At 42.5% G+C, this 67,715-nt stretch overlaps 1 protein-coding gene and 3 pseudogenes across 1 annotated transcript; 3 read left to right on the top strand and 1 right to left on the bottom strand.

Moving 5' to 3' along the window:
- The first annotated feature begins 4,191 nt into the window (after positions 1–4,191).
- LOC118025443 lies at positions 4,192–5,869 on the top strand (annotated as a pseudogene).
- Positions 5,870–26,807: 20,938 nt separating this feature from the next.
- On the bottom strand, positions 26,808–28,982 carry LOC118025444 (annotated as a pseudogene).
- A 9,662-nt stretch (positions 28,983–38,644) lies between these two features.
- On the top strand, positions 38,645–43,665 carry NANOG (Nanog homeobox). The gene is made up of 4 exons (XM_035027889.1): positions 38,645–39,123; positions 41,190–41,455; positions 43,000–43,086; positions 43,224–43,665. The coding sequence occupies exons 1-4, from the start codon at positions 38,973–38,975 to the stop codon at positions 43,620–43,622; spliced, it is 903 nt and encodes a 300-aa protein (XP_034883780.1). The 5' UTR covers positions 38,645–38,972; the 3' UTR covers positions 43,623–43,665.
- An 18,708-nt stretch (positions 43,666–62,373) lies between these two features.
- The window catches only part of LOC118025445, a 13,918-nt pseudogene continuing 8,576 nt past the window's right edge, over positions 62,374–67,715 (top strand).

Consider the following 67,715-nt stretch of genomic DNA (forward strand, 5'->3'; position numbering starts at 1 on the left):
CTATCTATCTATCTATCTATCTATCTATCTATCTATCTATCTATCTATCTATCTACCTATCTATCTATCTATCCATCCATCTATCTACCTATCTGAGGGACTAGGATAGAACTGTGGAAAAAAGCTGGGATTTATGTGCTTGTGTTCTTTCAGTGATGCTCCCTATTCTCTGACATCTATCTGATCCACATCCCCCTGCTCTCAAGTCTTCTGTTTTGTCTTGTTTTCTCTGTTCTGTCTCCCCAAAGATAAACCTTGATTTTAGAATTTTATTGAGGAAAAGTAAGTGAAAACAAAACACAAATCTCCATGATTTTATTCGCCTGAACATAGTATTCCCTATAGCAGTCATTTGTAGTCAGGGATCCTCAGTGAAAAGTAAGTTTTGTCTAATAGTTATGGATTTTGTTTTATTTTTTTTGAAAGACACAGAGAAAGAGAGCACAAGCAGAGGGGGCAGCAAGCAGAGGGAGAGGGAGAAGCAGGCTCCCCGCTGAGCAGGGAGCCCCATGTGGGGCTCGATCCCAGAACCCTGGGATCATGACCCGAGCCAAAGGCAGACGCTTAACCGACTGAACCACCCAAGTGCCCTTCTAATAGTTATGGATTTTAGTAATAACAGAGTATAAGTCTGACCACAGCAGAGCTGAACAGTTAAATGGGAATTGAGGTTTTATTATATAAAGAATATAAAGGATATATAATCTTCTGAGTCAGAAATGGAGAATGAGGGTGTATGCGTGTTATTTTTTTCTGCCTGCCAGTGGTTGGCAGGTGAAATTAAGCTGGCTGTGTGGACTCTAGCTAGTTAGAGAAAGCAGATTCCATCTAAAGAGAGAGGACAAGATCCGGCCAATTTTTGATTACATGAGAATTTAGTACCACCAATTTCAGATTTTTTTTTAATCTGGAAATTGAATTTTGATGTTAAACCTCTTGATTTTTTTAAAGATTTTATTTATTTATTTATTTGACAGAGAGAGAGAGAGCACAAGCAGGGGGGAGCAGCAGGGAGAGAGATTAGCAGGCTCTTTGCTGAGCAAGGGCCCCAACGCTGGGCTTGATTCCAGGACCCCAGGATCATGACCTGAGCTGAAGGCAGCTGCTTAACTGACTGAGCCACCCAGGTAATCTCTACCCCTGACATGAGGCTTGAATTCACAACCCTGAGATCAAGAGCTGCATGCTCTATCAAGTGAGCCAGCCAAGTGCCCCAACTCTTTCAGTTTTTTAAAATATTGGCCATGCAATCAAAATTTTGTTTAAAAAAAGAACACTTCTCAGCGTGCCTGGCTGGCTCAGTCAGTAAAGCATGTGACTCTTTTTTTTTTTAGAATTTATTTATTTATTTGACACAGAGAGAGAGACAGTGAGGGAGGGAACACAAACCAGGGGAGTGGGAGAGGGAGAAGCAGGCTTCCCACCGAGCAGGGAGCTCAACGTGGGGCTCAATCCCAGGCCCCTGGGATCATGACCCGAGCCAAAGGCAGACGCTTAACGACTGAGCCACCCAGGCGCCCCTAAAGCATGTGACTCTTGATCTTGGGGTTATAAGTTCGAGCCCCATGTTGGATATAGAGATTACTTTTTTAAAAAATTATATGTAATATTTGAGATATGCAAAAACATATTTGATATATATTTAATTTATAAGCAAATCAATCACATGAACATGCAAGGACCAACCAACCAACTCAAAAAACAATGTATTTCTTTTAAAAAATATAAAACTACATTAATATATACTATATATTAAATAACATAGTAACATAACATTACCAATATAAGTATAGCATTACATACATTTCATCTACTTATCTGTATGCTTCCTCTATCCTATCCTGTTTTTCCAACCATCTTCCTGAATTTTATTATTGCCTTAGTTTTATAGTTTTTATCACATATTTATGCACCCTTCAATAATATTATTTGGTCTTTGAGCTTCTAAAGATTTTATTTATTTAGAGAGAGAGTGCACGGGGGGAGGGGCAGAGGGGGAGGAAGAGGGAGAGAGAATCTTGAGCAGACTTCCGTGCTGAGCATGGAACCTCACAAAGGCCTGGATCTCACAACCCTGAGATCATGACCTAAGCTGAAACCAAGAGTCAGATGCCTAACCGACTGAGCCACCCAAGTGCCTGTCTTGGTTATTTTAAATTACTGATTTGATCTCTTTAGTAGTATAAGTAGAGGGATCATATGTAGTTTAAACCAGAGTACTTTAGAGTAAAAAGTAGTTTATTAATATTAATAATTATGGGGGTGCCTGGCTGGCTCAGTCAGTAGAACATGCAACTCTTGATCTTGGGGTCATGAGTTCAAGCCCCACATTGAGTGTAAAGCTTGCTTAAAATAATAATAATAATAATAATAATAATAATAATAATAATAATAATGTCAGTTTATGGGCATATGCCAGAACAATCCTGGGAAAAGTGAAACATATGAACAAATTTCTAAAAAGTGTATATCTTACCAAAACTCTCTCGAGAGGAAATAAAAAGCCTGAATAGTCCTTTAAGTAAGGTCACTCATAACTTAATTTTTTCAAGGTAACTTATTTTTTTTAAGATTTTATTTATTTATTTATTTAATTTATAGAGTACAAGAGGGGGGAGGGGCAGAGAGAGAGGGAGAGAGAGAACCTCAAGCAGACTCTGTGCTGAGCATGGAGCCCGATGTGGTCTCAACATGGGCTTGATCTCACAACCCTGTGGTCATGACCTGAGCCAAAATCAAGAGGCAGACGCTTAACTGACTAAGCTACCCAGGCACCGCAAGATAACTTATTTTTGAATAACATCACAAGGAGACATATTAATTTCAATACACAGCCCCTTTCCTTACTCAGTCTGTATTTAAATCCAGAAGTAAATTATTTTTAAACTGATCTTTTGGGGTGCCTGGGTGGCTCAGTGGGTTGGGAGTCTGCCTTCAGCTCGGGTCATGATCTTGGGGTCCTGAGATCGAGCCCTATGTTGGGCTCCCTGTGGAGCAGGGAGCCTGCCTCTACCTCTCCCTCTTGTTCTTTCTTTCTCTCTCACTCACTCTCTCAAATAAATAAAATCTTTAAAAATAAATAAACTGATCTTTTTATGAAAATCTTCATTGATTTTGATAACCTTACTTTTTCTTTCCTCTCTTTTTCCAACAATGTACAACACTACTACTTTATGAAAATCAAATATATTCTCACACTGAAGAATGTTGACTATGATCTAAAAGTCAAATTTAGCTGCAGTTTGATTTTATCCCACAGATTTTGCTATACAGAAAGAACCAGCTATGCTTTGTGATCAAAATCCAGAGCAATCAAAGAGGAATCATAGTGAAGATGAAAGAAGGGGAAAGAAAAAATGGAAAGAAAGAGAAGGAGAAGAAAAAGAAGTGGAAGTAGAAGAGAGACTGGAAGAGGAACAGGAAAAGGAAGAGAAAAATGAAGAACAATATCCCCAGAAAAGATTAGTCAGCAAACCCCTCATGGACACTCTCTGGGCAACCTTTAAGTTAAATAAATGCCCCACAAAAGGAGATAGTCAATCACTTGCATTTGAATTTAATATGACAGCAAAACAGGTATGAAACATATTTCTTTACCAACAGAGTCACCTGCGTAGTACTATTACCCATATAAACCAATATCCTTATTCCTTTTTTTTTTTTTAAGATTTTATTTATTTATTTGACAGAGAGAGACACAGCAAGAGAGGGAACACAAGCAGGGGGCATGGGAGAGGGAGAAGCAGGCTCCCAGCCAAGCAGGGAGCCCGATGCCAAGCAGGGAGCCCGATGCGGGGCTTGATCCCAGGACCCTGGGATCATTACCTGAGCCAAAGGCAGACGCTTAACGACTGAGACACCTAGGCACCCCCAATATCCTTATTCCTTGATTCATCATCTCCCCCACCTCGTTTTTTTACAGATAAAGCAATGGTTTTGTAAAAGGAGGAAGAAATACAATAAAGCTATGTACAAGCAGAAACCTAAGAAAAGACCCAAGAGGTAAGAATGTTTTATATGTAGAACACTAAGTTGTAAGGAAGTAAAAAAGGAACATATTGACTGTAAGAGACAGATTGTGTCCCATAGTTCTTGGATATCCCATAAACTTTTCACATTCCACCATTTCCATTAGGCTCTGGCTGGAGGGTTGAATACTGAGCATCTTGAGAGCTCAGGTTGCTATTAGACATGGCCCATGGACATGGATGTGAACATGGTTATATTAAACCTGAACTTCCAGATTATAAACAGTGGAAGATAAAAGGAAAACCATTAGAATCTGTCCAGGAGAAGTTGGCTGCCCGAGGCCTAAGGGATCCATGGGGCTGCCATGAAGCTTGGAGATGCATTGGTGGTTTTGCGAACAGTGTTTCCTTTGGTGCATTATTAAAACAATTCAAATATGGATTTGCTGCCTTTGTGGTAGCTATAGGGGCTGATAGTAAGATTTAATAAAGTGAGAATACATGTTAAAAAAACAAAAAAACCACACAACTTTTCATGTTCCAGCCAGTGATACAAAGAACCGCTGACTGCCCTATTTGTTATTCTGCTCAACATACAAAAATGCATGTGCATACACATATATGACACCATTCACCATGTAGTCATATTACCAAATATACTACTACAGCCCTTAGATGTTTATTGATTGCAGTATGGAATTAATAATTTTGGGGTTTTTTGTTCCTTAGACGCTGAATATTTGTGAGGCTTGTCTTTTCTGTGTTACCTATTGGCAGAACCTCATGTTGATGGAAAGAATGAAGAACATCAACATTTTGAGAAGTACTAGACTGTATATAGAATTTTTATATATTATTTATGTATATTTATATACAATTTTTTGTGTATTACCTCACCCGATCATCACTCTAACCATAAGTGAGGAAACTGAACTGCTGGGAAATAATGTGATTTTGAGGGTGCCTGGGCGGCTCAGTCATTTAAGTGTCTGCCTTCAGCTCAGGTCATGACTCCAGGGTCCTGGGATCAAGCCCCAAGTCTGGATCCCTGCTCAGCGGGGAGTCTGCTTCTCCCTCTTCCCCTCACCCTGCTCTCTTGTGCTCTCTTGCTCTCTCTCAAATAAATAAATAAAATATTTAGAAATAATGTGATTTTATCAAATGGTACCAGTTCTTCTCTTTTCCTTCCTGCCACTGAAGATCCTGGTGTCTCCATGGGCCACGTCCCCACCAGGTGTTACCAGTATGTAAGAACAAGTTGTATCCAAAGTCTCCCTTCTGCAGAGGTGCCCCTGACGCCAAGATCCACATCTTTGACCTGGGGCAGAAGAAGGCAAAAGTGGATGAGTTCCCACCATGTGGCCACATGGTGTCAGGTGAATATGAGCAGCCTTCCTCTGAAGCCACGGAAACTGCCCGAGTTTGTGCCAACAAGTACATGGTGAAAAACTGTGGCAAAGATATTTTTCACATCCAAGTATGGCTCTACCCCTTCCACGGCATCCATATCAACAAGATGTTGTCCTGTGCTGGGGCTGACTGGCTCCAGACAGGTATGCAGGGTGCCTTTGGAAAGCCCCAGGGCACAGTGGCCACGGTCCACATTGGCCAAGTCATCACCTCCATCTGTAGGAAGCTGCAGAACAAGGAGTATGTGATTGAGGCCCTACACAGGGCCAAGGTCAAGTTCCCTGGCCGCCAGAAGATCCACATTTCTAAGAAGTGGGGCTTTACTAAGTTTAATGCGGATGAATTTGAAGACATAGTGGCTGAAAAGCAGCTGATCCCAGATGGCTGTGGGTCAAAAACGTCCCTAATCGTTGCCCCCGCTGGACAGATGGTGGGCTCTGCGCTCATGCGAACCTCGGCACTGCCTCCTCCTTATTCACGCCAGCCAATAAATCCTACTTCTTGCAAATAATAATAATAATAATAATAATAATAATAATAAAAACAATAAGTACCAGTTCCTAAATGTCTAAGCCTTAATTTTTTTTAAGATTTTATTTACTGGGGAGCCTGGGTGGCTCCATCGTTAAGCATCTGCCTTCAACTCAGGTCGTGATTCCAGGGTCCTGGGATCGAGCCCCGCATCGGGCTCCCCGCTCCGTGGGAAGCCTGCTTCTCCCTCTCCCGCTCCCCTTGCTTGTGTTCCCTCTCTCGCTGTGTCTCTGTCAAATAATCTTTAAAAAAAAATTTTTTTTAAGATTTTATTTATTTAGGGGCGCCTGGGTGGCTCAGTTGGTTAAGCGACTGCCTTCGGCTCGGGTCATGATCCTGGAGTCCCGGGATCGAGTCCCACATCAGGATCCCTGCTCGGCGGGGACTCTGCTTCTCCCTCTGACCCTTCCCCCCTCATGCTCTCTCTCTCATTCTCTCTCTCTCTCTCTCAAATAAATAAAATCTTAAAAAAAAAAAAGATTTTATTTATTTAAGAGAGAGAGCGAGAGCATGTGCAGGGGAAGGGGCAGATGAAGAGGGAGAAGCAGAATCCTGAGCAGGGAGCCTGAGATAGGGCTCAGTCCCAGGACCCCAGGATCGTGACCTGAGCCGAAGGCAGACGTTTAACCGACTGAGCCACCCAGGTGCCCCACTAAGCCTCAATTTGTGCTTGCATCTTCAGCTGCAAATGCTGTCTTTCAGTTATAACCTGGGAAATATTCTAGGCTGTATCAATTTGTGTTTTATATGTAGTGCTTATATACTCCTAATGCTCTCTATTAAAATTCCAATGTAAGAGTATTTCAAATTTCTTGTGCCTTCTCCATCTCCATAACTTTACCTCTTCACCTCTTTGAAATTTTTAAATGTGTTTTAGGAAGATCCCCTGGTTCTTCAGTGGAAATTGTTTTCCAGATTTAACATATTTTTTAAAGATTTTATTTATTTATTTGTCAGAAAGAGAGAGAGAGCACAAGCAGGGGGAGTGGCAGACAGAGGGAGAGGGAGAAGCAGACTCCCCGTGGAGCAGGGAGCCCGATGTGGGGCTCAATCCTAGGACCCTGAGATCATGACCTGAGCCGAAGGCAGATGCTTAACTGACTGAGCCACCCAGGCGTCCCTAACATATTTTGATATATGTTAAATACATGGACTGTCTTGTGAAATATTTTGTATGACACCATTCTCATGTATAGAGGAGTTTTGGAAGGATAAACAAGAAAATATGAACAATTGTTAATTCTATGGAGTAAAACTGGATGAGGGGAGTGTAAAGGAGTTTCTAAACATTCTATTTTTACCCTACTATGGATTTGAAGTTTTTATATATAACGTACATTCATTGACTTTATTTAAGAAAAAACAATGAAGAAATGACTAGCCTTTGTGGAAATGTCCAGAGAATGTAGAATCTAATGGGTTTGGTGCGTCCTGCAATCTGTCAGTATATCTCTAACCAGCCCCTTTTGACTTTTCTCTACAAACCTGATCATGCTCCTGGAGGGGTGGTTTCTGTCTGGTGGGTGTGACTGAAAGAAGCAGGGTTATTTAGGTTTTTTGCCAGAGGGAACAGACACGTGAGCCATGGATAAGGAAGGAAGTGAAGGCAAGAAGATGACACCAATCGACATAAGGACAAGAGACAGGAAGTTGGAGCCTGAGTGGGAGTGTGGAAAGTCATCAATAAAGTATAGATCCTTATCTACCACTGCTCTGATCTCTACCCAGATCTCATCAGATTTTGACATTGGTGTGATTTTCACCTTTCATGTGGATGAACCATGTAACACCTAAACCTTATAGTTTCTGAACTTTCTTGAAACTCACTGACCTTCACCCACTTATGGCCAACATCTGACCCTGTTATATGGGGTATTTCACACCGGAAATCTCAAACTGCAAACCCCTTTCTCTAACTCTTTTTCTGTTCTTCTAGCTGTTTCATACTGCCCTTCCCCAGCTTCAATGCAACCTCATAGGGAACTTGTGATTTGATACCTCAATTTACTTCTGACCTAGTAGTACTCGGCTGTTCTCATTCAGTTCTTTACAGTTTGGATTATGTAGTTAAGAACCTGGATCGCCGTTTTACCTTGGTTGCCTTGTCCTGCTGTCCTTCCACATGCCTGGCAAAATCTCAAAATGAGTCTCAAAATGCTCTATACCACCGTAGTTGAATACGGTTGGCAAAAATCAGTTTTTAAAAAAATCACAGAAGAGTAAAACAAAATAGGGCTCTTTGTTTGTTTGTTTTAGAGAGAGAGAGAGTGCGGGAGGAAGGGGCAGAGGAAGAGGGAGAGAGAAAATCTTAAGCAGGTTCGACTCCCAGGGCAGAGCCTGATGTGGGGCTCGATCTCACAACCCTGAAATCATGATCTGAGTGGAAATCAAGAGTCAGATGCTTAACGGACTGAGCCACCCAGGCACCCACAAAATAGGGCTTTTTGGTTGTCAATATTAAGGCCTCAGGGGTGGGATAGAGTTCATAGGTGAGGACAGGATTCCTTTTGTACCTAATATAATTCAGAATAGTTTTGTTTTATTAAAAGCTTTATCCAGGGGGAGCACCTGGGTGGCTCAGTCATTAAGCCTCTGCCTTCCCCTCAGGTCATGGTCCCGGGGTCCTGGGATCGAGCCCCGCATCGGGCTCCCTGCTCAGCGGGGAGCCTGCTTCTCCTTCTCCCACTCCCCCTGCTTGTATTCCCTCTCTCGCTGTGTCTCTCTCTGTCAAATAAATACATAAAATCTTAAAAAAAAAAAAAAAGAAAAGCTTTATCCAGGTTATATCTACTAGATGGCGTTCATCCCCGGACCCTTGCTCTGGGCAGGAGCACTGGCTCAGAACAGTGTTCCGAACTCGGCAGCCGCATTTCCACTACCAACCACCGCCATGATCAGTATTCCCCCAAAGACAGTGAAGGTCATGGGCCCTGCCTCTCAGCAGTGCTCTGGGCGCTCCCCTCCAGGCTGGGGAAGGCTGCAGCCTGGCCCCCATGCCTCTTTCAGGGTGGGCTATGGCCCCACCCCTTGTCCTGCCCCGTCCCCCCAGCCCGCTGGCCTAGCTTCACCCATCCATCGAATATAACACCCCTTCCAGCCCTCCCCCGGCCTCTGGCTGCTTCAGGAGGACTGACCACTCCTCCCTTCCCGGCCGTCTTCTCCCCAGGGATGGGGCCTGGGCCTGCCGCCTACTTCTGTGCTCAGGAACCCTGCCTAAGGGCTCTGCCCACAGCTGCCTGCACCCTCTGATCTGGCCCAGGCCTACCCTGGGGCTCCGCCCTGCGCTGGCCTCAGGCCTGGGCAGTGAGTGAGTGAGTGAGTGAGTGAGCGTGTGTGAGAGAGAGAGAGAGAGAGAGAGAGAAAGAAAGAAAGAAAGAAAGAGAAGCATAGGTCTGGGAGGTATGCTCAGCACAGAGAAGGGCATGGGGTGGGGAGGGGTGCAGCGGGTGGGTACGCTCAGGAAATGAAGACCGGGAAGCACAGGATCAGGTTCCCTGCATTTAGGCTCTTGGTGTAAGGGGGTGGATGGCAGTGGGGAACCTTTGATCCTCCCTGCCCTGGGACCTTTTTTTTTTTTTTTGATAGGTAATTGGGACCTGCTTGTTAGCCCCCACTCCTTAAAAATAATTTATCGAGGTGAAATTCACATACAATTAACCATTTAAAAGTGAATAGGGGTGCCTGGCTGGCCCTGTCAGTACAGCATGTGACTCTTGATCTCAGGGTTGTGAGTTCAAGCCCCTTGTTGGGTGTAGAGATTACTTACAAATAAAATCTAAAAAAAAAAATTAAAAATAATACAATTTGTAAGATAAATAAAAGTTCAGCAGCATTTAGTATATTCGTTATGCTGTGCAACCACCACCTCTATCTAGTTCCAAAATATTTCCATCACCCCTAAAAGATACCAGGTTCCCATTAGGCAACATTCTCCCTTCCCCTTCCCAGCCACTGGCAACCCAGTCTTTCTGTCTCCTTGGATTTACTGATTCTGGACATTTTACATAAATATGTGACTCTTTGTGTCTGGCTTCTTGTACTTTACATAAAAAAGATATATGGAGGTTATAAATATGTTATGCTTCTATCCCTTGTTTTTTTAATCTCATCTTCGCTCCTTTTATGAGCTCATTCCCTTCAACTCAGATTTCATCAATCAAAATCCACTAAACCCTTTCTACTCATTCTTTCCTCTCAGACTATGAACATGTTCAAGTCTTTCTGATCCTGAAAGCAATGGTTACCACATTCTAAATTAAAGGTGATTGCAAAAATCAAATGAGATACTATTCCTGAAAGTACCTTGCACCCTGCTGTGCACTCTATTGAATAAGGCATTATTCTTATTTAGCAGCAGTAAATAAGAGCTCCAAAAATATTCCAGGTATGAACCAGGATCTTCTAAATAAATACTTGAAGTTCATGGGGGAAAAAAACAAAAAACCTCCCTTGCCTTCTACCCTAACTGTTGGTTGTAACCTCATGACTTTCCCCAGTGAAATCTGAAATTGGCCCCCACACTGAGGGCAATGAAAGACAGAAGAAAGAGGCCGACCACCCCAGATTAGTAGGTGGCAGATTTAATAAGCATGGGAACTTATTTATGAGCCTTGCTTTGGGCAGCCACAAGATGAATGGATCTCTGAATCTGCCTGCCAGAATCTTCAAAGTTATGTAGAGCCTTAAGTGGATTCAGGCACGTATGCCGTCCAGATGGTCTCAACGAAACCTCGCTCTCTCAAGGCTGTGTCCTTGAAAATGGCTCCCACTGTGGGAACAGTGGACAGAACTTACATTCCAAGGATATGGGAGGGAATGAGGAGCCTCCAATTGCCCAGGGCTGGCTCACAGGTTAACCTGCGATCACATCCTCTTGCGTGATTTCCTCCAACACTCTACTTCTTGTGTGACAGGCTCTTAAAAAAATTTTTTTTTTAGAAAAATTTTAGTTATTTATTTGACAGGGAGAGAGAGCAGAAGCGGCGGGGGGGGGGGGGAGCAGGCAGAGAGAGAGGGAGAAGCAGGCTCCCCTTGGCAGGGAGCCCAGACATGGGGCTCAATCCCAGGACCCTGGGATCATGAGCTGAGCCAAAGGCAGATGCTTAACTGACTGAGCTACCCAGGTGCCCCCTCATGTGATTTAATAAAAATAATACATTAGCAGAGTATGACCACACAACATTCTCTTTGGATAATCCTTGCAAGGCAGTAGTAGTGTCCAAGGCCATCCTATTCTGGGGGACAGTTCTTCTCATTAGAGACATTTCAGTATTCAGTAAATACAGGCTTTGCCAGCTATCATTTAAGGCTTGTTGGGTAAATATACTAAGGACTTCTATGTGTGCTACATTTTTCTCCAGGCCCATAGAGAGGGACAAAGATGGCAGTCAAATAATTGTACCAGTGAGGGGCGCCTGGGTGGCTCAGTTGGTTAAGCGACTGCCTTCGGCTCGGGTCATGATCCTGGAGTCCTGGGATCGAGTCCCGCATCCGGCTCCCTGCTTGTCAGGGAGTCTGCTTCTCCCTCTGACCCTCCTCCCTCTCATGCTCTCTGTCTCTCATTCTCTCTGTCTCAAATAAATAAATAAAATCTTTAAAAATAATAATAATAATAATTGTACCAGTGAAAACAGAATGTGCCCACCTGACCTTGAGGAGAAGGAGGCTGGCAGCTTTAGGAACTTGACCTGGTTGTTCATACCATACTTGTTACCTGGGGGAGACAGCACTGTTAGGTGTGAGGAGATGGACTAGGGGTGAGATGTGCCAGATGAGGACGCCCCACCCTCACTCCTCCCCTCTTCATCCCCTGCATGTTCCATTCCAGGTAGAGTGCGTTTCAGCAGGTGCAGCTCGTAGCAAGACAGCAGGATCCCAGTGAGATCGAGCAGTTCCCCTCACCCAGGGGTGAAAAGTAACTCACCCACCCTGGTGGGACATCCCATTGCAAATCCTAGTAGATAATTCCTTTTTCAGGCACAATGGGGCTTGGTGTTCTCAGCAGCATAGCACATTGATCCACAGTAAGAGTTGGGGCATTGGCTGTTTCCCAGGACTTTTTTACTTTTATGACACTGAGTGTCTCAGCAGGAGTCCCCAGTCTGGCATATAGAGCAATAGGCCCTATGATCATTCAAAAGTATTAAAGCCTGGGGCAGTGCCTTAGTCCACCCAGCCAAAGTGGTTTTCCTTGTTAATAACGCAACCTGATGCTTTAATGTTCTATTTTTCCTTTCTACCAGTCCTGCTGTTTGCAGGGTATAGGGGAGATGAAGCCTCCATTCAATGCCATGTTCTTTTGCCCAGTCTTTCGTATCATGACCTTTGAAACATGACCTCCCAAACTCTATTGAGTGGGAGAACTTGGTACCCAGCTTCTCTAATTCCCTAACGGTGGCAACCTGGTTTGCACAGTGACAGGAAAAAGCTTGGGTTCAACCAGATGCAGTGTCTACACAAACCAGGGCAGATTTAGAACCTTCATTCAGGGGGTGCCTGGGTGGCTCAGTTGATTGAGGGTCTGCCTTCGGTTTGGGTCTCGATCCTGGGGTCCTGGGATCTAGCCCTGCATCAGGCTCCCTGCTCAGTGGGGAGCATGCTTCTCCCGCTCCCTCTGCTGCTCTCCCCTTTGTACTTTCTTTTGCTCTTTCTTCCACTCCCTGTCAAATAAATAAATGAAATCTCAGACGGAGGGGGCCCCTATAATCAATTTGCCAACCACTCACTGGTTGGGAACTGTGGCGGATGGACCCACACTCCTTTGGCAATTGCCTTGGGTGTTGTTCCGAACCCACAGAGCGTACTGTTACTTCATTAACCAAGTCACTGTATTTCAAGAGCAAGCCAGCATCCTTGGCAAAATGCCATCCCACTCAAACACCTCAGTGGCCACTCTTTCTATGCACCCGATATTCTATATCTACTGAAGGGTCAGCTGCTAGGACTTGTACCAGAACTGGGGCAGTAGCTTCCTGATTGCCGGGGGGTGTCAGGGCCTTACACATGGGAAGACAGTGACGACTGCTTCAGGCTCTTGCAAGTGAACCCAAAAGTCTTTCCACACATATTTTTTAAATTTTTAAATATGTTTTAAGTAATCTCCACTACACCCAACATGGGGCTCAAACTCTCCACCCTGAGGACAAGAGTCTCATGATCCACCAAGTGAGTCAGCCAGGCACCTCTCTTTCCACATATTCTGACCCCACAAGGGCTTATTGCTAAATATCCACCCCCTTGGGTTCTCATTGTCCAAGCCATAGGGTAGATCCCTTTAGAGCAGTCCAGTTCTCAGCACAAAGGGTTAACGGCCAGGGCTTGTGAGTAATCACCAACCGAACTGCTCCAAGCCCAACCCATTGGCTGCTACGGTTCATTCCTGTTCCATCCAGATGGTGTCAGTGTTGGGCTGAAGAGCCACTGCGGTCCCCAAAGGCAGATTGCCCCACTAGATCCATCCGTAAACAAAGCATTAGCGGGAATTCCTCCCTTCCCCCCTCCCTCTCTACAGGCCACAAGGGCCACGGCAAGAATAGGGGTGGGGCATTTGAAGGATTCTCATGGCTTTACATGGCCTACTTGCGCTGCATTTCTAGACCGAGTGGGCTGAGAACAGGGCGTTCTTCTGCTAGGCATGCCTCTTAATCATAGTGTAAGTTTGAGCCATGGAAAATATAATACTTAATGGTAAAACATTAAAAGCTTTCCCTTTTAGGGGCGCCTGGGCGGCTTAGATGGTTAAGCGACTGCCTTCGGCTCAGGTCATGATCCTGGAGTCCCGGAATCGAGTCCCGCATCGGGCTCCCTGCTCGGCGGGGAGTCTGCTTCTCCCTCTGCCTCTGCCTCTCTCTCTCTCTCTGACTTTCATGAATAAATAAATAAAACATTAAAAAAAAAATTTAATAAAAAAAATAAAAGCTTTCCCTTTTAGACTGAGAATAATTTGTAGCTGCCCATGATTCCCACTCCTGTTTAGTATTGTATTGGAAATCCTAGCAAGTACAATAATGACACGCGCACACAAAATTACAAGGTATACGAATTTGAAAAAGGAAAAAAAATATGATTATTTGCATAATTATGTACATAATTAAGTCTACAGATAAATTATTAGAATTTTAAAAATTAGCAAGGTTGCTAGATCAAAAATCAATATATAAAATTCTATCATATTTCAACTTACAAGAGAAGAAAATAAAATTTACACTAGCATCAAAAAAATCTCAAGGACCTAGGGGCGCCCGGGTGGCTCAGTCGTTAAGCGTCTGCCTTCGGCTCAGGTCATGATCCCGGTGTCCTGGGGTCGAGCCCCGCGTCGAGCCCCGCGTCGAGCCCCGCGTCGGGCTCCCTGCTCCACAGGAAGCGTGCTTCTCCCTCTCCCACTCCCCCTGCTTGTGTTCCCTCTCTCGCTGTCTCTCTCTCTATCAAATAAATAAATAAATTCTTAAAAAAAAAAAAAAAAGGCAAAAATCTCAAGGACCTAGAAGTAGATGTAACAAAAGATAAATAACGTGTCTACAGAGAAAACTATATTTTAATTAAAACAATTTAAGAAGACAAGAGAGAGGTAAATCTTTGCTGTATTACAAAATTCAATATTTTAAATATGTAAACATCCTCCAAATTTCTACGCATTCACTGTAATTCCAAATATATACTTAAAATATTTTTTAAAAATTTGACAAATTGACTCCATATTTATGTGATGGACTTTGAGTCAATAACATGAGCCAAAAACTAGCCTAGATACTGGTTTAAAAGAATAAAATATGTGAACTTATTCTATTAGATATCAATATTTATTATAGTTCTAACAATTAATATAGAGTAGCCCTGCACACAAGTAGGTAAGTAGACCAGTGAAACTGTATAAACTATATACATACGGAGACTCAATAAAGGTAGCACTGAAGAAAAATGGGAAAATAATCTCATTAGCCAGTACTAGGACATTTGTTTATCCATATAATCATCCATATGAAAAATAATAAAATTAGACTTCTACCTCACACCATACACAAAAATCAATTCTAGGTATTTCATAGATCTAAATGGAGAAAGCAAAACAATAAAACTTTAAAAAAACAATATAATTGAATGAAGTTGGATGCGTACCTAATGCCAAATATGAAAATTAACTGCAAATGAATCAAAGACCTAAATGGAAGACCTAAAACCATAAAACTCCTAGAAGAAAACATAGGGCAAATGTTTCATGACATTGCAATTGGGTAGTGATTTCTTGGATATGACACCAAAGTCACAGACGACAGCAACAAAATATAAACAAATTGAGGGGTACCTGGGTGGCTCAGTAGTTTAAGCATCTGCCTTCGGCTCAGGTCATGATACCAGGGTCCTGGGACCGAGCCCCGCGTTGGGCTCCCTGCTCGGCGGGAGCCTGCTTCTCCCTCTCCTCCCCGCTTGTGATCTCTCTCGCTATCCCTGCACTCTGTCAAAAAAAAAAAAATTAAAATTAAAAAATTAAAAATATATATATATATCAACAAATTGGACTTCAATTCAAAATTCTAAAATTGAGGGGAGCTTGGGCGCCTGGGTGGCTCAGTCGTTGAGCGTCTGCCTTCGGCTCAGGTCATGATCCCAGGGTCCTGGATCGAGCCCCACATTGGGCTTCCCGCTCGGCGGGAAGCCTGCTTCTCCCTCTCCCACTCCCCCTGCTTGTGTTCCTGCTCTCGCTCTCTCTCTGTCAAATAAATAAATAAAATCTTTAAAATAATAATAATAAAATTGAGGGGAGCTTGGGTGGCTCAGTCAGTTAAGTGTCTGCCTTCAGTTTAGGTCATGATCCTGGGATCAAGTTTCACATAGGGCTCCCTGCTCGGAGGGAAGTCTGCTTCTCCCTCTTCCTCTACCCCTCCCCCCTGCTCATGTGTGCTCTCTCTCTCGCTCTTGCTCTCTCTCTCAAATAAAGAAATGCTTAAAAAATAAAATTCTAAAATTGTAAAAATTTAAAAATTTGTACACCAGAAGACAGTATCAACAGAGTAAAAAGGCAACCCACAGAATGGGAGAAAATACTTACAAATCATATCTAAGGGATTCAGAATATATAGGGAACTCCTAAAACTCAACTACAAGAAAACAGTTCAAAAATAGACAAAGGAGGGGTGTCTGGCTGGCTCAGTCAGTGGAGCACGACTGTTGATCACAGGGTTGTAATTTCGAGCCCCATGTTGGGTGTAGAGATTATTTTTTAAAAAAATCTTTAAAAATATAGGCAAAGGGGGGCGCCTGGGTGGCTCAGTCGTTAGGCGTCTGCCTTCGGCTCAGGTCATGGTCCTGGGGTCCTGGGATTGAGTCCCGCATCGGGCTCCCTGCTCAGCAGGAAGCCTGCTTCTCCCTCTGCCACTCCCCCTGCTTGTGTTCCCTCTCTCGCTGTGTCTCTCTCTGTCAAATAAATAAATAAAACCTTTAAAAAAAAATAAATGAAAAAATAAAAATATAGGCAAAGGATTAACATTGTGTGTTAACTACACTTCAATTAATTTTTTTAATTAAAAAATGGGATTGTGACAGGGGAATCCTGGGGAGAAAAAGGAGCAAAAGACTTGAATAGACATTTCTTCAAAAAAGATATACAAATGACCAAAAAGCACATGAAAAGATGCTCAATATCACTAGTCATTAGGGAAATGTAATCAAAACGATAATAAGATAACACCTCACACCCATTAGAATGACTATCTTTCAAAACAAAACAAAAAAAAGGCCCCCAAACCCCCAAGTGTTGGCAAGCTTGTAGAGGAACTGGAACCCTTGTGCATTCTTGGTAAGAATGTAAAATGGTACAACCTCTATGGAAAGCAGTATGATAGCTCCTCAAAATATTAAAAATAGAATTGCTATCTGACTAATAATTTCACTTCTGCATATATACTCCAAAAAAATCTCAGAGATATTTGTACACTCGTGTTCATAGCAGCAGTATTCAAAATAGCTGAAACATGAAATCAACCCAAATGTCTACTGACAGATGAATGGATAAGCAAAATGTGATATATATGTACAATGGAACATTAGTCAGCCTTAAAAAGTAAGGAAATTCTTTTTTTTTTTTTAAGATTTTATTTATTTATTTGGCAGAAGGAGACACAGCGAAGAGTAAGGAAATTACTTCCAAAAGTAAGGAAATTCTGATATATGCTACAACGGGGGTGACCCCTGAGGACATTATATTAAGTGAAATGCCCAATCACAAAAAGACAAATATTGGGGCACCTGGGTGGCTTAGTCGGTTAAGCATCTGCCTTCAGCTCAGGTCATGATCCCAGGGTTCTGGGATCAAGTCCTGCGTTGGGCTCCCTGCTCAGCGGGAAGCCTGCTTCTCCCTCTGCCTGCTGCTCCCCCTGCTTGTGTTCTCTCTCTCTCTCTGTCAAATAAATAAATAAATAAATAACATCTTAAAAAAAGAAAGACAAATATTGTATGAGTTCAGTTATATGAGATAGAGTAGTAAAATCATAGAAAGTAGAATGGTGATTGCCTGGGGCTGGACTGAGGGCAGAATGCAGAGTTACTGTTCAATGAGTGTAATGTTTCAGTTTTACGACATAAAAGTTACCGAGAAGGATGGTGGTGATGGCTGCACAACATTATGAATGTATTTATTGCCACTGAACTGTACGCTGAAAAATTATTAGATAGTAAATTTTATGTTATGTGTATTTTACCACAATAAAAAAAATTGGGGAAAAAAAACAATATGGAAAAATATAATGACCTCAGGACAGAGAGGGAGTTCTCAAACAAGACACAAAAAGCAGTAAGAAAAAGATTGATAGGGGCGCCTGGGTGGCTCAGTCGTTAAGCGTCTGCCTTCGGCTCAGGTCATGATCCCAGGGTCCTGGGATCGAGCCCCGCGTCAGGCTCCCTGCTCGGCGGGGAGCCTGCTTCTCCCTCTCCCACTCCCCCTGCCTGAGTTCCCTCTCTCGCTGTGTCTCTCTCTGTCAAATAAATAAATAAAATCTTAAAAAAAAAAAGACAGAAAGAAAAGGAAAAGATTGATAAATTAGACTGCATTAAGATCTTCTGTTCATGAAGACATAAAGAACTAATACAAATCAATAAGAAGTCAAACAATCCAATAGAAAAATGGGCAAAAGAGCTAAGCAGACATTTCACAAAAGAAATGCAAATGCCCAATTTTATTGACACCAACAAAGAAATGCCAGTTGCAAACACTATGAAATACAATTATATACTCACAAGAATAGCTAAATTTAAAAACTTGATAGTGCCAAGTATAGACAAGGTTGTAATAACTACCTCATATCAACTGTTAATAGGAATATAAATTTGAAAAACTATTTTGGGTTTTTTTTGGTTTTGTTTTTGGTTTTGTTTTTTTAAAGATTTAATTTATTTATTTCACAGAGAGAGACACAGCGAGAGAGGGAACACAAGCAGGGGGAGTGGGAGAGGGAGAAGCAGGCTTCCTGCCGAGCAGGGAGCCCAATGCGGTGCTCGATCCCAGGACCCTGGGATCATGACGGGAGCCGAAGGCAAATGCTTAACGACTGAGCCACCCAGGCGCCCCTGAAAAACCATTTTGAAACAAAATGCTTTACAGTATATTTTGAAGCGAAAAATATTCATACCCTATAAATCAGCAATTCCACTATGTCCTTAAAAATACTTACATGCACCAGGAAAAATATACAACAATGTCACAACATGGTTAGCTATAGCCCTAACCTGGAAACAATGTTTGTCACCTTGGCACCCAAATACATCTTGAACCACATTTAATCTCCAAATAAGGCAAATAGCAAGTCATACTTCTGCCTAACATAATACAACTATCCTGCATACAACCAAAAACATGCTGTCTCCTGATAAGATGATGCAAAGTCTTTGGGTGATGTTCACGCTTCTCCTTGATATCCTGTAACTTAAATACTCTGCTATAAAGTTAATGATTATTGGATGCCTGGGTGGCTCAGTTGGTTAAGCATCTGCCTTCGGCTCAGGTCATGATCTCAGGGTCCTGGGATCGAGTCCCACATCGGGCTCCCTGCTCAGCGGGCAGTCTGCTGATCCCTCTCTCTCTCAAATAAATAAATAAATCTTTAAAAAAAGAGAAGTAAATAGAAATATTTGCCACACACACACACATTTATAGTTCTTATGGACTGAACTGTTGTCCTCCTCAAATTAATATGTTGAAGCCCTAACTCCCAATATACTATATTTGCAGAAAAGACCTTTCAAGAGGTAAAGTTAAATGAGATTATAAGGGTAGGGCCCTAATCCAACACGACTGATGTCCTTGTAAGAAGAATAAGAGACAGGGGGCACCTGGGTGACTGAGTCAGTTAAGCGACAGACTTGATTTTGGCTCAGATCGTGATCTCAGGGTCATGGGATCAAGCCCCACCTTGGCTCTGTGCTCAGTGCAGTCTGCTTGGGGTTCTCTCTCTCCCTACTCCTCTGACCCTCCCCTTGCTCATGTTCTAAATAACTAAATGAGTAAAATCTTATTTAAAAAAAAAGAGGAGGAAGAGAAACCAGGAGTACACACACACACACACACACACAGAGGAAAGGCCATTTGAAGACACACCAAGAAGGCCACCATCTGCAATCCCAGAAGAGAATTCTCACCAGAACCCAACTGCAGGGGCCAAAGGCAGCCTGCCTCAAAATGTGCCACTTTGGCGTATTGATTATTTTGAACAAAAGTTACTTAAGAGGGGCACCTGGGTGGCTCAGTCGTTGGGCGTCTGCCTTCGGCTCGGGTCATGATCTCAGGGTCCTGGGATCGAGCCCCGCATCGGGCTCCCTGCTTGGCGGGAGGCCTGCTTCTCCCTCTCTCGCTCCCCCTGCTTGTGTTCCCTCTCTCAATGGGTCTCTGTCAAATAAATATATAAATCTTTTTTTTTTTTTAAGATTTTATTTATTTATTTGAGACAGAGAGAATGAGAGAGCGAGAGCACATGAGAGGGGGGAGGGTCAGAGGGAGAAGCAGGCTCCCTGCCGAGCAGGGAGCCCGATGAGGGACTCGATCCCGGGACTCCAGGATCATGACCTGAGCCGAAGGCAGTCGCTTAACCGACTGAGCCACCCAGGCACCCTAAATATATAAATCTTAAAAAAAAAAAAAAAGAAAGAATTCCTTACTGATTGAAGCTCCCAAAGTTAAGTTTTCTTTTTTATTTTATTTTATTTATTCATTTGTGGGAGAGACAGAGAGAGCACAAGGAAGGGGAGAGGCAGAGGGAGAAGCAGATTCTTCATTGGGCTGGGGAGCCAGACATGGGGCTTGATCCCAGAACCTGGGATCATGACCTGAGCTGAAGGCAGACGCTTAACCATCTGAGCCACCCAGGTGCCCCCCAAAGTTAAGTTTTCTTTATCCTATCATTTCCTCACAGATTTATTGTCTGTCTAATCAGTATAAAAACTACCTGTCTTATTTATTTCTTTAGGTCTCAATCCTATCATTGGGCCTCTCTGTGCACGTAATGTTGCTCCAATTTTAGTATATGGGCTGCCGAAGCAAGCATTCTGTGCACATAATAAAGCTTTGGGTTTTTCTCCTATTAATCTTTTTTTTTTTTTTTAAGATTTTATTTATTTATTTGAGAGACAGAGAATGAGAGAGAGCAAGCACATGAGAGGGGGGAGGGTCAGAGGGAGAAGCAGACTCCCTGCCGAGCAGGGGGCCCAATGCGGGACTCGATCCCGGGACTCCAGGATCATGACCTGAGCCGAAGGCAGTCGCCCAACCAACTGAGCCACCCAGGCGCCCTCTCCTATTAATCTGTCTTATGTAAATTTTAATTCTTAGTCCAGCTAAATGAAATGTGGACAAAGGTAATTTCTTCCTCCCTTTCATAACCATACAAGCACTGTAATCTAGGACTTCCAGCCTCCAAAAATGTAAGAAAATGAATTTCTGTTGTTTAACAGACCAAGTCTGTGGTATTCTGTTATGGCAGCCTGAGTAGACTTATACAGTAACAAAAAAGGGCAGAAACACTTGTAACAATCACAGTCTTTGTTTCTGCAACTGGTCACTGGTCATAGGTGGTATCTGTATCTACTTTCTTTCATTACTCATTCCATATTCCCTTTGAATCTAGTGCGTAGCAAATAAGCGCTGGAGATCTAATGCAAGTATAGTGAATATGGACAACAATATTGTATTATCATCATCAATCTTGTTAAGAGACTAGCACATATTCCGTTTGTCCTCAACAAGCACTTCAGCTGATAGTAATTTTCTTCCTGGTAGTGACTTAAACCTATATTTTTCAGGGGTTTAGGCCATTAGCGGTCCTTCCTAGATTGGGTTATTGTAATTTTCTATTGACCTTAATGATAGAGCATGATCTCTAGACCAGCAGAGCATAACATCATTGGGACTGGAAGCAAAAATTTTGCTAGTGGATCACTAGACATAATAGTAGGGATACCACTCCTATTTCTACACTTTGGATTCCTCGACTTGTAAATTCTGGCTATGGGAAGACAACGCCATGGATTGGATGATGACTTAGAGCACACACAGCCTACTGGAGGGCACTGCCCTAGACCCGAAACGTATTGCTACCCAGCTGGCACTACAACTGAGTCTCCCAAAGTCTGTTCCTTCATTTTATCAACCCAACTATTTATTTTTTTTAAGATTTTATTTATTTATTTGAGAGAGAAAGAGCAAGAGCACAAGCAGGAGTAGCAGCAGAGGGAGAGGGAGAAGCAGACTCCCCACTGGGCAGGGAGCCCAACTCCAGGCTCGATCTCAGGACTCCAGGATCATGACCTGAGCCAAAGGCAGATGCTTAACCGAATGAGCCACCCAGGCGCTCCCAACCCAGCTGCTCTAGAATGATGGGAAACTGTGAGACTAGTGAATTCCATAAGCATGAGCTCATTGTCGCACTCCCTTTGCAGTGGAGTGAGCTCCTCAATCTGAGGCAATGCTGTGTGGATAATGCGCTCTGTAGGTCCACAGATGGTAGTTTTGGCAGAAGCACTGCATTCAGGAAAGGCAAATTCATATACACAGTGAGTGTCGATTTCAATAAGAACAAAGTGTTCCCTCTTCCAAGATGGAAATGATCCAGTGTAATCCACCTGTCACTAGGTAGACAGCTGATGACCCACCCTGGGGAATGGCGCCATGTTGGGGATGCTGGCAGGCGAGGCAATCATCATTGGCTGGTGAGTGAAAGTCCCTGTTGCTGTGTCTTTACCTAACCTCCATCCCTGTCATCATTTTAGTCCCTACCATGCCCTGTTGTCTCCTGGACTCCCTGCTGCACTCTAACCTGAGTGAGATCTGCCAAATATCTTTCCTATTGAAATGTTTATTTCACCCTTATATAAAAATTAAGGGGAAAGTGAGTTAGTTTTTACAACCATGTCTATCCACTTTTTTTCTTACATCCTGTCTACCTGGTCCCTAAAATGCTTAAGTTTGCAACCTTGCTCTGCCTGTCCACTCTGGTTGACTTGACAGCTTCTGTTACCAGCTATAGACCGTGAATGCACTAACCTCTGTAAGATGAGATCTCTCTAAAGAGTTTCATCCTTTATTCCAACAATATCTGGATGCCTCTCAGATACATCAATCTAAAAACACCTGAACTCTAAGGTGGCTCCATGGCGCAATGGATAGTGCATTGGACTTCTAAAAACACCTGAACTCTAATTAATTATATTTCTCTGCTTATAATTTAAAATTGAGTGCCTGAAAAAATAAAATAAAATCAAGTGACTGGCAGCTCTGTCTACTAAGTCACTTGAGCCAGAAAAAGTGTCGTACTGATTCCCATTCTTCTTGCCACCAACATCAAATTAGTTGCCAGCCCCTATCAATTCTACCCATTAATGTAGCTTGTATAAATGTGGTTTGAATACATTCACTCCCGCTTCTTTCTGCATGGCTCCCACTTTCACAGAGACTCTGATCACTTTTGCCCACATCCAGAGTCGGCAAACTTTGTCTGCAGAGGGTCAAGTAGTACGTATTTTAGGATTTGCAAACTGTAGGGTCTCTGTGACAACTACTCAATTCTGCTGTTGTAACATGAAAGCAGCCATGAACAGTACGTAAATAAATGAGCACGGCTGTGTTCCAATACAATTGTATTTGAGGACATTGAAATTTGAATTTCAGATACTGTTCACAAGTCACAAAATATATATATTTTTTAAAGATTTTATTTATTTATTTGACAGAGAGAGAGATAGCCAGAGAGGGAACACAAGCAGGGGGAGTGGGAGAGGGAGAAGCAGGCTTCCCGCTGAGCAGGGAGCCCGATGCGGGGCTCGATCCCAGGACCCCGGGATCAGACCTGAGCCGAAGGCAGGCGCTTAACGACTGAGCCACCCAGGTGCCCCACAAGTCACAAAATATTGTTTGCCTTTTTCCCCCAACCATTTAAAAATGTAGAAAATGGGTGCCTGTCTGGCTGTGGGTAGAGCATGTGACTCTTGATCTCAGGGTCATGAGTTTTTGCCCCACTTTGGGTGTAGAGATGATAAATAAACTTTTAAAAATTAATTTATTTAAAATGTAGAAATTAGGGCACCTGGGTGGCTCAGTAGTTAAGCGTCTGCCTTCGGCTCAGGTCATGATCCCAGGGTCCTGGGATCGAGCCCCACATCAGGCTCCCTGCTCAGAGGGAAGCCTGCTTCTCCCTCTCCCACCCCCCTGCTCTGTTCCCTCTCCCGCTGTGTCTCTCTCTGTCAAATAAATAAGTAAAATCTTAAAAAATAAATAAATAAATAAAATAAAATGTAGAAGTTATTCTTACATTCATGGACTAAACAAACAGGTAGCCAACTAGTTTGCCAATCCCTGGTCTAGGTGATCACATCGGTCTCTTAATGGGTCCTGCTCCATCCTCTTCCTCAAATCCTCTTTAGATGTTCCTGAGACTGATTATATCATTCCCTACTTAATTTTTTTATTTAAATTCAATTAATTAATATATACTGTATTATTGATTTCAGAGGTACAGGTCTGTAATTCATCAGTCATATATAATACCCAGTGCTCATTACATACGTGCCCTCCTTAATGTCCATCACTCAGTTAGACCATCCCTCCCCCCACCTCCAGCAACCCTCAGTTTGTTTCCTATGATTAAGAGTCTCTTATGGTTTGTCTCCCTCTCTGGTTTCATCTTGTTTTGTTTTTTCCTCTCTTCCCCTATGATCCTCTGTTTTGTTTCTTAAATTCCACATATCAGTGAGATCATATGATCTTCCTCTGATTGACTTATTTTGCTTAGCATAATACCCTCTACGTTGCAAATGTCAAGATTTCATTTTCTGATGGCTGAGTAATATTCCATTGTGTGTGTGTGTGTGTGTGTGTATACCACATCTTTTTTTTTTTTTTTTTTTTTATTCATGAGAGACAGAGCGAGAGAGAAAGGCAGAGGGAGAAGCAGGCTCCCAAGGAGCAGGGAGCCCGATGCGGAACTCGATCCCAGGACCCTGAGATCATGACCTGAGCCGAAGGCAGATGCTTAACCATCTGAGCCACCCAGGCGCCCTACCACATCTTCTTTATCCATTCATCGCTCGATGGACATCCTGGCTCTTTCTTTTTTTTTTTTAATTTAATTTTTTTTAATTATTTTTTAAAGATTTTTATTTATTTATTTATTTGAGAGAGAGACAGACCATGAGAGGGGGGAGGGTCGGAAGGGTCAGAGGGAGAAGCAGACTCCCTGCGGAGCAGGGAGCCCGATGCGGGACTCGATCCAGGGACTCCAGGTTCATGACCTGAGCCGAAGGCAGTCGCCCAACCAACTGAGCCACCCAGGCGCCCTTGGCTCTTTCCACAGTTTGGCTATTGTGGACATCGCTGCTATAAACATCGGGGTGCATGTGCCCCTTCGGATCACTCCATTTGTATCTTTGGGGTACATACCCAGTAGTGCAATTGCTAGGTTGTAGGGTTTCAACTTTTTGAGGAACCTCCATACTGTTTTCCAGAGTGGCTGCACCAGCTGGCATTCCCACCAACAGTGTAGGAGGGTTCCCCTTTCTTCGCATCCTTACCAACATCTGTCATTTCTTGACTTGTTAATTTTAGCCATTCTGACTGGTGTAAGGTGGTATCTCATTGTGGTTTTGATTGGCATTTCCCTGATGCTGAATGATGTTGAGCATTTTTTCATGTGTCTGTTGGCCGTTCGGATGTCTTCTTTGCAGAAATGTGTGTTCACATCTTCTGCCCATTTCTTGACTGGATTATTTATTTTAGGGTGTTGAGTTTGATAATTCTTTATAGATTTTGGATACTAGCCCTTTATCTGACATGCCATTTGCAAATATCTTCTCCCATTCTGTCAGTTGTCTTTTGGTTTTGTCGACTGTTTCCTTTGCTGTGCAAAAGCTTTTTATTTTGATGACGTCCCACTAGTTCATTTCTACCTTTGTTTCCCTTGCCTCTGGAGACATGTCTAGCAAGAAGTTGCTGTGGCCCAGGTCGCAGAGGTTGCTGCCTGTCATTCCCCACTTTAAAACTCTTCAGTGGCTCCACTGCCTTTAGTATAAAATCCAAACTCTTTAGCAGGACGGAGACCTGTATAATCCTGCTCCTACCTGCCTTGTAGCATCATCTCTATCCGTCCCTGCACCAATCTATGCATAGTCCCCAGCAGACATCAGGATTTTTCAAGCTTGCTGCCTTTTTTTCTTACTGCCTGACCATTTTTCAAAACTGAATTCAAGTACTATCTTTTTATGATGATATATTTTTTTAACCAGATTTTTTTTTTTTTTTACTTCATACCAACCCTCCATTTAATCTAGAAATAAACAAAAAAACTTTGAATGAAGTGTTACTAAAACGCTAACCAAATCAGTCTACCATAAAATTAGTATGTGCATTTCAAGGTTCCACTGCCAGGAATTCTGTTCAGATCAGTTTAATCATAAATAGCACACTATAATAGAGTATAAGAACACATGTCATTAGATGTGATCCTTGCCCCTTATCCTCCAATAAATGTCAGAATAAATCTTGCAACTCCTCCGGGCCCTGAAACCCCAGTGACCCCATCCCAATCCCTGGAAGTAAAAAAGATGCCCTGTCACACAACTTTCTATGAGTTGCAATAAAATAAAGCCTAAGTTTTCTTACCTTTTTATAGAAAACGGCCAGTCTTGTGATAAATACTAAAACACTTCTAGGAATTTTTACGAGTTTGTTTATCAAACACATTTTGTAAGAACTGACTATACAAAAAGTCCCTTCGGAATTTGGTCCACAAATTCACTTAACAGGTTGGAAATTTAAAACCTTTAAGTAAAGGAGGATGTGGAGAATCCCTAATCCTAACATGTAATTACTAAAGGGATATACAAATATACCAAAAAGTTTTGCTTATACAAGGTACAAAGTATAAAAGGGATATGCTTTGAGTAAAAACAAAGAACTAGCTATATCCTTTGTTTTGTGAGCACCATAGCTCAGATGAAGCGAGACCTGAATTTGCTGTCTACTCCTGTGACCAAAAAAAATTGAAGATAAAAAACTCAATTTGTCTTATTACATATTTTTCCAGCCATTAATGGAGATGTAATTATGAAAGATTAAAAGTGCCTTAAAAGGGAGTTGAAAGGGGTGCCTGGGTGGCTCAGTCGGTTAAGCGTCTTCCTTCGGCTCAGGTCATGATCCCAAGGTCCTGGGATCGAGCCCCGCATTGGGCTCCCCACTGAGCATAGATTCTGCTTCTCCCTCTCTCTCTCTGTTGCTCCCCCTGCTTGTGCTCGCACGCTCTCTGTCAAATAAACAAATAAAATCTTTAAAAAAAATTTTTAAAAATGGGGGGTTGAAATAGCAGCCATCAAAGCAATATTCAAGCATGATTTCAAGGATGCTTTCAGCTTTAGAGCTAGCCTTTTTTGTCAAACAAAAATCTTCATAACTTCATCAAAAACTTCATCAATAGGAGTGCCTGGCTGGCTCAGTACGTAGAGCACGCAACTCTTTTTTTTTAATTTTATTTATTTGTCAGAGTTGAGAGAGAGTTAAGCAGAGGGAGAAGCAGACCCAATGCTGAGCAGGGAGTCCAGTGTGGGGCTTGATCCCAGGACTCTGGGATCGTGACCTGAGCAGAAGGCAGACGTTTAACTGACTGAGCCACCCAGGGGTCCCAGAGCCTGCAACTCTTGATCTCAGAGCTGTAAGTTCGAGTCCCACCTTGTTTGTAGAGATTACTTAAAAATAAAATCTTAAAAAAAAAAAAAAAATAGAATAAAGGGGCACCTGGCTGGTTCAGTCAGTTGAGTGTCTGCCTTTGGCTCAGGTCCTGATCCCAGAGTCCTAGGATCGAGCCCCACATCAGGCTTCCTGCTCAGCATGGAGTCTGCTTCTCCCTCTCTCTCTGCTGCTCCCCCTGCTTGTGCTCTCTCTGGCTCTCTCTCAAATAAATAAAAATCTTAAAAAACAAAGAAAAAAATAGAAAAAAAGACACTCCTATGGGGCACCTGGCTGGCTCAGTGGGAAGACCATGGGACTCTTGTTCCAGAGCTTGAGTCCCATGCTGGGTGTAGAGATTACTTAAATAAATAAATATTAATACAACAACAACTTAACAGACTTAAAGGCATGCATTTGCTTGACTTTCCCCATTTCTTCATGTAAGTCAATAATTGGCTTTGTTGACTGAATATAGTTCTGAATTCTCTTTTCCAAACTCTCTCTGTTGTCATCACTTCTACCACTTTTCTTTCTCCTCCCAAAACATCGTTCAATACAGATCTCATTATTACAGCCAAAACACAGAACAAAAGCTACAACCTACCTTCCCACCCATGGTCTTGTCCCAACCTTGAAGGTGGTCTTTGATTTCTTGGAAACCCCTCAATCAGGAATCTATTCTGAGCATGGGCAGCCAGCATCGGATCCCTTTCCCTCTTTAACAAACGGATGGTTCTTTCAACTGGCACAATCTTTCCATCTTTAATGTACTTTTTTATTTTTTTAAGATTATTTATTTATTTATTTGACAGAGAGAGGCAGTGAGAGAAGGAACACAAGTAGGGGGAGTGGGAGGGGGAGAAGCAGGCTTCCCGCTGAGCAGGGAGTCCTGTGCGGGGCTCGATCCCAGGACCATGGGGCTCGATCCCAGGACCCCAGGATCATGACCTGAGCCGAAGGCAGACGATTAACGACTGAGCCACCCAGGAGCCTCTGTAATGTACTTTTCAATGAGTTCACCGCCCTGTGAATCTGGGTTCTTCCTTTTCATCACGAAGTTCTGCAGAAGGGTGTGTGTGGCCGTATTTCTCGCTGATGCGGGCACACTGGGTCCTCATGCCGGCGCGGAGACCACGGAGGACGAACACCACCAGCGGTTTCAGAGGCGGTGAGGACAGAGGAAGAGCGCAGAGGTCGGCAAGGGGATATGGCCCAGGGCATGCAGCAGCCTGCAGCCGTAGCGGTTCAGCTTACACCGCTTCTGGGCCAGACCCTGAAGGAGCTGACAGCTGCAGGGTATGATGATATTTGATACTCTTAACTGATTTCCCTCCAAGATAGGAGTCCCTCCTTTCTACTCCCGCTGTATCTTGCACACACTCACACCACAGTTCCGTAATATCTGAAGGCACTCATCCGTTCACATGGCTTCTTTTCTATACTACATTATAAAATGTTTTGGTACAGGAAGCATGCATAATTCGTTTCTTTCTCCTAGCACTTGACATTTCAGACATGCTTAATAGATATGTGTTGAGTGAATGAATTAATGGATTCCCTAAAATATAACTTGCATAGAGAAAATAAAGTGGCATTTATGGAGTGTTTCCAATATGCCATGTCCACATCTGATCAGTTTGTATGTATGATAATTCTCACTTCTTCTTACTCATATGAAGGAAACTGAGGCATAGAAATGTGAAACCACTTGTCATATAGCAACTGGGTAGAATCAGGCTGGCGGGAGCACCTGGCTGGCTCAGTCCCCACAGCATGCAACTCCTGTTGTCCGGATCCTGAGTTCAAGCCCAATGTTGGGCATGGAGCTACTTAAAAAAAAAAATTTTTTTTTAATAAAAATTCAGGCTGTCTTACTTCATGTCTGAAACATAAAAGAAATTGACAATGGTCTAAGGAACATTGGGTTTTGAGATTCTGAGCATTTAACAAAAATGCAATCTGGCCTCCCTGGGTGTTGGAAGTGGCTTCTCTCTTCATTTGGGTGACTGTTATTTGATTTGTGTACATAAGTAAAGAATTCGTCAAGCTGTACAACTTGAGATTTGTTCATTATATGCAAATTATTTCTCAATTTTAATTTTAAAAAATAGCTTTGCCTCATCTTCTGGCTGTAACCCTCAATAGTACATTCAACAAATGCTTCCTTAAATTTGAATTCCTATGGCGCCTGACTGGCTCAGTCGGAAGGGCATGCAACTCTTGGGGTTGTGAGTTCGAGCCCCATGTTGGGCATAGATATTACTTAAAAAAATAAATAAAATCTTAACAAAAAAAAAGAATTCCTTTTTCAACATCACACTATTTGCCTTAGCTTTTAACTCTTACACAATTAAATTTATTTATTCCTGGGGGCGCCTGGGTGGCTCAGTGGGTTAAGTGTCTGCCTTCAGCTCAGGTCATGATCCCAGGGCCCTGGGATCGAGCTCCGCATAGGGCTTCTTGCTCAGCAGGGAATCTGCTTCTCCCTCTGCCAGCTGTTCCCCTCTGCTTGTGCTCTCTCTCTCTCTCTGACAAATAAATAAAATCTTTAAAAAAAAAAAAGTAGGGGCGCCTGGGTGGCTCAGTTGGTTAAGCGACTGCCTTCGGCTCAGGTCATGATCCTGGAGTCCCTGGATCAAGTCCCGCATCGGGCTCCCTGCTCGGCAGGGAGTCTGCTTCTCCCTCTGACCCTCCCGACCCTCCCCCCTCTCATGTGCTCTCTCTCTCAAATAAATAAATAAAAAATCTTAAAAAAAAAAAAAAAAGTATTTACTCCTGGAAGGCAGGACCCTCTTGTTCCCTCTTCCTCTATTCCTTTTATAATATTAGAATACTCGGATGTGAAGTAAAATATTTAGGTGTGGTATTTCGAGGGCTAACAGCTTTATTTCATCCCACTACCAGCTAATTAGAGCAACAACTAAGGTGCTAGATTTTTCCCTTATCCACCCCCCCAAACACTCCCCCACTTGCCTTAGCCCCTCCCACCACCTACTTTTTCCAAGTTCTTTCTCCTGCTCTCGCACCTACTGAGAAACCATGGAGCCTGTTCTCTTCGGGGCCAATTATATCACATTGTTCCAGGGCAATATTATACTTTGCTAAATTTTGGTAGACGTTCCTAGGTGCTCCTCCCCTCCCTGGAGGCTTGTCCAAATAGGGGTGAAAAAGGAATCCCTTTTTACATTGGGTCAAAGATCCCCTGAGGGTAGGGTGGGAAAGAGGGAGTAACGCCTTGATATCAATAGTGTTGCTCAGGGTCAAGGGCTCTTTGACAATTCAGTTTACCCTTGGAAGTCTCCACAGGGAGACCTTAGAATTTGCTACACATAATAATTTAGTTCTTAAATAGTAAAAGCCTTTAGTTAAACTTTGACAAATACAAAACAGGATCACAGGGAAGTTGTTCTTTGGGGATTTTTTTCTTTTTGAGAATTCTTGTAATTCCCCAATTTTCTGAATATCAGTGTTTTAAACACAAGAGCCAATTCATTAATTCAATAAATATGTATTGAGGGTTTTTTTTTTTTTTTTTTTGCTAGAGCTAAGCACTGTATTCTAAGCAATAGTTCTCAAACTTCAGGATGCACAAGAATTACAGATTCCTAAAAGATAGATTCTTGGGTCCCACTCCCAGAGATTCTGATTCACTAGGTCTGGGGTTAACACCGAGCCCATGATTTCGATTTCTAACGAGCTCTCAGGTGATGCTGAGGTTGCCAGAAAGGACTATACTTCGAATAACATGGCATTAGGTTATAGTAACAAACCAGGCCTTGAAGGAGTTATTATTCCAAACACAAATACTTATAACTAAAATGCACAGTGACCACTGCTGTGGGAAGATTTAGACACAGAAGGGAAACACTTAATTCACTGGGATAAGGGGACTGTGGAAGGTGACACCTGATCCATGTCTTAAAAGCTAACTAAGGAGGGGGGAGAAATCTTAAAAAAAAAAAAAAAAAAAAAGATAACTAAAAATGAACCAAAGAAAGGGGGGGCAAAGCATTCAGGAAAGAGAGGATTGTTTGGGTACAGCAATTTGCCAAAGCTCAGGGCAGCCTTGAAAGGCAGGCAGAGTGCGCTTCCTTCGACAACACTTAAGCAGAGGGATGGTGGGGCTGAAGTGAAAGCAGATCACTCCAGGCGCTCCTGCGTGGCTCAGTTGGTTGAGTGTCTGCCTTCCGCTCAGGTCGTGATCCTGGCATGGAGCATCGGGCTCGCGTCAGTCAGATCAGGCTTGCATCAGGCTCGTGTGCGGGCTCCCTGCTCAGCAGGGAGTCTGCCTCTCCCTCTCCCCTGCCCCTCCCCCTGCTTGTGCGCTCTCTCGCTCTAATAAATAAAATCTAAAAAAAAAAAAGAAAGAAAGAGGGGCGCCTGGGTGGCTCAGTTCATTAAGCAACTGCCTTTGGCTCAGGTCATGATCCTGGAGTCCCGGGATCGAGTCCCGCATCGGGCTCCCTGCTCAGCGAGGAGTCTGCTTCTCCCTCTGACTCTCCCCCCTCTCATGTACTCTCTCTCATTCTCACTCTCTCAAATAAATAAATAAATCTTAAAAAAAAAAAAAAAGAAAGAAAGAAAGAAAGATCACTCTGGTACACAGTTGGTTCAGTCTGTGGAAGGCTTACTGGAAGTGTAGAGAGGTCTGGGCAAGAGATGGTACCTGAACGAGGATCAAGGGAGTGGTGTTCAGCATTCAGATGGCAGCCTGGAGAAGTGTTGGAAAGTAAGATTATTGTGACAGAGCTATTATAGACAGAGCTGAATAGAAGTTTGGATGGTGGAAAAAGGGGTCAATGATGTCTCACATATTTTGTTGGGTGGATTTTTTACTGAACTTCAAAACTTGTGCTCATGGTAAAGTCATTGATGAACCAAGAGTGGCCATGAATAAGTTATTTGAACTGGATGACAGATACATTAGGAGGGTTTAGCATATTGACCACTATGTAAGTGTGAAGATTTTTTTTTTTTTTTAAAGATTTTTATTTATTTTTTAACAGAGAGAGAAACAGCGAGAGAGGGAACACAAGCAGGGAGAGTGGGAGAGGGAGAAGCAGGCCTCCCGCCAAGCAGGGAGCCCGACGTGGGACTTGATCCCAGGACGCTGGGATCATGACCTGAGCCGAAGGCAGATGCTTAACGACTGAGCCACCCAGGCGCCCCATGTGTGAAGATTTTTATAAGTTTCTTTTAGGGGGAAAAAAGGTGTGGTTTTGCTCTTATAGCTGTAACAGGCAAAGTAAGCGGAGAATATGCTTTTGTAATTCCATTTGTAATCTCTATCGCAGCAGCTTTGATGGTTGTGTGGTTCATCTTGATAACACAGGTAAATTGAGAGTAATCTATCTCCCAGAGGGGCCAGAAAGATTAGAAGAGCTTCAGGCTCACTGAATTAATTTAGTGGACTTGAGGCAAAGAGCATTGTTGCTTTTTAAAGATTATTTTGTATATTACATTTGAAATGCAATTTAATATTTAAATGTAAGGAAATGGCTCCTACACTCTATTTGCTTACAAAGTCCTAGGTCTCATTTAAACCCATTCCTTCATCAACAAATAATGATCAAATATCTACTATCTTCCTAGTGCCTTTCTAGACAGTTTTTAAACAAAGGCATGCTAAAGAATCACCTGGAGAACTTTTTTTTTTTTTAAGATTTTATTTATTTACTTGAGAGGGAGAAAGGGGGGTGCTGCTGAGGGAGAGGGACAAGTGGACTCCACACTCAGTGCAGAGTGGACCTGGGGCTCAATCCCACTACCCTGAGATCATGACCTAGAGCCCAAATCAAGAGTCGGACACTCAACCGACTGAGCCACCAGGTGCTCCACTTGGAGAACTTTTTATTTTATTTTTTATTTTTTAAAAAAATTTTTTAAAAGATTTTATTTGTTTGAGATAGAAAGGGAGCAAGAGAGCGAGAGAGAACACAAGCAGGGGGAGTGGCAGGCAGAGGGAGAAGCAGGCTCCCCGCTGAGCATGGAGCCTGACGTGGGGCTCGATCCCAGGCCTCTGGGATCACGACCTGAGCTGAAGGCAGACGCTTAACTGACTGAGCCACTCAGGTGCCCCTGGAGAACTTTTTAAACAGATCCCCAGTCACCCCCACCAGAGGTTACTATTCAGTAGTTCTGTGGTAAAGCCCACCCATTTATGTCCCGAACAAGCTCACAGGTGATGCTGATGATGGCGGCCTACGGTCCACACTCTTCTAGGGGTAGGAATACTACACTGAACAAAACTGGCAAAAATGAAAATAATTGCCCTCACATAGCTTATATATATATATATGATTTTTATTTTTTTAAGTTTTTATTATTTATTTCAGTAAACTCTACACCCAACATGGGGCTTGAACTCACAACCCGAGATCAAGAGTCACATGCTCTGATGACTGAGCCAGCCAGAGCCCCATCACATAGCTTATATTTTAACAATTTTTTTAAAGTTTATTTATTTTAGCAATCTCTACGTAGACCCAACATGGGGCTCAAACTCACGACCCTGAGATCAAGAGTCACACACACTTCCCACTGAGCCAGCCAGGCACCCCTTAGCTTATATTTTGGTTGTAGGGAAATAGAAGATGATAGACAGATGATAGAAGATATAGATAGATGATAGATAATATATATTGTGCAAGATGGTGACAAGAGTTATAAAAAAAATCAAGAGGAAAATGATAGGGAGTGGGAGACATTATTGAGAAGGTAATATTAAAGATGGAAAGGAGGGTGCCTGGGTGGCTCAGTCGGTTAAGCATCTGCCTTTGGCTCAGGTCATGATCCCAGTGTCCTGGGATCAAGCCCCACTTGGGGCTCCTTGCTCATTGGAGAGCCTGCTTCTCTCTCTCCCTCTGCCCCTCCCCCACTTGTGCTCGCTCTCTCATGCGCTCCCTCTCTCACCCCTGCTCTCTCTCACGCACGCTCTCACGCTCTCTTTCTCTCTCAAATAAATAAATAAAACCTTAAAAAAAAAAATAAAGATGTAAAGGAGGTGAGAGATCAACCCAGATATATTTCTGGGGGAGAACAGATCAGCGAGAGATAAGAGTGATAGCAAAAGCCCTGATTCAGGAGATTTTCTGGCGTGTTCCAGGATCAGCAAGGAGGCAGTTTCATGAGGGTGGAGGAGAACACAAGGTGACAGGATGGAAGTTAAGTACAAGGCCACAAAAGGGTTCAGGTAATCCAGCTTCGCCTTGTTACTCTAAATGTGAGAACACCGAAAGAGGATTTTGAGCAAAGGAATAGCTTGATAGGACTTGTCTTCACAAAATTCATTCTGGCCAGTACTTTGAGACTAGATTATAGCAAGGCTAGCGTGCAAACAGGGAGACCTGTTGGGAGGCTATTGGAATAATCCAAGGGATAGATAGATGGTGATGTGGAAAGAGTGGTAATCTTGGAGATGTCAGAAAAGGTCAAATGCAGCTTGGGTTGGCACACTTGCCAGAGGTCACAGGTAATTTCAAGCCCCTAGCTCTCCTGTGATGCAGGCAATAATAAAATATATAAATGTTCTTTAAAAGAAATAACCATTTCTTGCTACTCTGCTGGTTCTCCAAGCCCTAGTTCATGGGATCAAAACTCACTCCAAGAATTGAAAAAAGAAACACTGGAGGACACAAAAGATTAAAAGAAAGAAGCAACTGAATTCTAGACATTTTGAAGGCACAGGCAACAAAGTTGGAATTAAGGTTTTGACCTGAGCAACTAAAAAGATGGAATTGTCATACACTAAGATGGAGAACACTATAGGAAGCACCCATCTAATATTTCAATATTCATTTGAAATATTAATTTTGTGATGCCTTTTAGAAATCCAAATGGGGATGTTAGGTAGGCAGTTGAATATATGAGATTGAGTTTGGGGAATAGGTCTGGGGTAAAGACGTACATTTAAAGGTCAAAAGCATATAGTTGCAGGGCCGCCTGGGTGGCTCAGTTGGTTAAGCATCTGACTTATCTCAGGGTCCTGGGATCCGACCCGCATCGGGGCTCCCTGCTCAGCGGGGAGTCTGCTTCTCCCTCTGCCCCTCCCTCCACTTGTGCGCACTCGCTCTCTCTCAAATAAATAAAATCTTTTAAAAAAGGAAGAAAGAGAGAGAGAGAAAGAAAAGAGGTTTGAGAACGAAGCTTTGGTACACTCTTAACTTTTAGATGTCGGGCGGGGGGGGGGGCGCGGTTGAGAAGAACCATAAAGGAGACAGAGAGACAGATTAGGTGGAACATCAATAGAGTATAAATTAAGGAAAGGAGATTTAATTCTCAATGTGCAGTTTCTTTTGTTTTTGTTTTTGTTATACTATTTGTGGTCACTTCATTACCTTTCAGGTCTCTCAACCCTATTTTCTAATGACCCATTATTTTCTCTAAGACACTGACACCGCCTTTGACAAAAGTGTTCATTTGCTGGAATTCCCTTCCCTACGCTCTCAACATTTTTTCCATCTTGGCTCAGTCGAAAATCCTCCAAGAAGTCTTTTCTGATTCCCCTCCCTGGCCATACCTTCCCTTGTTTGTTCTCCCTTAGCATCTAGTACATACGTCGTTTTTTGGTTTTTTTTTTAATGTTCGGTACTCATCACATGACACTGTAACTGTCTTTTTGGTTTATTTTGATCTACTTTACTAAGCTGCTAGCTCCTCAAAAGTGGAGATGTTGTTTAATTATTTCTTTTCTCTCCAGCACATGATAGGCACTCATGAACTATTAGTTGAATAAGCAATAAATAAATAGTTCCTAGCCAATAAATGTTAAAAATCACTAAATATATCTATAAACACACACATGTTTGTACGCATAGGGACAAGAAACAGTGACTTAAAGATTGGGTTTATCAGGTAGAGCGAAACAATGTAAAGAACAGACAAGCAGGAGCAGAAACTTACAGGAGAATGAAGTGAAAACAGGTGAATGCCTCTCAGTTTGGATACACTCGAGTAAACGCAAATGGACAATGGGTGAAGGGTAAAAACAATGATAAATCAATAACCAATCTGATGATCCCACCAGTGATAAATTAATAATAAATTTGATAATTCCACATTTGATATGTACACTATGCCTGAAAATCGAGGGGCAGTGAAGCCTATATTAATATTCATGATGATTGTCGCTTCCTCCTTATCCTGACAGGTCAGCAAAATCTGATGCAAAGTTAGGACACCTGTGCTCTTAAAAGATTATGTTGCCTAATGTGCATTTCTTACCTTTAAGTGAGGGATAAATCGTTTCTGAAAAATATTTTTCATTTTTAATATTTAGCTCTTTTTTTCTTCTCCCTTCTGGCTGATGCTCCTAGGAAAACAAAATCTAAAATCACTTTTGCATTTGAGCCCTGGACTCTAAGCACCTTGTAACACACCCCTCCTCCACCCACCCAGCCCACACCCCAACAAATCCAAGGTCTCCGACACCTTCCTAAGCATTCTCTCAACCTTATTCAAATTGCTTTCCAGGGCAAAGAATGTAGTAAGTTTGCCTTCTAGCTACCAGCCCCCTTCCCTTTGGTCTTTCACTCCAGAGGCTCTGACCCTAGATACAATGAGACACAGGTGGGGGGATGGGGGAGCATTTGGCCCAGGTTTTCAGGCCAAGACCCCCGTCAGCAAAGAACAAAGCTTCTGGTACCTGCGGTTTAGAGAGCTGCGGGCAAACTAAGGTGTTTGGTGGCCTTGACTGCACTCATTTACCAGCCGTACTAATTGAAAGCCAGGAAGTCAAGTTTTCTGTTTTTTAATTTACTTTTCCCCCACTTTTATTGAGAAGTAATTGACATATGGCATTGTATTAGTTTAAGGGGAGCCAACACAATGGACTGATAGACGTAGATGTTGCAAAAGGATTACCACAATAAATTTAGTTCACTCCATCCATCACTCACGTTCCCTCTTTAAAGGAATCATACTCTGTAATGAGACAGACTGTCTGCCTGAGCGCAATGTATTTCCACCCACCTCTTCCTTGACACTCGTGTTCCTACTCTTTTCCCTTCCAGAATGATGGTCTGAGAAGACAAAGGAAAGATTACAAAGAATTGATCTCTGTGCTTTGGTCCCGGCAATCCTCCTATGCTCACGAATTGGCATCCTTAAGAACGAATATCTCTTTTCGTGGAAGCAAAGCAAGCAGTTCTAGGTGGAGACCCAAGGAGGAGAGTGCATGCGAGGATTAGTCAGGCTTGCATCTCCGGAAAATATACAATTGGAATTTGCTAAGGGTTTATTTGGAGGAGTGGGAGACTGGAAAAGAGGAAGAAATCTTAGGTTTCTCGGATATTGAATTTAAGAGTGGGGAGGAAAATTGAAAGCTGCAGACTGTTATCTTTGTCTATAAATATGTTCATGCTGAAACCCAACCATAAAAACTGGTTCTTTGGAAAACATACAGAAAAAAACAAAAACAAAAACCAAAAAAAACAAATTTGAGAGCAGGGACGGAGTGGGGTTGCAGGACAAGACAGAAATGCCAGGCCAGAGAAAGAAAAGTTGATTTAAAAAAGAGTGGGGGCGGGGGGGGAGGGGGCAGGGAGAAAGGCCAGAAGAAGAGGTTTGCTTAGGAAGAAGAGATAGGAGGGCCCAACACAGATTCTAAAAGGAACTTGTCACAAACGCTTTGGCAAGACCATTTACAGGAATATCATTTGCTTAGGGGATGTTCTTCTTGACCTCCCCCTTTTCAACTGGGTTGGTTTACAAGTCAAGAAATTTCGTTATTTTACATCTAGGAATGTCCGAGACAAAATTAGAAGGGGGTGCTCTCAATCTATCATGTTGTTCACTGGATTAAAATAATAATCACAACGAAAGGCAATTTCAAACTTGGAGATCGTGAACGTAGGATAAAGATAGAATTTCTCTTAACAGCCCCCATTTGTAGATCACTGATGTTGTCAGCTATTATGAAGATTTAGCTCTTTATTTTCTTTACCTTTTACAGCCACACAGGAAGAGGTACAGACGAGGAAACTGAGCCAAGAGTCTATCCAGCAAGGTGTATATAGAAACTACTTACAAATTTCCCATACTGATGGCAGAAGCATAGTTACCTGCAGGGCATAAAGTCAGCAGGTCAGCAGGCTGCCGCTCCTTTCCTCTGGCTTTTGTTAAAAAGGAGACAACAGTCCTGGGGGAAAGACTTGTCTGTCTCTCTGAAAGCTAAAAAACGGTAAGAGGGCCTTGAAAACAAGTACTAGTTTTAATATCAACTGACACCTTAGCGACATACAATATGTGTCTTATTGTGACCTTAGGGGGACTTGAAGAGGAAAACAGAGCTACCAGGTTGAAGTTTCCGCCAGCACCAGCTCGATTTTGAGACCCTAAGAGGTCTTAAATCAAGAAATTAATTGTTCTAAGTGGAAGGTTCAATCACCTGAGGTAGCCTCAGGTGCATCTTTGATTTGAAAAGATGGAAACGCGGTGAACTCAGAAATATGTAATTGTTGGGTTTACTTTTTCTTGAGGTTCTGTGGCCCCCGTTTTCCCATTCCCCACCCAGTCTGGACTACCCGGCAGCTACCTTTTACATTACAATGGCCTTGGTGAGACTGGCAGACAGGATTAACTGAGAATTCGCAAGGGTGTGTGTGGGCGTGGGGCTGCCAGGAGGGGCGGGTCTGAGGATGGTCGAGCCTTCCTTATAAATCTAGAGCCTCCAGAATTTTCACCTTCGGCTCCATTGGGCTGGTTGGCTCTTACTTGTTGCAGTGGTGACGCACTTCATCCTGTCTTTCTCAGACTCTTAACATCTGGAGGTCTTTCTACTTTTCTTAGCTCTTCCACCTAGATCCATAAGCCTGGGCCTTTCTTACAATCTCGCTCTTTTTTTTTTTCCCGTCTACCCTTAACTCACCAACATGAGTGCAGATCCAGCTCTGCCCCTATGCCCGCCTGGCCCCGAAGCACCCAGTTCTAGGGACTCTTCTCCAATGCCTGAGATTTACGGGCCCGAAGAAAATTATGCATCCCTGCAAATGTCATCTGCTGAGACACCCCACGCGGAGACCGGTAAGGGGAAAATGAAACCTCGAAAAGCTGCTTTCCTTGAGGGAAAGTGAAAGGAGAAGGAGGGTCAGGGTCCTTCGTTTCCCTCGTGAACAATTATAGTCCATTAATACAAGCAGGTGTCCTCAATAAACCCTCTCAGCACCTGTCTCGGTTGTAACTTGGCGGGTGCCCGTTCACCTGTCCCAGGTGTCAGTTAAGAGCCAAGGGCCCCAGGATGCGGGCATTTCGACTGTTCACTGGGTATTTGAGGGCTTATGTGCACAGACACTGTGGAAACACAAATGTGTTGTGATAAGTGAGCTGACGTCTAAATCTTCACGCGGTGCTGAGGACACAGTAACAGTAACTGCTAAGCCAGAAGTCCTAGCATCACAACTGGGGACGGGGGGATGCGGTGAGCCTCCCCTTTTTGATTAGTCTTTTCACGGAGTGCCAGAAACGGCGTGGCTAATGATGAATCTCACCTTATTGAAACGTTTTGCCTTTGCACGACAGTAGTAACCGGCTCTTCTCCCACTCCTTGGTTCTCTGTGGGTGTTACTAACAGGGGCAGTTCTGAGTTTCTGGGGCCTCCTATGCCCACGTCTCTCCTATATCCTGGGGAAATGTTCGTCCCATTTTATGGTAGATAATTCTAGAGGGTTGAATCTGCTGACAGTCAAAGTGGCCAGAGCCCAGATTTGTGAAACCCGGTTTGGCTTCTAAATGGTAACCACAGGTGGGGGTGGGGTGGGTGCTCAGGACACTGTAAAGGCAGTACATTTTTGTAAATCAGCCGGGCAGCAGTTGTTAAAAATGAAAATGTAAACTTCTACCATTTCTTAAGATTTGTGGTAACTGTCATTTTTTTAAGATTTATGGTAAAGATAAAGACTTAAAAATTGTTTACATGATGCTTACTCCAATAAGTAAGCAACTACTTTATTGGAATGTTAGATTTTTTATGTTACCCTGTTTTCCTAAACTTCATGTTGATGTCCTTTCTTAATTTCAAACGTTGAAAATACAGCGCTGGATCATGAGAAGTAGCTTGAGTATGAGCAAGTAGGCATAAGCAAGTGGGCACGCCCTCCTTACAAGCCAAGTGCAAGTTTTGTAGAGATCGTTTTTTAGGAGAGGCCTCACTGTAGTCCTTGGCCTAACCCCATTTTCTTTCCTTCTAGGTCTACTCACAAGAAGCATAAGATTGTGAATTTTTGCCACGGAATAGAGACTAGGGGAGAACTGAGGTTGAGCACGGGAAATAAATACCTCAGTGCAATTAAGAGTTTAAGTGGCTACCAAATCTAGGCAATATACAGAAAATGATTTTTTTTTTTTTTGTAGGAAATTAATTTTTAGTTAGAAAGTCAATACACGCCAGGTCCCGTGCTAGACAACTTTCTCTGTCACTTTGCTTTAATCAGTGAAGGATCTCCCTCTGTGAGGGAGAGAAATACTTTTGGAAACGGGGTCCCAGAGCTAGTAAAGGCAGCCTGAAACAAAAGCCTATCAGAATTCCCAGTTTGTGCTAGTCCTGGTATTTGGAACTGGGCAGTAGTAAGCTGTGGATTTTAAAGGGTCCCCAGAATCTGATGTAGGTGATGATTAATTTTACAAAAAGGAGTCCAGTGATCATTCCCACCTTTCTGAGCAGTCACAGTGTAGGCTCTTGAGCATCAATTTGCAGTAAAAATCTTTTGCCAAAGAGGTTCGAGGGGCACCTGGCTGGCTCAGTCGGTGGAGCATGTGACCCTTGATCTCGACAATGTAAATTAGAGCCCCATGTTGGGTGGAGAGATTACTTAAAAATAAAATCATAAAAAAAAAAAGAGGTTTGAATCCCCTCTGCTTCCCAGCGGGTAAGTTGTTGGCCATGTCCATTGGATGTGAAATGGAGACAACTAGTTCACTTAGTGGGTTGGCATCACACGAAGATGAGCAAAGTGTTCAGGGTCACGTAAGAGTTTTTACTACCTAATTCTGAGGTTGTGAGGACTTTAAAAATGCTATGAAAACAATAAATTTGCAAATATGATTTAGTATCTGCAAAGTTTTAGAGAAAAGTGTTGTTTTATGCCCCACAGTCTCTCCTCTTCCTTCGTCCATGGATCTGCTTGTTCAGGACAGCCCCGACTCCTCCACCAGTCCCAGGGTCAAACCACCACCCACTTCTGGAGAGGAGAGAACAGTGAGGAAGGAAGATACGGCCCAGGGCAAGAAACAGAAGATCAGGACCGTGTTCTCTCAGACCCAACTCTATGTCCTCAATGATCGATTTCAGAGACAGAAATACCTCAGTCTCCAGCAGATGCAAGAACTTTCCAACATTCTGAACCTTAGCTATAAGCAGGTAGGGTGTGTTTTGTACTCCTTGTAGTGACAAATAAAAAGGCTCTTTTGCAGATGAGCATTACTAACATCTGTGTGCTCTGTGTTTGTGTACCCCCTACAAATAATTTTAATATGAAAGTGGGTTCTTTGTAACATTTCATGACCATCTTTTTTTTTTTTTTCCTAAGATTTTTATTCATTTGACAGAGGGCACAAGCAAGGGGGAGTGGCAGGCAGAGGGGGAGAGGATGAGGCAGGCTCCATCCAGGACCCCGGGATCATGACCTGAGCCCGAGGCAGACACTTAACAACTGAGCCACACAGGCGCCCCTCATGACCATCTTTAAATGTTCTCTTTAATTATGCCATAATTTATTTAACCACTTCTCCCTGTTGCACAAGCTAAAATGGTAAAAATGTTTCCGATTTCTCCTTGATCAGAGGAATTCTATATATTTCCACCTTCCAGGTTAGGAGAGTCCTTAACCAACACTGCTTCTCATTAAAATAAAAAGTGGAATCTTTTGTTTGTCTGTGTGCAGTTGATTACTAATGAGGTTAATCATTTTTCATATTCTTGCCTAGTAGATATTTTATGGTGTTCTATCACTGGTGCCATACTTAGAGAAAGACCTCCATTCCATAATTTTATAGCGTGTGGGTGTGTACACCTGTATGTACATACTTCTGGTCCTCCTTAATCTCATTTTTTACAGTTTATAAATCATCTGGAAATTGAAGTTTTGTGTGCTGTTATATAACTTGATAATTTCTAAATAGTGCTAGTGGTATATTTTATAATTCGTGAGTTAAAATTACCACCATTATCCTATTAAATATAGAAGTGTGCTTATGGGGCACCCGGGTGGCTCAGTTGGTTAAGCTTCTGCTTTCGGCTCAGGTCATGGTCCCAGGGTCCTAGGATCAAGTCCCACATCGGGCTTCCTGCTCAGCGGGGAGTCTGCTTCTCCCTCTGACCCTACCCCTCTTGTGCTCTCTCTCACTCAAATAAATAAAATTTTTAAAAAAAGGAGTGCGCTGGGCGCCTGGGTGGCTCAGTTGGTTAAGCGACTGCCTTCGACTCAGGTCATGATCCTGGAGTCCCGGGATCGAGTCCCGCATCGGGCTCCCTGCTCGGCAGGGAGTCTGCTTCTCCCTCTGACCCTCCTCCCTCTCATGCTCTCTGTCTCTCATTCTCTCTCTCACAAATAAAATCTTAAAAAAAAAAAGGAGTGCGCTTATGGGAGGAGGTTTTTTTACTGCAAAGTACCTTTTAACTGTGACTAGGGGTATGGGTAGACATCTAAATGTGAACTTTCTAGTGAGTAGATAAGTAGTGTATCTTCCTAACTGGTTAGCTTTATTAAAGCAGCCAGCTGACTTGAGGGGCTTTGAGATTCATTCACAGAACGTTTCCAGATTGCAGAAAGGACTCTAGAAGTTTCCATCTTGTTCCTGAGCTTTAGATACTGTCAGGGGAAAAAATGTTAACAATATTCTTTGATCCCTGGTGCATCCACACTACTGGTATTTTATGTTTTCCTGTCACTTTTTTTTTTGTAGGTGAAGACCTGGTTCCAGAATCAGAGAATGAAATGTAAGAGGTGGCAGAAAAACCACTGGCCAAAGGAGAGCAAGAGTGTGAGTCAGGTGACGGGAAGCTTTTAACTTTCTGCTTTCTTTTCACTGACTTCTTAGTTTCGTTCATTGCTAAACCATCTAACCCCAAATGCACACAATTCTGATTTTCCTCCGAGCTTTTCAGTTAATCTGCCGTTCCCTTTCAGAACAGCACACCAACCACAGAATACCCAGGCTTCTATTCCTACCACCAGGGATACCTGAGGAACACTTCCGGAAACCTTCCAATATGGAGCAACCAGACCTGGAATAACCCGAATTGGAGCAACCAGACCTGGACCAGCCAGTCGTGGAGCAACCACTCCTGGGCCAGTCAGACCTGGTGCCCCCAAGCCTGGAACAATCAGCTCCAGAACTGTGGAGAGGAATCTCTGCAGCCCCAGATCCAGTTCCAGCAAAATTCCATCAGTGATTTGGAGTCCATCTTAGAAACTTCTGGGGAAAGCCATAGTGTAATACAACAATCTGCTAAGTATTTTAGTACCCAGCAAATAATGGATTTGTTCCCAAATTACTCTGTGAACATACAGCCTGAAGATGTGTGACGATGAGTATATTATTCGATCTCAGTTTGGGTGGTGGCTGTTATCTCCTAGGCTTTGTCTTTTAGATCCTATATATCTCTACCTCGATATTCTGTTTTTCATTATTCTTACTGTGTCCATTGAGGGGGTACGATGGGAGTCAAAGAGGTTTCAGTAGCGTTGGCTCTATGGACAACATGATAAAAGGTGTTTCTCGCTATAGATAACTAGATACAATACTAATGTGGATATCTTTAGGCTCTAGAATCTAACCTCAAGAATAGGAAGTGAAGATACAAAGATGTGTGATGAGGGATAATTTGTATTTTCTGAGATTGTGAGGCTTTTCTTGTTAATAACCTCTAACGGTGAAGGGTTAAGCTATAATGTGCTTCATTGATTTCCTCTGTCCCTTGTGATGTTTTACTAGAACTGTTAATTTGTTCATTATTCTAGTATTTGTAGAAAGATGTTTGTATTTTAATGTGTCATGATAATAGTACCAGTTTGGCTGATTGGTTTATAGGTTTAAGTACAAATAAATAAAATACACACTTTACCCTTCGTTGTCTCTACCCTGATTTCACCAGGAGTTCAGTGAGTAAAAACTGGATTAAATGTGGGTTATTTTGTTTTTAAAGATTTTATTTACTTGAAGAGACAGAGTACAAGCAGAGAGAGGGTCAGGCAGAGGTAGAAGGAGAAGCAGTTTCCCTGCTGAGCAAGGAGCCCTCAAATCTACCCATATCAGGCAGTAACAGTAACAAGGCAGGGTCCCCTCTCCCTTGCCAGAGTGGTGTCAGAAAAAGGCAGCTAAGGGCGCCTGGGTGGCTCAGTTGGTTGGGCGGCTACCTTCGGCTCAGGTTATGATCCTGGAGTCCCAGGATCGAATCCCGCATCGGGCTCCCTGCTCAGCGGGGAGTCTGCTTCTCCCTCTGACCCTCCTCCCTCTCATGCTCTCTCTAATAAATAAATAAAATCTTAAAAGAAAAAGCCACCTAAAACAGGGCTTAAAGAAGATCTAGACTCTTAGCTATTACACAAAAATACCTAGGTTTCAATGGAAAATCACCCATCATCATACTATGAATTACAAGTTCTCAAAATTTTTTAAAAAAGAAAAATACATGCCAATATCAAGATAAAAGAAATGTTAAAATTATCTGACAGATTTTTTAAAAGTCTTTCAAAGATTTTATTTACTTGAGAGTGACAGAGCTAGTAAAAGCGCACGAGCGGGGAGAGGGAGAAACAGACTCCCCGCTGAGCAGGGAGCCTGAAGCGGGGCTCGATCCCAGGACCCTGGGATTATGAAGACGCTTAACTGACTGAGCCACCCAGGCACCCAACATGGGTCTTTATACCCTTTTAATGTGTGGGAGGGACAATTAACAAATTTCTCTAGCCGTTGGGGAGGCTGCTATCTTAGAAATGAGGAAAGGAAAGGTAAGTAAGTATACTTAGTTGCTAGGTGACTGATCAATTAAATCTGAACTAATTTATTTCCCTTATGTGTGTAATAGTATTGAAACAACAAAATTTGGGGTTATTTGCAGTTAAAAGTTGGGGCAAGGAAGTGATAAACAGACCACTTAGGTTTGTAAGTCTTAAATGTAGGGCAGCCAGGGATGAGGCAAATAACCGAAGGTAGAGGGCGCTAAAAAAGGAGGGGGGAGGGGAAGGTTATGTGTCCACCCATCTGTACAATTACACTCTCCCTGAAAGAACTATGTTGAAATAAGATTATTTGGGGCACCTGGGTGGCTCAGATGGTTAAGCGTCTGCCTTCGGCTCAGGTCGTGATCCCGGGGTCCTGCGATCGAGCCCCACATCGGGCTCCCTGCTCCTTGGGAGCCTGCTTCTCCCTCTGCCTCTCTCTCTCTGTCTCTCATGAATAAATAAATAAAATCTTTGAAAGAAAAAGAAAAAAAAAGAAATAAGATTATTTTAAGACATTTATTATTATTATTTTGAAGACTATTTGACAGACAGCGAGAGGGAACACAAGCAGGGGGAGTGGGAGAGGGAGAAGCAGGGAGCCCGATGAGGGGCTCGATCCCAGGACCCTGGGATCATGACCTGAGCCGAAGGCAGACGCTTAACCACTGAGCCACCCAGGCGCCCGACATTTTTTATTTAAGACCTTTAAGTTCTGGCGCAAGTTTGAAATAGGCTTTTTTGTCCAGGTGCGTTATGTTCTCACCTTAGAAGAAGCTGGCGAGGCAGGCATCTGTGAAAGATACGAATACTTTTTTTTACTATCTTCCCATCCTGGCTTGCCCCCAAATTGATCCGGTTGAGCGCACTTTCAGTCACTCTGCCTTCCTGCTCCACAGGAACGTCCACTTTCCGAAGCAGCAGAGGGTAACCAACCAGGCAGTTTTTCTGGCCCTTTCCCTCATGGTTCCCCCAATTTTCCAATGTTGTGAAACCTCACCCAATCAAATTATCTAGACATTTGACAGAAGAAATTGGGGATAATTTCTGCCAAGACCTAAGGACAACACAAAATCCTTTTCAACTGTCAGGTATTTGAGTTTTGTGCCAAGCACTATATTATGAACAGATAGATAATAAAAACAGAAAGCATTGATCCAACAATTAAAATAGTACATGAAATCACTTCTAAATCCCCACATTTTAGTTTTATAATTCAACCAGATTTGAGTGTGACATTTTAAAAACGTAGCATCTCGGGGCGCCTGGGTGGCTCAGTTGGTTAAGCGACTGCCTTCGGCTCAGGTCATGATCCTGGAGTCCCTGGATCGAGTCCCGCATCGATCTTTTAATCTTCTCCCTCTGACCCTATCCCCTCTCATGTGTTCTCTCTCATTCTCTCTCTGTCAAATAAATAAATAAAATCTTAAAAAAAAACCAAAACGTAACATCTCACTGTTCTGCCACCTGGCTTTTTCATTATGTTTTAAATGTATCGAGTGGAGGAAAAATTCCTTTAAGAGATTAGAGGGTTTTATTTATTTATTTATAAAGATTTTATTTATTTATTTGACAGACACAGCGGGAGAGGGAACACAAGCAGGGGGAGTGGGAGAGGAAGAAGCAGGCTTCCTGCCAAGCAGGGAGCTTGATGCGGGGCTTGATCCCAGGACCCTGGGATCATGACCTGAGCCGAAGGCAGATGCTTAATGGCTGAGCCACCCAGGCACCCCTGCTTTGTTTTGTTTTTTCAATTGTATGTCACTGGGGCGCCTGGCTTAGCTCAGTCGGTGGAGCCCTGACCCTTGATCTCAAGAGTCATGAGTTAAGACCCCACACTGGGCATAATGCTTACTTTAAAAAAATTTAAAAAGAAAAAGTAATATGTCACATTTTTACAAAATTCTTTGCACATAATGAATCACCAACACATCTGAGGAAATACTAAATGGTGACCCAGAGCCTAGAAATGGGAAAATAGCTATTATAAAGTGATAGTCTTAGGGAAACTTCAAAGTTAGCTCTCCAGCACTGAACCTTCCTGTGTAACCGATGTTTTTACACACTTGATTACTGCTTGTTTCTGCTTTGGATTAAGTTCAACTATAAGACGTTGGGAATATGCAAGGAAATGGCTAAGAATTAAAGATTTAGAGTGGCAAAAAGAACATCTATTGTATTTTTTTTAAGAATTTATTTATTTGAGGGGCGCTTGGGTGGCCCAGATGGTTAAGCGTCTGCCTTCAGCTCAGGTCATGATCCCAGGGTCCTGGGATCGAGCCCCGCATCGGGCTCCTGGCTCAGCGGGGAGCCTGCTTCTCCCTCTTCCTCTGCCTCTCCCCCTCCTCATGCTCTCTCTCTCTCTCTCTCTGTATCTCTCTGTCTCAAATGAATAAATTAAAAAAAAAATCTTAAAAAAAAAGAATTTATTTGAGAGAGTGAGTGAGAGAGAGAGCGCACAAGCTGTGGGAGGGGTGGAGGTAGAGGGAGAAGCAGACTCCCCATGGAGCAGGGAGCCCAAGATCATGACCTGAGCCAAAGGTAGATGCTTAACCAACTAAGCCACCCAGGCGCCCCAACACCTATTTACAACATGCTCGATACTGGAAAGGAAAAGAAGGGAAAAATAAAGATTGAAAGGGAAGAAGAAAGATTTCTGGTGTTCCACCTTGTCTTTTGGAGATAAGCCATTCTGGAAATGCCATTCACCTACTCTTCTTCCCGACAGGTGAATGTTAGGGTAAAGACAAAACCCCAAAGGCAGAGGACAGTGAAACCCACGATCATCAGGGAACCAGAGAGAGTCTGGATTTATCTTTTCAAAAGATGGGACCTCTTGGGGTAACCGGGTGGCTCTGGGTTAAACGTCTGTCTTCCGCTCTGGTCATGATCTCAGGGTCCTGAAATCAAGCCCCCTATCAGGTTCCCTGCCCAGCGGAGAGCCTGCTTCTCTTTTGGCCGGCAGCTCCACAACCACCGTCCCTCCCCCGCTCCTGTGCGCACTCTCTCTCATAAATGAATACAATATTAAAAATAAATAGATAGGGGCGCCTGGGTGGTTCAGGTGGTTAAGCATCTGCCTTCGGGCTCAGGTCACGATCTCAGGGTCCTGGGATTGAGCTCAGGGAGCCTGCTTCTCCCTCTCCCTTTGCCCCTCCCCTCCCCCTTACTTGTGCTGTCTCTCAAATAAATAAATAAAATCTTTATTTATTTATTTTTAAAGATTTTATTTATTTATTTGACAGGGAGAGACAGCCAGAGAGAGAACACAAGCAGGGTAAATGGGAGAGAGAGAAGCAGGCTTCCCGCCGAGCAGGGAGCCCTATGCAAGGCTAGATCCCAGGACCCTGGGATCATGACCTGAGCCAAAAGCAGAGGCCTAACGACTGAGCCACCCAGGCGCCCCTAAAATCTTTATTTTTTTTTTTAAAGATTTTATTTATTTATTTGACAGAGAGAATGCAGCGAGAGAGGGAACACAAGCAGGGGGAGTGGGAGAGGGAGAAACAGGCTTCCCGCGGAGCAGGGAGCCCCGATGCGGGGCTCGATCCCAGGACCCTGGGATCATGACCTGAGCCGAAGGCAGATGCTTAACGACTGAGCCACCCAGGCGCCCCGCCCCTAAAATCTTCAAAAGATATAATAAATTAATACACGGTTGGACCTCTATTCCCCCCCCGCATTAAAAAAGGTGTTTTTATGAAAGCACAGGGACAGAACCCACAGGCAGAAAGAAGATGCCTGGGCTTTTTTGATTGCAAAATTAAAACTTGCTATTGAGAACAAATTTAAGCAATAGAGAAATGAATCATAAAGTGAATCTAGTAAGCACAGTTTAATTTCTACAGATATTTCAGTATATATAATATGGGTGGTTTTATGTGAATTTTTATACATCCTCTTCTAAAAGTTTGTGTATTTTTTCCACTTAGCATTATATCTTCAACCTCTTTGCAAGTCAGAATTTAGAGGTGTATATCTATTTGGAAGAATCTTAAAAATTGATAATTACTTTTTTTTGCTTGTTTATTTATTTATTTAAGGAATCTCTATACCCAACGTGAAGCCAAAACTCACAACCCCGAGATCAAGAGTTACATGCTCTTCCGATGAAGCCAGGCAGGCACCCTGATAATTATGTTTTTAAAAAGGACTTCTTATTTTCCTAAATGTATCAGCCAAGGTTGAGATGGTTTCTTTCTTGAGTATTCTCTATCAAAACATTTCTGATATGAAGAACATAAAGGTGAAGTTGAGGTAGTTGAACTAAGGGAAAGATTAGGTCTTGGGACTCTTCCTAAGATCTCAGTGTGACTTTGTCATTCCCTCTAAAAAAAAAAGAAAACTACTTGTACAATATTAAAACAAGACTATTACATAAAGTTAACTTTTTTCTTTAAAGATTTTATTTATTTAGTTATTTGAGAGAGAGAAAGACACAGAGATATCTAGAGAGAACACAAGTGGGGAGGAGAGGGAGAAGCAGGCTCCCTGCTAAGCAAGGGAGCCAACACGGAGCTCAGATCCCAGGATGACCTGAGCCAAAGGCAGATGTTTAACCCAGTGAGCCACCCAGACGACCCTAAAGTTAACTTTTTTAACATCACTGTTAACTTTGAAATTATGTTTCCAGACATTTCTATGTGTACACATGACACACAACAGAATTATAACACATTTTTCCTATCCAAATATGGAATTTCATCATGCATTTTGTTCTGCAACCTGCTTTTTCTACTTAAGAATATATCAGAAAGAAACTATCTATATGTCATAGAAGGAGTGCCCAGCTGGCTCAGTCAGGAGAGCAAGTGACTCTTGATCTCCAAGGTTGTGAGTTTGAGCCCCACATTGGGCAAAGAGCTTACTTAAAAATAAATAAATAAATGAGATCAAATGGATGGTGCACATGAACACAGAAACATGAGTGGGTTTTGTTTTTGTTTTATGGGGTTTTTTGTTGTTGTGTTGTTATTTTTAGTAATCTTTATACCCAACATGGGGCTCAAACCCACTGACCCGGAGATAAAGAATAGCACACTCTTCCAACTGAGCCAGCCAGGTGTTTTTTGTTTGTTTTTTTCTTTTAAAAAACATATCATAGGGCGCCTGGGTGACTCAGATGGTTGAGCTTCTGCCTTCGGCTCGGGTCATGATCCCAGGGTCCTGGGATCGAGTTCCGCATCGGGCTCCCTGCTCAGTGGGGAGCCTGCTTCTCCCACTGCCTCTCTCTCTATCTCTTATGGATAAATAAATAAAATCTTTAAAATATATATATATATCATAGAGATCTTTCCACACGAGTAAATTAAGATCTGACTCAACTGTTATATAATATTACATATTACAGATGCACTACAACTTTTTTAAAATTGCTTCTGTTTTGGTTATTTGCCACTATAAATTATGTTGCTATTAACATATATACATACATATGTATATATATTTTATATATAACATATATAATATATATAACATATATAAACATAATATATATAACAATATATATAACACACATTTAAATATATAAGCAGAAATATATATGTAAACATATATATGTATGTATATATAAATAAGTACCTAGGAAGGTATAAGATTGCTGTTTGAGAATAAAGTCAATAAAAGCAAAATTCGGGGCACCTGGGTGGCTCAGATGGTTGAGCGTCTGCCTTTGGCTCGGGTAGTGATCTCGGGGTCCTGGGATCGAGCCCCATGTTGGGCTCCCTGCTCATCGGGAGGCCTGCTTCTTCTCCCTCTACCGCTCCCCCTGCTTGCGCTCTCGCGCTCTCTCGCTCTCTGTCAAATAAATAAATAAAATCTTAAAAAAAAAATAAAAGCAAAATTCACTATCTTCATAAGTAAGCCACATAAAAGCTTGAAAAAGTTGCCAAGACGAATTAGGAGAGGTGCAAACTCAATTTAAAGCCGTTCACTTATCCTTTTGGTCACAGACTCACCAAGACGGTATCCTAGTAAAATAGAGATAGGGCAGAAAGGAAATTAATGATAAATTCACCTGCCAGCCAGCCCCTTCATCTTTTCACATCCCTTTCTTTTGAAAATCTTTCTCTCTCCATCTTCCAAAAGGAGGCGGTTGTTACTTCCGGTGTCCTATTTTAGTTAGTTTATCATGTTTTAGTTTTTAAAGCTCACGTTTTCTTCGTGTTCGCCTTGCATTTCCCTCTCAGTTTGTACCTGAAAGGAAGAAGCACACTGGGTTGATTTGCCAAGCTTTTCTGAATTTCACAGTCTGGATTCAAAGCTCTAAAGTGGGAGGATTAGAAGCCTTGCTTACTGAATTTCAAGCACCCGGTTCTCGGGGTAAAGGACACGTTTCATTCGTTTCTGAATAATCCTACTATTCAGAAAAGCCGGTGTCTACAGGGAAAAAACAGGCCATGACTGCAAACCTAAAGGTAAAGGCAGACAACCGCCAGACGGGGGCAGGAAAGTGGGGGTGGAACTTTAGTAAATATTGCATGCCTCCTGGGGCCAAGTGAGCTTTGCCTCAAGCGGCAGATAAAGGGAATTTGTTAAATAAAGAAGCCAGTTGGGGCAGACAAAAGCTTAAGGCACAGGAAATTAGTTCGACTAAGGATGCTGAAAGGTAGGCATTTGAATAGGTTCCTCTGTGTGAGGTTGAAGTGAAACCCGATTGAAAAGACGCAGCGGCTGGTGGCCAGTCTCTCCTTAAAAGATTCTTGGTTACTGGGTGGTTGATGGACAACTCTGTGGTCCTAGAAGAAAGTGTTCTTGAGGATCTTAGAAGGTTAAGCTGAGAAGTGACTTGAATGCACGGCGTGCTACCTCCACGCACACTACCAAGCAAGCTATCAGAAAAGATCGTGGATCAAATAGACACTAGACTCGTATGAAATCCATCTCACCAAACTCTCATGGTGCAAAGTATGGGGAATGAGATGGGCACGCTCTTGTACTTAGGACAGGGTGCAAGTGATGTTCCTATGATAGGTCTCTGGTGCGTGATGCGGGTGCAAGGACGGGGGACGAGAACTTGAGATTGAAGGGCGGGGGTTCTGCAGAAGGAAGGTACCTGGACACAATCCCACAGGCTTCTTCTTTCCCAGACACCGGGGCAAGTACTTCTGGCCGCAGAAGCAGCTCTCCTTGGCTTGATGAGCAGCTATGGAATTTCTTTTCTTAAATTTTTTTTTTTTAAAGATTTTATTTATTTATTTGAGAGAGAGCACATGAGAGTGGGGAGGGTCAGAGGGAGAAGCAGACTCCCTGCCGAGCGGGGAGCCCGATGCGGGACTCGAACCCGGGACTCCAGGATCATGACCTGAGCCGAAGGCAGTCGCTTAACCAACTGAGCCACCCAGGCGCCCCTTCTTAATTTTTTAAAAATATTTTATTTATTTATTTGACAGAGAGACACAGCGAGAGAAGGAACACAAGCAGGGGGAGTGGGAGAGGGAGAAGCAGGCTGCCCGCCGAGCAGGGAGCCCGATGTGGGGCTCGATCCCAGCACCCTGGGATCATGACCTGAGCCGAGGGCAGATGTTTAACGACTGAGCCACTCAGGCGCCCCTGGAATTTATTTTCACTACCTGAGCAGAATACTTGTGGGGCTGGAATGGGTGTCAACGATGGGAGGCCGTGTTAAGTTCAGAGTTGACTGAGTGCCTCAGCTAAGTAAGGATATTTAGCGTTAGGCTAAAGAAGAGTATCTGGTGCCCCTTTCCACTCCTTTCTGCATGTGTACTTTATGTAAATCTAATATGCCTTACTGGTTACTAAATTATCTATAATGTTTTTAAAGATTTTTTTAAAGTCATCTTCACACCCAATGCAGGGATCATTCACAACCACGAGATCAAGAGTCACATGCTTCACCGACTGAGCCAGGGAGGAGCCCCTGACTTACCTATAATTAATGTGCCTCCTGTGTAACATAAATTCCAATTGTTTTCCACAGTTGAAGTGAACATTCTCAGACAAAATAGTAAGTGCACATTAAACCGGATTAGCCACACAGTTCCTTTTCGTTTTGCAACCCTAGATCTTCCCTGATTCTCAGCCTCCCCTAGATGCCAGATCTCATTTCCTAAATCTCAAATCCTTCCTCAGCCACTTAATCCCACCATCATACTTAACATTCCCCGAACTGTGTAGGCTTTGCCTGCCCTCGGGTGCTGCCCGATGAACCGTTCAGCACAAATACGCTAATTTCCACAGGTTCCCTGATTAATTCTTATTCATTAGGTCAAGAAAAAGGGTTCTTTTTATCTATTGAGACTCTGCACTATGCAGTCTTCATCAGGATAAAAGAAATATGATTATTATTCTTTTTTTTTTAAAGATGTTATTTATTTATTTATTTGACAGAGAGATTGACAGCGAGAGAGGGAACACAAGCAGGAGGAGTGGGAGAGGGAGGAGCAGGCTTCCTGCAGAGCATGGAGACCAATGCGGGGCTCAATCCCAGGACCCTGGGATCATGACCTGAGCCGAAGGCAGATGCTTAATGACTGAGCCACCCAGGCGCCCCTGATTATTATTCTTAACTCCATCTATGGCTCTTTACTGTGTCTTTCCTTATGCCACTTGCATTTTCCAAAAGAACAGTGAAAAATAAGCCAGTTTGGGGGCACCTGGGTGGCTCAGTCAGTTAAGCATCTGCCTTCAGCTCAGGTCATGATCCCAGGGTCCTGGGATCCAGCCCAGGCATTGGGCTCCCTGCTCAGCGGGAAGCCTGCTTCTCCCCTTCCCTCTGCCATTCTTCCTGCTTGTGCTCTCTCTCTAGCTGTCAAATAAATAAATAAAATCTTAAAAAAGATAAAGAAGCCAGTTTCAACTTGGAGGAAAAGAACTATGAGTACCTTTATATAGCACTCCTTTTACATGGGAAAATATAAATTTTATTTCACATGATCCTTAAGCTGCACTTTGAGGTTAATTATCATTTATATGTAAAGAAACTAAAATTCTGCAAGTTTAAATTACCCATCCAAAGGTGTATTGCCTTCTCTTCACAGTTGGAGTTGATTATAACCCGTCTCCACTGAGAAACTGTCCCCCATCCCTCTTCAATCCACTGTAATTAGGGGCACTGGGTGGCTCAGTCAGCTAAGCATCTGCCTTCAGCTCAGGTCATGATCCCGGGTCCTGGGATCCAGTCCCTCTTTGGGCTCCCTGCTCGTTGGGGAGCCAGCTCTTCCCTCTTCCTCTACCCCTCCCCCAGCTTGTGCTCTCTCTTGCTCACTCTCTCAAATAAATAAATACATAAATAAAATCTTTAAAACAAAACAAAACAAAACTACCAATCCACTGTAATTAATTTTCTGTCCTTCATGAGCCATTGTAATAAATCAAGCTAAAATGTAAAAATCACCTCAAAATTCATTCTTCATTAGCTCATTCAAGGAATATTTGCGGGGTTTTGTGTGAGTGTGTGTTTTAAGATTTTATTTATTTGAGAGAGCAAGCACGGGGCGGGGGGTGGAGAGGGAGAAGCAGGCTCCCCACTGAGCAGGGAGCTTGACTCCATCCCAAGACTCTGGGATCAGGACCTGGGCCAAAGGTAGACACTCAACCGACTGAGCCACCCAGGTGTCCCTCAAGGAATATTTGTTAATACTTCCTAGGTATCAGGTATGTGCAAGATGTTGGAGGTGAGCAAAATAGACATGGTGCCTGTCTTCTTGGAAGTCACATAGATGGTTAAGTGCTTTGACCTTAGATATTACCTTACCTGACTCTTTCTAAACTAACGTTTATAGCAACTCTGTGCCCAGTACTGTGATAAATGCTTTATTTTGTGTGTGTGATAACTACTCTAAATGTATCTCTCATTTTCATAAACCAAGATGAGGCATTATGATCTTATTACAGATGATGAGGGTAATAACTTCCCAATGGACACACATGGAAGCAGAGCTGAGTCTAGAACCCATAACCTTAGCTATACTTCTACACACATTTATTTCCATTTCAGAATGCTGATATCTGGGAGCAAGAATTCTGTCCCCTTCAAGGGTCCTTCTAGCTGGACTAAGAATCAAATTGACATAAGACAGATTAACAGGAGAAAACCAAATTTAATAGCATTTGTATGGGGAATCCACCCCTCCATGGAAATTCCAAAGACAGTCAAGCAAAATGAGGTTTATATGCCAAAGTGAACTAAGGAGCTGGTGATAGGGGACTTTGAAAGGAAGGAATGCAATTCGTAGGGCAATAAGAAGGACGGATGTTTGCTAATTAGATGTTTGCCCTGCCGTACAGATAGGGCAATAAAAATTAAATTTATCTCTGCTAATAACCCTTATTCTGGGAAAGACCCCCAATTTAGATTCCTCTATGTGGTTAAGGGATGGGCAAAATTTTCTCCTGAGCCTGTAGGGTCTCCACTGCCTTCTGTCTAGAATAATCTTCATGCCAAAATGACCCATGTTGGGGCAGCCTGCCCTCAGCCCCTACATTGACAACACCTCCACTTTTAGTATAGATTTATTTTTTTTATTTTTTTTTATTCTTATGTTAATCCCCATACATTACATCATTAGTTTTAGATGAAGTGTTCCATGATTCATTGTTTGTGCATAACACCCAGTGCTCCATGCAGAATATGCCCTCCTCAATACCCACCACCAGGCCAACCCATCCTCCCACCCCCCAGTATAGATTTATTTCTAAAGGCACTACACCTTTTTTTAAAAAACAATTCTCTATTCTTTTTTTTTTAAAGATTTTATTTATTTATTTTTTCTTTTTTAAAGATTTTATTTATTTATTTATTTATTTATTTTTAATTTTTTAAAGTTTTTTTTTATTCTTATGTTAATCCCCATACAATACATCATTAGTTTTAGATGAAGTGTTCCATGATTCATTGTTTGTGCGTAACACCCAGTGCTCCATGCAGAATGTGCCCTCCTCAATACCCACCACCAGGCTAACCCATCCTCCCACCCCCCTCCCCTCTAGAACCCTCAATTTGTTTTTCAGGGTCCATCGTCTCTCATGGTTCGTCTACCCCTCCGATTTCCCCCGCTTCATTCTTCCCCTCCCACTACCTTCTTCTTCTTTTTTTTTTCTTAACATATATTGCATTATTTGTTTCAGAGGTACAGATCTGTGATTCAACAGTCTCACACAATTCACAGCGCTCACCATAGGACATACCCTCCCCAGTGTCTATCACCCAGTCACCCCATCCCTCCCACCCCACCCCCCACTCCAGCAACCCTGTTTGTTTCCTGTGATTAAGAATTCCTCATAGCAGTGAGATCATATGATACATGTCTTTCTCTGTTTGACTTATTTCACTCAACATAATACCCTCCAGTTCCATCCACGTCGTTGCAAATGGCAAGATCTCATTCCTTTTGATGGCTGCATAATATTCCATTGTATATATATACCACATCTTCTTTATCCATTCATCTGTCGATGGACATCTTGGCTCTTTCCACAGTTTGGCTATTGTGGACATTGTTGCTATAAACACTGGGGTGCACGTACCCCTTCGGATCCCTACATTTGTATCTTTAGGGTAAATACCCAGTAGTGCAATTGCTAGATCGTATGGTAGCTCTATTTGCAACTTTTTGAGGAACCTCCATACTGTTTTCCAGAGTGGTTGCACCAGCTTGCATTCCCACCAACAGTCCAGCACCATCTTTTGAGACAATGGCCTAGAAGAACAGCCCCAGAGGGCTTTCCACCTAGTTCTGGTGTCCCCCAGGCTTTCTCCATTGTAGTTTCTCATTTAAATAAGTCATCCAAGAAAAGTACCTGTTCACATCCCTTTCTGTAGTAACCTAACCCAACTGAGAGGGATAATAACTCATAGATGTTAATGTATTGTTTTGCCAGGTAATATAATTTCAAATATATTTATATTTGTCAGGACCCTCTAAAAAAAAGAAGTCACAGGCTTAATGTCAAGGGTGATACTGACTGTATGCAGAAAAATCTATATTCAACCCCTGAATTGCCTGACTCCAAAGCCCCAGATGTTCTGCTCTGCTCTTTTCCAGTGGATCCTAATCTAGGCCCATATTGGTAGATCTAATCATTAAAATCTCTATTTCTGGTCTTGCCCACTTCCAATTCTTTCCCCATAATACAGGGAGAATAATCTAAAATGTGAACCTGTTACTCCTCAAAACCTTTTAATGGCTCCATTTGCCTATTCTATTGTGTTTTGTTAGTATGCCATCCTAATTGAAAGGATCTTTGGAGTTTTTTTAAAAATGCAGATTCTGGGAAATCATCACAAATGCACAGAATCAGAATCTCTGGGTTCAGGACCCCAAAATATGCATTTTTATTTTTAAAAAAGATTTATTTATTTGTTGGAGAGAAAGCGCACAAGCAGGGGGAACGGCAGGCTCCCTGCTGAGCAGGGAGCCCGATGAGGGACTGGATCCCAGGACCCTGGGATCATGACCCAAGTGGAAGGCAGACACTTAATCAACTGAGCCACACAGTTGTCCCCCCCTGTATAGTATTTTTTTAAAGGCCATTTCTTTCGGGCACCTGGCTGGTTCAGTGGGAGGAGCATGCAAGGCTTGATCTTGGTGTTGTGAGTTCGGGCTCCACATTGGGTGTTGAGATTACTTAAGAAATAAATAAATAAAAGGCCATTTCTTCATCACTGCTATCCACCACCCCTCTCTAACCCTCAGCCACAAGTCACTTTAGAATTTATGTGTACTGTATTCACAGATCCCTCTTCACAAATACGTAAGTGTTTGTGTGTGTGTGTGTGTGCGCCCTCTCATGTTTATTAGTAATTCTGTCTCAATTGTTGAAGCTTTGGTTATATTATTCAGATTATGAAACCATTTTGCAAAGAAAAAGAAAACTTGTAACATCAGCTTTTATTGTACTATGTGAAAAAGTTTAACTTTATCAACTTGCATATCCTGGGTGAGCAAGCCTGATTCCCAAAGAGGGACAGAGCAACTTGCAGGGACAGCAAATACTTGATATCAAGACTCCTACAAGTCTTCACATTATATACTCCATATACTGCCTTTCTTTATCATAAACTGATTCCTTTATAAATAATGCTGAGATTTTTGGAATTAGAGCACTCTAAACCCCTGATAAACTACATGTGAAACCAAAATAAATTTAAAATGTATTAATAGGGGCACCTGGGTAGTTCAGTCATTAATCATGTCTGCCTTCGGCTCAGGTCATGATCTCAGGGTCCTGGGATCGAGCCCCGCATCGGGCTCCCTGCTCAGCGGGAAGCCCGCTTCTCCCTCTCCCACTCCCCCTGCTTGTGTTCCCTCTCTGACAATAAATAAATAAAATGTTTAAATAAATAAGTAAATAAATAAAATGCAAATAAAAATGCAAAATAAAAAATTAATCATTAAGAAACTAGAAGAATATAATGAACAATTAGTTCAAATTTGGATGTTCTGTGCAGCAAGGAAACGTGTAATACAGAAGGCACATATTCTGAGTCTCAAAATAATAGCATATGTGCTGCCGAAGCGAGCACCTCAGTCTCAAAATAATAGCGAAGATTGAAAAATGTTTAGTACTGGGGGTGCGTGGGTGGCTCTGTGGGTTGAGCACCGGATTCGGGATTCTGGTTCAGGTCATGATCTCTGGGACATGAGATCAAGTCCCATTTCAGGCTCCCTGCTCAGTTGGGAGTCCGCATGAAATTCTCTCCCTCTCCCTCTGCCCTTCCCCCTGTTCATGCATGCATGTGTACGCAGCATTCTCTTTCAAATAAATAAATACATACAAACATACATAAATCTTTTCAAAAAATTGATGTGATTCAAAAAAGAAGGGGGGCAGGATGCCTGGGTGGCTCAGTCGGTTAAGTGTCTGCCTTCAGCTCAGGTCATGATCCCAGGATCCTGGGATCAAGTCCCGCATCGGGGCTGCCTGCTCAGCAGGGGGGACTGCTTCTCTCTCTGCCTGCCCCTCCCCCTGCTTGTGCTCTGTATCTCTTTCTCTCTCTCTCTCTCTGAGAAATAAATAAATAAAATCTTAAAAAAAAAAAAAGACTAAAGGGAGAGTAATTTGGTATGGCCTTCTGAAATGCAGTCAGATAAAAGGGCCCAAACCAGGTTCTCTGAATTAGAAAACACCCAAATTAAAATCCTAGCCCTACCATTTGTGACCTTGGACAAGTTACCTTGCAATCTTTTGGGTTTCAATTTTCTTTTATGTAATATTTGAACCTATTTCAAAAGGTTCCTGTGAGGATTTAATGAGAATATCATCTAATGTGATTTTTTTTAGCTCATAAAATGTATGCAATAAATAAGGCATGGAAATATAAAATATGAAAACCCTTTGATCCACTCCTAGGACTTTATGCTAAGTCATTATTCAGACAACTACACAAAGATACTCATTGCAGCACTCTTGGGAATAGCAAAAAAAAAAAAAAAAAGTCTAAATGTCCATCAATAGGACTTTGCTTAAATATGCCCTGATACAGCCATATGTTGGAGTATTTATGCAGCCATGAAAAGCAAAAAGGGGCACCTGGCTGGCTCAGTCGGAAGAGCATGCAACTCTTGATCTCAGGGTCTTGCCCCATGTTGGGTGTAGAGATTACTTAAATAAATAAAGCATTAAAAAATTTTTCTGATGTTGGTAAATTGTATTTTCCCCCTTTGTTTCTTAGTGTCCCTTTGTTATTGATTTATCAATTACATTAATCTTCAAAGAACTAATTTTTGACTTTGTTAATTTCTTTCTCTAGCCTATCTGCTTTCTATTACATGGATTTCCACCGTTTTCATTATTATTTTCTTTCTTCTACTAACTTTGGGTTTAACATGCTTGTCTCTTTTTTAGCTTCATAAGGACAAAATGATATTTTGATTTTATATATTTTTTAATATAACCATTTACAGCTGTAAATTTCCCTCAAAGCACGGATTTAGCTGCATCCCACAATTTTTTTTTTAAATATTTTATTTATCGGGGCACCTGGGTGGCTCAGTCACTAAGCTTCTGCCTTCGGCTCTGGTTGTGGTCCCAGGGTTCTGGGATCAAGCCCCGCATGGGGCTCCCTACTCAGCGGGAAGCCTGTTTCTCCCTCTCCCACTCCCCCTGTTTGTGTTCCTGCTCTGGCTATCTCTCTCTCTGTCAAACAAATAAATAAAATCTTTAAAAAAAAAAGGGGGGATTTTTATTTATTTATTTATTTGAGAGACAGACTCTCAGAGAGAGGTAGAGAGAGAGCACAAGCAGGGCAGAGGGAGAGGGACAAGCAGACTCCCAGCTGAGCCAGGAGCCCGACACAGAACTCAATTCCAGGACCCTGGGATCATGACCTGAGCTGAAGGCAGACATTCAACACACTGAGCCACCCAGGAGCCCGAAAAGTAAGTTTTATGATCAGGATCCTTCCCATCCCCCTCTCAAACAAAAACTGGAAAGAAGAGGCAAAAATATTTCCTAGGTAGAGACTTTTTTTTTTAGATTTTATTTATTTATTTGAGAAAGAGCAAGAGAGAGCATAGAGGGAAAGGGAGAAGCAGAGTCCCCACGGAGCAGGGAGCCCGATGCGGGGCTTGATCCCAGGACACTGGGATCATGACCTGAGCTGAAGGCAGACACTTAACAACTGAGCCACCAGGTGCCCTACTTCATATGTTCTTAAATTTTTGATCCAAGTACATTTGGTCCAAGACTAAGGCATTAAGCCTTCCTGATATGTTGATTTATTTTGTTGTTTCTTAAAAATCACTTTTATCATCCTATTATTCATTTTCTTTTAAAGATTTTATTTGGGGTGTGTCTGCCTTTGGCTCAGGTCATGATCCCGGGGTCCTGGGATCGAGCCCCACGTTGGGCTCCCTGCTCAGTGGGGAGACTGCTTCTCCCTCTCCCTCTGCCTGCCGCTCTGCCTACTTGTGCTCTCTCTATCAAATAAAATATATCTATCTATATATTTTTAAAGATTTTATTGTTTATTTGAGAGAGAGAGACAGGAACAGTGGTGAGGGACAGAGGGAGAGAAAGAGAGAAGCAGACTCTCTGCTGAGCAGGAAGCCTGACACATGGCTGAATGGCAAGACCCAGATATCGTGACCTTAGCCAAAGGCAACCAGCCTCTCAACCGACTGAGACACCCAGGCGCCCCTCTATTATTCTCTTTTAATACTGTTTCCTTGAAGTATATTTCGTCTGAAATCCTCCCATTCTATTTTGAACACACGACAATCAAATTTTCAACACCATCACTCCACCAAAATTGTTCCTCTCAAGACACTAATGATCTCCATATTGCTAAACACAATGTCAATTCTCAGCCCTTGTCTTACTAGACTATAAGGAGGCAATCAGCCGTTCCATAATAAAAAAGAACTCTAAGTCACATACTAAGATAAGCATTCAGGGGCGCCTGGGTGGCTCAGTCGGTTAAGTGGCTGCCTTCGGCTCAGGTCGCGATCCCAGCGTCCTGGGATCGAGTCCCGCATTGGGCTCCTTGCTCAGCAGGGAGCCTGCTTCTCCCCTGCCTGCAGTTCCCCCTGCTTGTCCTTGCTCTCTCTCTCTCTCTCTCTTTCTCACTCTCTGTCAAATAAATGAAATCTTAAAAAAAAAAAAATAAGCAACTAACAGAAAAGATGGTTAATGTTTAACTCCCTTGGACAAACATTATAGTACATTTATAGATATTAAATATTATACTCTTTTTGTTATTCTAAATAGTGTTTTCAAATATATGTGATCAGTACCTCTTTCACATGTATGTTATCAGTAAACCTTTTCAGTAACCTTTTTGGAGATTGCTAATTTACAGTAAGGTCCACATTTTCCTTACCTACTAAGTATCAAAAGTCTAATCTTCCATACAGGTGTCATGAAGCCCTTCCTTCTCTACTTACCCCCAGGCAAATCTTGAAGTGGGGCTTTGGTATATTAATATACATAAAGGAGACCCTATAATTCTAATTTTAAAGGCTGGGGTGCTGGTACCTTGGTCCTGTTTAATAAGTATTTTGCTTACTTTCTACACTATAATTCTCATAAATTACAATGTTTTATTTCTAATTTGTTTCTGTGGTCTTTTTCTACAGAAAACTGGCATATTACTGGAAGGATCTGGACTGTAAGACCAGTATATGAGACCACTATTGGTCCTTCAAAATTGAGGGGTCCTAAACAAACTTGCTTTATTTGTCTTAGTTTGGAGGAATTCAAGAAACTTGACCTCCAATTACCTGGGGTGATGTTCCTACAATCAATCAAAATAAGAAATGATGAGGGGGCCTAGGTTCTTTGGCATGACCCCAGCTAGGGACCAAAAGGCATATGCACATGAGTAGGTAAAATAGTCATTGAGTGGAGAAGTAACATTTCTAGGATCCTTGACATGGCAGCCCCAAGCACTGTGGTTCTAAAATATGCTGGTGAAGTCCTAATGGGGGCTACAGTTCAGTTGGGAGGATATAAGAATTCAAGGGATGAGAGTAAGGTGAAAATTTGGAAAGAAATTGGTACGTTTGAAGAGGCTTTATGTGAAATGGTTGTGTCTCCTTTACCTGAATATATTTATAGGAATGGATATTGCCATCTGACTGGGAAATGTTTCCCCTACTTAGCATTGTAAAACAGAAGGCATACAAATCCACCCTTCCACCCATATTGATTGGATACACGAGTGGACTAAAATAGTACTTTTTAGAGATTTTATTTATTATTTATTTGACAGACAGAGGCACAGCAGAAGAGGGCACAAACAGGGGGTGTATGAGAGGGAGAAGCAGGCTTCCTGCCAAGCAGGGAGCTTTACGCGGGGCTCGATCCCAGGACACTGAGATCATAACCTGAGCCGAAGGCAGACGCTTAATGACTGAGCCACCCAGGTGCCCCTAAAATAGTACTTTTTAAATAAAGATTGAATGATTGATTGATTTTTTTTTTTTTAAAGATTTTATTGATTTATTTGACAGAGAGAGACACAGCGAGAGAGGGAACACAAGCAGGGGGAGTGGGAGAGGGAGAAGGAGAAGCAGGCTTCCCGCCAAACAGGGAGCCCAATGCGGGGCTCGATCCCAGGACCCTGGGATCATGACCTGAGCCGAAGGCAGACGCTTAACGACTGAGCCACCCAGGTGCCCCAGATTGATTGATTTTTGAGAGAGAGATAGAGAGGAGCATGAGTGGAAGGGGCAGAGTAAGAGGGAAAGAAAATCTCAAGCAGACTCTGTGCTGAGCGTGGAGTCCATCTCAGGACTTGATCTCATGACCCCAATCTCAGGACCTGGGCATAAAGCAAGATTCTGATGCTTAAGTTACTGTGCCACCCAGGCACTCCTAATATAGTATTTTAGGTTTGTTTTTTTTAAGGTTTTTAATTTATTTTTTTTTTGAGAGAGAATGAGAGCACAGAGGGAGAGGCAGAGGGAGCAGACTCCCCACTAAGCAGAGAGTCCAATGTGGGGCTCGATCCCAGGACCAAGGTTATGACCTGAGCTGAAGGCAGAAGCTTAACCACCTGAGCTACCCAGGCACCCCTAAAATAGTATTTTATTTATTTATTTATTTTTATTTGTTAACATATAATGTACTATTTGTCTCAGGGGTACAGGTCTGTGATTCATCAGTCTTACACAATTCACAGCGCTCATACCCTCCCCAATGTCCATCACCCAGCCACCCCAACCCTCCCACCCACCTCCACTCCAGCAACCATCAGTTTGTTTCCTGAGATGAAGAGTCTCTCATGGTTTGTCTCCCTCTCTGGTTTCGTCTTGTTTCATTTTTCCCTCTCTTTCCCTATGATCCTCTGTCTTGTTTCTCAAATTCCTCATATCAGTGAGATCATATGATAATTGTCTTTCTCTGATTGACTTATTTTGCCTAGCTAATACCCTCTAGTTCCATCCATGTCATTGCAAATGGCAACATTTCACTTTTTGATGGCTGCATAATATTCCAGTGTGTGTGTGTGTGTGTGTGTGTGTGTATCACATCTTCTTTATCCATTCATCTGTTGATGGACATTTAGGCTCTTTCCATAGTTTGGCTATTGTAGACATTGCTGCTATAAACATTGGGGTGCAGGTGCCCCTTCAGATCACTACATTTGTATCTTTGGGGTAAATACCCAGTAGTGCAATTGCTGGGTTGTAGGGTAGCTTAAAATAGAATTTTATTTTATTTATTTTTAAAGATTTTATTTATTTGACAGAGAGAGACACAGTGAGAGAGGGAACACAAGTAGGGGGAGTGGGAGAGGGAGAAGCAGGCTTCCCGCCGAGCAGGGAGCCCGATGCGGGGCTCGATCCCAGGACGCTGGGATCATGACCTGAGCTGAAGGCAGACACTTAACGACTGAGCCACCCAGGGGCCCCTAAAATAGTATTTTAAAGAGTTCCTTACATAAAACATTGCTGAGATACTCTTGCAGTGATGGAATTTATTCCAGTGTTTTAATTTCCAGGTTCTATTAAACCTATTTTTCAATACTAAAGATGCCATTTGCAATAAGCACCAATAAAAAATGATATGAAATATCTGCTAAGTATTTTATTTGAGAAGTTCTATGAATAAAACTATAAAACTCTTCTGAGGGGGCAGCCTGGGTGGCTCAGTTGGTTAAGCATCTGACTCGATTTAGGCTCAGGTCATCATCTCAGGGTCCTGGGATCAAGCCCCAAGTTGGGCTCCCTGCTCCTTGCTCCCTGTAGAGTCTGCTTCAGATTCTCTCTCTCCCCCTCTGCCCCTCCCCTTGTTTGCACTCTCTTTCTCAAATAAATAAAATCTTAAAAAACAAAACAAAACCCAAAACTCTTCTGAGGAATATACAGGTAGGAAAACTTAATATTGTAAAAATGTTAGTGCCCCTCAAATGAATTTATATTCAATGTTATCCCAATTAAAATACTAGAAGGATGGGTTTCTTTTTGGAAGTTGAAAAAATTAATCTGGAAAATTCCAAAAATGGAAAATGAGAAGGGAGTAGCCCAGCAGATATTTTTGAAATATGTAAGCAATTTGGTGCTGCAGAAAAAATAGATCAATGGGACAAAGATGGCCCCAAATAGCCCCAAGTACATATGAAAATTTAATATACAGTAAATTTGGTATTTCAAATCAAAGAAGAAAAGGTGGATTGTTGAATAAATGATATTGGCTAGGTATTGAAGAAAAAAACACAAAGATGAATCCTTATTTCACAGCATACCCACAAATAAACCCATAGAAATCAAAGATTTGAACATAAATGAAAGCTATAAAATTACTAGAAGAAACATTGATAAATATTTTTAATATTTAATACTTACAATACTGGGATGAAAAAGTCTTTTTTAAAGAAGGAATTAATACACAAAGTTTATAAAGGAAAAGATTTTTAAATTTGATTAATAATTTTAAAAAATATATAGATTTAAAAATATATGACAAACAGGGGCGCCGGGGTGGCTCAGTCGGCTAGGTGTCTGCCTTCAGCTCAGGTCATGATCCCAGGGTCCTGGGATTGAGCCCAGCATCGGGCTCACTGCTCGGTAGGAAGCCTGCTTCTCCCTCTCCCACTCCCCCTGCTTGTGTTCCCTCTCTCGCTGTGTCTCTCTCTGTCAAATAAATAAAATCTTTAAAAAATATATATATATATGACAAACAAAATGTTAATTTCTTTCATATACAGAGAAGGAGAGTCCATGGTAAAGAATTTGAGTATGCAGGTTTTTTATCTGCTTAACCTATGGTTAATTGAAATTGACATGTTGATGGGTGCCTGGGTGGCTCAGTCGTTAAGCGTCTGTCTTCGGCTCAGGTCATGATCCCAGGGTCCTGGGATGGAGCCCCACGTCAGGCTCCTTGCTCAGCGGGAAGCCTGCTTCTCCCTCTCCCTCTCCCCCTGCTTGTGTTCCCTCTCTCGCTGTGTCTATCTCTGTCAAATAAATAAAATCTTTAAAAAAAAAAAAAGTTCCAAAACCTTAAAAAAAAAAAAAAAAGAAATTGACATGTTGAATTCTCCAACTGTTACGGTTGATTTGCTAATTTTATCAGTTTTGCTTTATATATATATATATATATATATATTTTTTTTTAAAGAGTTTATTTATTTGTCAGAGAGACAGTACAAGCAGGGGGAGCGGCAGGCAGATTGTGAGGGAGAAGCAGGCTCCCCCCTGAGCAAGGAGCCCGATGTGGGGCTCGATCCCAGGACCCTGGGATCATGACCTGAGCCTCCTGAGCAGATGCTTAACTGAGTGAGCCACCCAGGTGTCCCTGCTTTATATATTTTGATATCATTTTATTTGGTTTATACATATTTAAAACTTATATGTTCATGTGAATTGGGTCTTTTGTCTTAATGAAGTGATCTTCCTCTAATCTTCATTATGATTTTGGTCTTAAGGTCTATTTTGATTATCAAGATAGGTTAAATAACTCCCTCTTTTTTTTTTTTTTTTTTTTAAGATTTTATTTTTAAGTATCTCTGTACCCAACGTGGGGCTTAAACTCACAACCCCAAGATCAAGGGTCCCATGCTCCACGGACTGAGCCAGCCTGGTGCCCCTAAATAACTCTCTTTTAATTAAAGTTTGCCTGGCATATATTTTTTGATTCTTTTTCTTGTGGGTTTCCAGATTTTAGACTTGAGGTACATCTCTCATTAAAGCTGCATGGCTGTTTGCACATTCTTCCAGCCCCACTGGTGCCAAGCTGTAGTCACCTCTTACCTGGATAACTGCAGCAGCTTCTAACTGTACCTCTACATCTATCCTTGCCTAAATTTAGGGCAGAATTTCTTTTAGGTATATGACTAAGGATGGAATTATTGGGACATTAAGTAGTTGTATCTTACCAGTTACCTTTTGCTCATACAGCCCCCAACTTCAGTAGCTTAAAATAACAATTATTATTATTATTATTAAAGATTTATTTATTTGACAGAGAGAGACACAGCGAGAGAGGGAACACAAACAGGGGGAGTGGGAGAGGGAGAAGCAGGCTTCCCGAGGAGCGGGGAGCCTTATGAGGGGCTCGATCCCAGGATCCTGGATCATGACCCGAGCCAAAGGCAGATGCTTAACGACTGGGCCACCCAGGTGCCCCTAAAATAACAATTATTTATTATCACTCCTGTATCTGTGAATAGGCTAGGAGGGCCCAGTAGATCCAGGCTGGGTTTGGCTAAGCCTCAAGCTACAGATCGAGCTGACTGAGGCTTCTCTCTGAGGTTTGGACTAAGATATCTCTGCCTGTTTATTTTGGAGGCCTGTCTAAGGTTGCAGCCGTTACCCAGGGAAGTTCTTTCCTGGCAATGGCAGATATGCCAGAGGGCAAATGGTAATGGCATGATCTCTTAAGGCCTGGGCTCAGAACTGACACAGTACTTCTTCTGCCTTATTTTATTGGCCAAGTCATATCATATGGCTGAATCTAAAGCTAAAGGGAAGCATAAAAAAATAAAAAATAAATAAATAGGGGCACCCGGGTGGCTCAGTCGTTAAGCGTCTGCCTTCGGCTCAGGTCATGATCCCAGGGTCCTGGGATTGAGCCCCACGTCGGGCTCCCTGCTTGGCAGGAAGCCTGCTTCTCCCTCTCCCACTCCCCCTGCTTGTGTTCCCTCTCTCACTGTGCCTATCTCTGTCAAATAAATAAATAAAAATCTTTTATAAAAGGAAGGAAGGAAGGAAAGAGAGAAAGAAAGAAGAAAGAAAGAAAGAAAGAAAGAAAGAAAGAAAGAAAGAAAGAAAG

Source organism: Mirounga leonina, unplaced genomic scaffold, assembly GCF_011800145.1.
Source record: "Mirounga leonina isolate KUSES-001 unplaced genomic scaffold, KU_Mleo_1.0 Mir_201, whole genome shotgun sequence".
Classification (NCBI taxonomy): Eukaryota; Metazoa; Chordata; class Mammalia; order Carnivora; family Phocidae; genus Mirounga; species Mirounga leonina.

Bases quoted from the DNA above. Each gene is read 5' to 3' on its own strand.
- NANOG (XM_035027889.1), top strand. From the start codon at position 38,973: ATGAGTGCAGATCCAGCTCTGCCCCTATGCCCGCCTGGCCCCGAAGCA. The intron at 41,456-42,999 runs GTAGGGTGTGTT...TTTTTTTTGTAG, and splicing joins TGAACCTTAGCTATAAGCAG to GTGAAGACCTGGTTCCAGAA. The intron at 43,087-43,223 runs GTGACGGGAAGC...GTTCCCTTTCAG, and splicing joins AGAGCAAGAGTGTGAGTCAG to AACAGCACACCAACCACAGA.